Here is a 67,424-nt window from a genome sequence, read left to right on the forward strand (position 1 = left end):
GAAATATTTATTTAATTTGATTAATATAAATATTAAATTATTTAATATTTTTTGTCACGTTAACTACTATAATTAATAAACTATATTAATTATTTGATTTGACTCGAATAAATAAATTAATTTTTGTTTTAATTTGTATTAATTTTTCGTCTTATAGTTATATATTTTAATTATAATTTTTAAAAGTATTATAACTTCTACATGGCATATTTATAAAATATTATTTATTTATTTAATATATTTTATTGAGCCAAATAATTACAATTAATTTATTATATTAATTATTTAATTTAATTAATTCAAATATATGTTATTTGATTCAATTTATTATCACATTAATGTTTGGGTCCTTATTTACCAAAAGTTTTTCTTCATTTCCTTCCTTCATATTTAATATTTTGATTTTAAATTTTTATATTGTTAATCATTGTTTATATTTTCTTTTCTTATTTTAATATCAAATTTAATATTTCTATTAATAGTTTTTTACCATTTATTATCTAATAGTTATATGCACCATAAATTATATGGTCGTGACTATTTTTTTAATTTATCAAAAGAAATACAATTTTTTATTTTTTTATTTTTGTATTTCATAATTTATTTATGGTAGAAAGTCATATATATTAGAAGAGAAATTTGTTTATACCAATTATTTTTTTACTATGTAATATTTTTTTTCTATTATGATGTATTATTTTTATTTTTTGATGTTTTTTATAAACTATAAAATATTATTATTTGGTATTGTAATCTATATTTTCTATTTTTTTATTTTATTCTTATTTATGTATTTATAATTTTTTATTATAATTTTATCATTTTTATTTTATTCAATATAAATTAATTTATCATAACTCTTCATATGTTGAGTCTTTTTAATATTTAAATTATATTTTTTATGTGTTTAATTTTATTTTTAATTTAAAAAATTGAGTGATGAAATAACATGATATAGATTATTTTGTGTCTTTTTCTTCTTTTTGACTTGCTTCCCTTTTTGTAGGGATCATGAATAATTAACTAATTATATACAATGATGCTTATATATAAAACATAAGTATAAATTGTATCATATATTCTCTTACTAAAATATTTATCATCTATTTTGCAATAGAAAAAAATATTATAAATTATTTTAGACTAATAAATCTGAGCCATCGTTATTATAAAATATTATACATTCATCTTATCTTTAGCAGTTTTAATAGGTGTTTAAACTAACAAAAAGTATAAAATCATTTCTAAATACTAATGCTACTTCAACTCAAAAATAAAAAAAAATATTAGTAAATTTTAATAGATAATAACATTAGTTATATTACTTTTATTTTAAAAATGAATATAATAATAGAATATAAAATAGTTACACATAAATTTTAATAAAAATAATTTTTCATAATATTTTTTTTTTGCTATAATAATAAAAAAGATAAAATATAATTTTTATTCCCAATGTTTTCGCGACAAATTTCAAAATATCCTACCTTAATCAATTTTATACCTAATGTTTTTGATAAATTTCAATTCTATTTTCGATATCAAATTTTTTACCGTCAACATATAGTCGATCCTTTTTTTTTTTTTTGTCAATTTTACTCTTCTTTCAACCCCTTTCCCCACCACCATTATACACTACTCTTCTCTCTCTCTCTCAACCATCTCAGAAACCACAGCTGGCCATCACCTTCACCATCACCATCACCCTCACTTTTTCTACACCGCTATACAAATTCCAACAAAACCTCACCACATTGGAGCCCCTCCCAACTCCAACGCGGTATTAGACCGCTCTCCACCACATCATCATCATTGTCACTCCCTAAAACAACCTTTCCTCACATCAATGCTGCGAACACCACCAACCAACACCTTCTAACATATCACTGTAGCCCCACAACCTTAGCTTCCTCTGTCACCAACATTTTATTGTTCAACAATAATAAAGCACAACAACATTCAATTTTAAGCTTTTATATTTTTTTTAAGAAAAGAGAAAAAAATAGAGACAAAGAAACAAAAACGATGGAGGAGGAGGCAAAATCGTCAGCTTAAAGGTAACAATGTTGATGGTTATGATGCCATGGTGGAGGAGGAGGAAGGAATGGTCGAGGCGCACAGAGCGAAAGAGGAAGGGGAGACGAACACAGAGGCGAACCGGCGACGCAGAAGCAAAGGCAGAACGACGAGGCAGAACTGGAAGGTGAACTGACGACACAAAGGATGAGGCGGTGCAACGAGACAAATCTAGAAGGCGAACAGACGACGCAAAGTGTTAGTATTGCAAGTATGAGGAGTATTGAAGTTAGTCCCACATCAAAAAAAAGTAAGGAAGAGTGAGGAGTTTATAAGATAAGAGACCCATTAACTTGATATTTTAAGGTTTTGAGTTGGACGTGGTATCTTCTTATTTTACGTTCTCTCACTTGATTCCTCCCTGAAGTCTTTTCGATTGTCCAGAAGAGGACTTAGAGAGGAGACGACGGAGGTGTGGCAATGGCATGTGGAGGCAACAAAGGCATGGCAATGGTGGTCTTGCTCTACGGCTTCTGGTTATGGGAGAGACTTGAGACACATAGGGTAGGGAAGGGTTGGGGGAGAAAGAAGAAGAGAGTAGATTTAGGGTCAATATTGAAAAATAAAATGTTGACGACTGCAAGTTAACTGTTAATAAATTAACACTAAAGGTGAAAGTAAAACTTATTTCAAACGTTAAGCATAAAATTAAATATTAGAGATATTCTTAAAAAATTTTGAATATATAGAAATAAAAAACATACTTTATTCTAGAGAAGATAATTCAAGAATAAATTTTGTTTCATATTAGATTATACTTGTTTAAATCATTTTTAATATAAAAAAAATTTAAAATTTTACTTAAGAATTATGAAAAAATGTCTATAAATTTAATTACTAATATTATTTTAAAAAATCTTTAAAAAGATAGATTTCTAATATAAATATTTCAATTTAATCGCAAATATATATTAGTATTAATGGGTAATTGTTATGTTTTGAAGATAAATAAAATTATTACTCACTCATTTCATCAATATTGAAAATAGTTATTTAACTTTGTTAAATTTTTTTTTGACAAAAATTATTATGCATGTTTTCATTTAAAAAATTATGAGTATATGTTGTCATAGGTTATACAAAATATACTCGTAATTTTACCCTTTTCACATCTTGCAACACCCCTTCCATAATTTCAGCTAAAAAAAGGTAAAGTTTGAATGAAATTAGCCAATGCAATATTTTATTTCGGTTTCTTAAAGCATTTGAGCATGTTATTATATGGGAAGAGAAATGATTATGTTTCATGGACAATAATAAAATTCGATATTCTGAACATCACATATATAATGTAATCCTGATATATAGTCTTCATGATCCTCTTTCTTATTTAATTTCTATATTGAATAATTGATTTTTTTTTATTTTAGAATGATAAATTGATGAAAAGCGATGAAGATGTAAGTATGTAAATAACTAAATATGACTTTCTCATACTCTGTGTAAAAGAGAGAATTTTGATCCGAAAATTTTGAACAAATATTATTATAACTGATATGACCGTTATAAATTGATTATACGTTATAATTCAGTTATAAACGTCATAGATAGATTATCAATAATAAGATCAAAGTAAATATTAAAACGCTCAAATATATTTTTACTCTTTATTTAAAACAAAAATATTCAGAAATTCAACCGTTATTTTTTATTACAGATATAAAAAAAAAGGTAAAAAATCATTTTAATATATTATAATTTACAAAATTTATTATTCACTCGTTAATTTGAACGTCGGAGTGACTTTACAAGTACCCACTACCTTATTTTTCTGTTGTCGAAGTATAACTTATTTCGACAAAAAGCTCCTAATTATTCACCGACGAACAAGTTATGCAGTGGTTAACCTTCACAAAAAAATATTATATTATTATAAGATAATATATATGTAAATTTTATTTCAAATTAAAATTTGAAGAATACTATATCAATAAATTATTTGTTTATGAAATAAAATTTGAATTAAAAAAAGAATTATTTAGTTTAAACAAATAAATTAATGTCTATACTGTCCTTATATATATCACCGCCATACCATCTGGTAACTAGCTAGAGTACTCTATTTATTTATTTATCGGAGGAAAAAAACTATTTTTAGGACTGTAATTTTAATTACTATATAATGAAAAAAAAATAGTGGATACTTTTATAAAGATTTTTTTGTGAAGATAATATTGCAAATCGTTAAATTGTTCAATCGAACATATTTAAATAAATATATCAAATCATCTAATAATTCATAATTATTATCTTCATATAAGAAATAGCCATACAAAATTAATAAGAGATCATTTTTGTTACTATGTTTTGTTGAAAGAGTAATTTGTTTAAGCTATGAAACAATTTTAAAGTTACCTGAAGTCAAAAGCACATTCATGAAAAGATTATTGCAGAAGAACAGCTTTGAAAATGTGTTGATAGCCAATCTATAATAATCACGTTATGTATGTTCTCTTGTTTTCTTCAATGTGTGTGTATTTGAATAATCAACCACAATACTTAGATTATTTATAGTGTCTTGTAAAACTAATTTAATCTAATATAATGTAATATTATAATTGTAATGACAAAAGATTTGGCCTTGATATGGTTTTCAATTATTGGTCCCTTTAATTTACTTATTAAATGATTAAATAATATTTTTGAAACTAAATTGACCAACATAAATACTCAACTATTAAATAGTTAAGTGTGATATATGTAATCATTTATACCTAACTAATAATTAAAATTTTTAGGAAAACTAATTCAATTTATGATATCAAAATTTTTATAAAAGAGTTTTCGAATTAGATCTTTGTTTTTTTTTTAATTTTTATTAGAAACTTATTAACTGGATTAGGCTTTTCAACATTTTCTGTTGTTGATAAAAGAAATAATCAATTTAAGTTAGTCAAGTGATTAATTTATTTATTGTTTAAGTAAGTATTAAAAATTTGAATTTTACTTTGTATATGTATCAATCTATTGGTCAATAATAAATTTTTAAATAAGACTTAGACTTCTGATAAATTAATCTTTAACTTGTGAAATTAGAAAATACTATAAAACATAAAAACAAGTAAAAGAAACAACGAAGAATTGTATTTTAAAAAATCGAAGGGTCATGGTTTTCATAATAGCCAACTAGTAATTCAAACATTTACCCTTAAATTTTCAACAAATTTTTTTATTTAATTTTTTTCTTTTTAGTTTCTTTTGACTTTTCTCTTTAGTAATTAAATTGAAGTTAAATAATTCTCGCATTTAAAAAAAGTAAATAAATTTTATTGGACAAGTTATACGGATTTCTCTTTTTAATCTATTATATATATTATTAAAATTAGATTTATTTAAAACATAGCTGATGTGATATATTTTTAAAAGTATTTTTTAATTTATTCATTTGATTAATTTAAATGTGTTAATTAATTAATTATTTATTTAATTTGATTGAGATAAATATCAAATTATTTAATATTTTATTTGACTATATTAATTATAACTAATAAATTATATTAAATATTTGATTTAACTGGAATAAATGAATTGATTTTGTTAGAATATATTATGAGCAATTATTAGAATTATTTAGTATATTTGAATATTTATTATTGAATATTACATCTTTGTTAAAAAAATAAAGACATAATAGTTTATAATAAATATTCAGATATACTAAATAATTCTAATGAAAATACTAATTGATCAAAATATATTCTAACAGATTTTATTTTAATTTGCTTTAATTATTTTGCCTTATGTATTTTGATTAATAATTTTTATGAGCGTCATAATTAATCAGTTATTTGATTTAATTGATATAAATATCAAATTATTTAATATTCTAATTGATTACATTAACTATGACTAATAAATTATATTAATTATTTGATTTAACTAGAATAAATTAATTAATATTGCTTGGCTAATTAAAAATTATCAAAAATAAAAATAACACTAAATTTTTTTAACTGTGATACATAAAATTTTTACTTATGACATAATATCTATAACAATATTGTTACGATGGGTAATCGGAGATTAATAGGTTGGACAAGTTTGGCTGGCTCAATCGTCTCAACGATGAAACGTCTAAGTGAGTTGGTGATCCAAGGCTCCCGTCCGACTTGTGTAAGGGAGAATGGGGGGTGGTACCTGCAAAGACACTCCGATGCTAAAGTCAGCAAAAGGGTAAGACAGGTCTAGAGATTATTGGGGTTCTGAGATACCTGAGAGGTGTCAGTGTATTTATAGGGGTGAACCCATAACCACCGTTGAAGTAGTTCCGTCTTTTGAGGTGGATAACCGCCCCCTTTATCTTAGGGAGGTTGAGATATGACTCATGGAAGTGGGTAGAGAGATTTTAGGGGCAGTTACTCATTTGAATGAGTGACTATCTGCCAGCTAATCTTCGTCCCCGACTTCTTTAGGGTTAGTCGTGGTAAGAACCGACTTCGTAGGGAGGAGGTCGGTACAAGGCGAGGCTCAACCCTTTTGGGTTGGGCCTTTCGTTGGGACCTGGGCCTTATTGTTGGGCCAGGGTATGAACAGTGCCCCTACTCGAGCCCAATTTCTTTTAAGATTTGGGTTCGAGTATTCTACTCGGGGTCGTAACCGACTTGTGAGGGAACCGACGTGATTTGTTTGCAACCGACGTGAATTTTCGTGACTTTTGATTTTCACAGTTACGTCTAATCAAATGTCACGTCCGTTAGGGGTGTGCAGGTATTAATTACCTTGGTAACGGTGCATTCATTAATGACCGCTTCCATTTTTACCATTATGCCCCTAACGTGCTTATAAGTGCTTCCCTCTTCTTTCGTTGTTTCGTTTCTTCGATTTTTCAAATTTTCCTTTTCATCTGTTCGTGCAACGCTTTCGTATCTGTTCGTGGGACACTTTCGTTGAAGGCTTTCATCTTCCTCTACCCTTTTTCAGGCAAAGGTTGGTTCTTTCTTCCCTTTTATTAAGTGCTTCTGTTTGCATGCCTTTTATTTTCTTTGGAGAGGGAGAAGGTGACGCCGTAGGTTTCTGTTAGATTCCATGCCCCCTTAGGAACTCTCGTTTTTTTATTCTTTTTTCTTTTTCCTTTGTAGGTTTTCATCATACCTTAGGAAAAAATGTCTTCTGTAGAAGTTCTTGCTCAGTGGGTTGATGTTACCGTCTTGGGGGGAGGAACCCTTGGTTGATGCCGAGTTTATCACCAACCTCCGCACTCATCATCATATTTGTACTTCTGAGGAGGATGAGCCAAAGTATGAATTGGTGGTCCCGGGTCTAGAAGACCGGATTTGTTTTGGGAGGGATACTGAGGAGGTCTCTCATTTTTCTACATGTATGAAAGCATGATTACCCGTTTGGGTGTTTTTCTTCCATTTTCTGATTTTGAAATAGCCGTTTTACGTCACTGCCGAGTTGCTCCTACCCAACTTCACCCCAATTCTTGGAGTTTTCTGAAAATTTACCAGTTTATCAGCCACGGTTTAGATTTTCTGACCTCTTTGAGGATTTTCTTCTATCTTTTTCACATGACCAAGCCCTTCAGTGGGCTAAATAACAAGCAGCAATGGGTGTCTTTCCGAGCCATACAAGGTCGGAGAGTTTTCACCCTTTTTGATGAATCCTTCCATGACTTTAAAAATTATTTTTTCAAAGTTCAAGGTGTAGAGGGTCACCACCCCTTTTTCCTGGATGAAAATTCTGTTCCTCGCTTTCCTCTGTATTGGTTGGAGGCCTTCCCCTGCGAGAAATATGGTTTGGATGACTTGGATGAGGTGGAGGCAGCCATTGTGAGGTTCCTCCGAGAAGTGTGGGGGAGGGCCCCATATCTGGATACCAAAAAATTTCTCCAGGGGTCGCCGGCCTTTGTCCAGGAACAATTAGGTATCCTTTGTCTTTATGCTTTGCTTTCGACTTGTATCTTGTTTTTCCGATTTGTTTGAATTTTTTTGGCTAATAATTGCTTTTTACAGAGATGGCGAAGAAGAATTCCAGTGAATCTTACCAGAGAGTCCAGGAGGCCAGGGCAAGATCTCGCGCCAGGGCCGGCGGTGCCAGGGTAACTAACTCCTCTCTTCCTCCTCCTCCTTCTTCTTCTCAAAATTTGGGGACCCCTTCTCGACCTATTGTTATTTCCTCCTCGGCTTCTTCTCAGCCGCCCCCTCTCCCCGACCTTCTCCTGAGCCAGAGAAGAAAAAGCGTAAGACTTTAGAGTCTTCCTCTTCTTTTGAAGTTGAGGCTAAGGTGGATGCTCCTGCATTTATCCGGAAACACATCTATCCCCATACCCGTATAGGTATGGATGATGTTTCTGTCCGGAACCACGTCACTATTCTGGCTCAAGAGAGTGTCAGGGCGGCGGCAGTGTGCACCTAGTTTCTTGATATTTTTTAGAAGACTCCTCTTAGCTCTCTGGGTTCAACCTCGAGGGTTGAAGAGTTGGAGGAAAGGCTTCTCATGTATCAGAAACATGAGAAAGAGTTGAAGGAGGAGGTCGCTAAATTGAAGGAGGAAAGGGATGGTCTTCGGGAGAAGGGGAGCAAGTTACAAGCCCAATGCAATATGGAGGAGGGCTTGAGGAAGAAGGCGCAGGAGAGTTATTCGAGGTTGTTCAAGGATCTCATGGAGGTGAGGAAGGACTTGTTAAATTCTCGGACTGCTTACGCCGAGTTGGAGGACTCTATTGCTGAGGGAGCCGAGGAGGCTTGGAGGATTTTTAAGGAGCAGGTCGGAGTCCTTGCTCCCGATTTAGATCTCTCTCCTTTAGACCCTGACAAGATTGTCATTGATGGGGCCATTGTGTCTCCTCCCCGACCTGTATCTGAGTCTGAGTTGAAGACTCGGGGTCAGAGAATCATAGAGTCTCCTCCCCGACCAGACGATGCTCCGAGTTCTTCCAAGACTCCCGAGACTTATCTTCCAACTCCTGTGGGTGCCCCTCTCCCTGGTCCTGATGGCGTTGCGGCCAATCTTCCTGATTCTGGTGGTGATCCGACTACTCCTTGTGGTGATGCTTAAAAATTTGTTGGCTATATGGGGGGCCCGGCCTGTGGGTCCCCTCTTTTTTAAACTTTCTCTTTTTTTATGTTGGTAGTGGCAGTTGGCATTTTATTTGGCCTTTTTAAGGCCGTAAACAAAATATTTTTAGAAATACCCCTTTTTTGGATAAAGGGTTTAAGTTATCTTTCGTGTGCATACTTTTCTGTTCTTGATACTTAGAAAATTTCTTTGACTTTTTCTTAAAAAAACCTTTTCCTTTGGCCTGTCTGTCCTTCTGAGCTTTTTTTTTTTTTGCTTTGAGAACTTAGGACAGTCTTTTGGCTTTTTTAATAGGTTTTTCCCTCTCTTTTTCACTATTCCTTATACTCAACTTTGTGGTTTATTGAGTTTTATGACTTAGGTTATTTTTGCGATGCGTTTTTCTTCTGCTCGATTTTTCATTTCGATTTCCGAGCTTCTCTACTCGGGTTTTCATTTCGACTTATGAGTCGGAGTGTTTCCGAGTTTCTCACCATCAATTTTTATAATCTCTTTACACCGACTTGTACCTCGTCGTTTTATCCTGACGACCATTTAGGTCGGTTCATGGGATTTTTACGTTTTGTCAAGCTTAAGTCGGTGCGTTTCGTAGAAAGAAAATAAACGAGAAGGAATTTTTATAAGAGATATTTGAAAAAGATCTTTATTTATTTGGAAAGGTACTTTTACTGCTACTAAGGGCTTTTAACAACTTATTCCCCTTAGGCTCTACTATGATGCCTCGTTAAAACCCTTCTTCAGAAAAAACCCTTTGTTTTTAGGGAAAAAATCGTGAAGTAGGGAAAAGAGTACATCAGGGAGTAGAGTTCGCTTTTAACTATAGTACCTTTTCATGTTGCAAGCATGCCACGACCTTGGTAACTCGGTGCCGTTTAGGTCGGTCACCTTATAATAACCTTTTCCTAAGACCTCACTAACTTTGTATGGTCCCTTCCAATTAGCAGCAAGTTTTCCTTCTCCCGATTTATTGACTCCAATGTCGTTTCTGATCAAGACCAAGTCGTTTGGGGTGAAGCTTCTTCGAATGACTTTTTTGTTGTACCTGGTAGTCATCCTTTGTTTCAACGCTGCTTCTCTTATCTGGGCTTGTTCTCGGACTTCGGGGAGCAATTCAAGCTCCTCTTTGTGCCCTCGTACGTTTTCGACCTCATCGTGGAGAATCACCCTTGGACTTTGTTCGCTGATTTCTACTGGTATCATGGCTTCTACGCCGTAGACGAGTCAGAAGGGCATTTCTCCGGTGGCAGATTGTGGCATCGTTCGGTAAGCCCATAACACTTGTGGTAGCTCCTCAGCCCAGGCTCCTTTTGCATCTTGTAGTCTTTTCTTTAGTCCCGCCAGTATGACTTTGTTGGCTGCCTCGCCTTGTCCATTTGCTTGTGGATGTTCCACTGAGGTGAACTGGTGTTTAATCTTCATACTGGCCACCAAGCTTCTGAAGGTAGAGTCGGTGAACTGGGTTCCATCTGTGGTAATGGAATATGGTATCCCATACCTTGTGATGATATTTTTGTAGAGGAACCTCCGACTTCTCTGGGCTGTGATGGTGGCTAATGGCTTTGCTTCTATCCACTTTGTGAAGTAGTCTATTCCCACAATCAAGTATTTGACTTGTCCTGGGGCCTGGAGAAAAGGACCTAACAGATCCATCCCCCATTTTGCAAAGGGCCATGGAGAAGTTATACTGATTAGATCCTCAGGGGGAGCCACGTGGAAATTTGCGTGCATTTGGCATGGTCGGCACTTTTTCACAAATTCTGTGGCATCTTTCTGTAAGGTCGGCCAGTAGAATCCAGCTCGGATTACTTTTCTGGCTAGTGATCTGGCTCCGAGATGGTTTCTGCAGATCCCATTATGAACCTCCTCTAGTACCTCAGTGGTCCTTGAGGTCGGTACGCACTTCAGCAATGGTGTTGATATTCCTCTTTTATAAAGGATATTTTTCACCAGAGTGTAATGTTGTGCTTCCCTCTGGATTTTCTTAATCTATTTTTCCTCTTTGGAGAGGATGTCGAATTTTAGGTATTCAACCAAGGGATTCATCCATCCGAGGTTTAGCCCAGTTACCTCTAGGACATCTCGTTTGTCTTCTTCTTTTACTACAGAGGGTTCTTGGAGAGTTTCCTGGATCAGGCTTCTGTTATTCCCTCCCGGTTTGGTGCTTGCTAACTTAGAGAGGGCATCTGCTCTGCTATTGAGATCCCAAGTTATATGCTTAACTTCGGTTTCTGCGAAGTGCCCTAAGTGTTCCAGAGTTTTTTCCAAGTACCTTCTCATGTTTGGATCTTTGGCCTGATACTCTCCATTTATCTGGGAGGTCACCACTTGAGAGTCGCTGTATATCATCACTTTCGTTGCACCGACCTCTTCTGCCAGTTTCAACCCTGCAATCAGGGCTTCATATTCTGCTTGATTATTTGAAGCTGGGAATTCAAATTTGAGGGATACCTCTATTTGGGTTCCCCTTTCGTCGGCCAGTATTATGCCTGCACCGTTTCCTGTCTTGTTTGAGGATCCATCTACGTAAATTTTCCATGTAGTTGGCTTCTCTTGATCTCCCACGTATTCTGCTATGAAGTCGGCGAGGCATTGGGCTTTAATTGCTGTCCGCGTTTCATACTTTAAGTCAAACTCGGAGAGCTCTGTTGCCCATTGAACCATTCTCCCTGCAACATCCGTCTTCTGGAGGATTTGCTTCATGGACTGGTTCGTTCGGACTCTTATAGTATGTGCTTGAAAATAAGGCCGTAGCCTTCGCGAGGCTATTACTAAGGAGTAGGCAAACTTCTCTAGTTTGTGGTACCTTAGCTCGAGGCCTTGTAGGACTTTGCTGATGAAGTAAACTGGATGCTGTCTGACCTCGTCCTCCCTTATCAGGGCTGATGCGACAGCTTTATCTGCTACTGACAGATATAGGACGAGATCTTTACCGCTTAGAGGTCGGGTCAAAATTGGTGGTTGGCTCAAGAATTTTTTGAACTCCTGGAAAGCTCCTTCGCATTCTGGAGTCCATTCGAACTGGCATCCCTTTTTTAATAAAGAAAATAGTGGAAGGGATTTGAGTGCTGATCCTGCCAAGAATCTGGAGAGGGCTGCTAGTCGGCCATTCAATTGTTGGACCTCTCTTAAGCAAGTCGGGCTCTTCATTTCAAGGATGGCTTTACACTTATCGGGATTTGCTTCGATCCCTTTCTGCGTTAGCATGAACCCTAGAAATTTTCCAGCCTCCACCACGAAGGTACACTTTGTGGGATTTAGCCTCATCCCATGCAACCTTATGGTGTCGAAGACTTGCGAGAGGTCTGTCAAGAGATCAGCTTCTTCCTTAGTTTTCACTAGCATGTCGTCTATGTAGACTTCCATTAAGCTCCCGAGGTGGGGGGGGGGGCGAATACCTTGTTCATCAGCCTTTGGTATGTGGCCTCTGCATTTTTTAGTCCAAATGGCATGACCACGTAGCAGAAATTTGCTCGGGGCGTGATGAACGATGTTTTCTCTTGGTCTGGCTCATACATAGGGATTTGGTTATATCCCGAGTAGGCGTCCATGAACGACGAGTATTGATACCCCGAGCTAGAGTCTACTAGAGTATCAATACTTGGGAGTGGATAAGGGTCCTTGGGACATGCTTTATTTAAGTCGATGTAGTCGACACACATCCTCCATTGGCCATTTTGCTTCTTGACTAGCACTACGTTTGCTAGCCATGTGGGATATTTGACTTCTCTGATGAAGCCGGCTTCTAGGAGTGCCTGTACTTGCTCTTCCACCGCTAGAGCTCGTTCAGGGCCAAGCTTGCACCTTTTCTGTTGTATAGGTCGGGATCCTGGGTACACCGAGAGCTTGTGGGACATTAGTTTGGGGTCTATCCCGGGCATGTCGGAGGCTTTCCAGGCGAAGAGGTCGGAATTGTCTCTTAGGAGCTTAGTCAACCCTTGCTTCAGGGTTTTCCCTAGGTTGGCTCTTATGTTGGTATTTTTTCCTTCCTCTTTGTCGACCTGTATTTCCTCAATTTTTCCTCCTGGCTGTGGTCGCAACTCTTCTTTGGCCCTTGCTCCACCGATCTCTATGGTGTTGACTTCTTTGCCTTTTCCCCTTAGGTTCAGGCTTTCATTATAGCACTTTCTTGCCAGTTTCTGGTCCCCACGCACCGTTGCTATCCCCGCTGATGTCGGAAATTTCATGCAAAGATAGGGGGTAGATAACACTGCTCCTAGTCGATTTAAGGTAGCTCTGCCGATTAGGGCATTATACGCTGACCACACGTCGATGACTATGAAGTCTATATTCAGAGTTTTGGATTTTTCCCCTTTTCCAAAAGTAGTGTGGAGGGGCGGAAAATCCAGTGGTTTTATTGGCGGATCGCCTAGCCCGTACAAGGTGTCGGGGTAGGCTCTCAGCTCCATTTCGTCGAGCCCTAGTTTATCAAACGCAGGCTTGAAAAGGATGTCTGCTGAACTTCCTTGATCCACCAGAGTTCTATGGAGATGGGCGTTGGCTAGGATCATAGTTATCACCACCGATCATCATGTCCGGGGATTACTCCTTGTCCATCTTCCTTTGTGAATGAGATGGTAGGAAGGTCAGGTGGTTCACTTCCGACCTGGTAGATTCGCTTGAGATGTCTTTTGCGAGAGGACTTGGTGAGCCCCCTCCCACGAATCCGCCTGAGATCATATGTATATGTCTCTCCGGAGTCTGCGGTGGTGGGTCTCTTCTGTCCGTATCATCTCGCTTTCTCTTTCTATGATTGTCCGACCTCTCCATGAGATATCTGTCAAGTCGGCCTTCTCTGGCCAGCTTTTCTATCACATTCTTGAGGTCGTAACAGTCATTTGTTGAGTGACCATATATTTTATGGTACTCGCAGTAGTCGCTGCGACTCCCCCCTTTTTTATTCTTGATGGGTCTGGGAGGCGGCAGCCTTTCAGTATTGCAAATTTCTCTGTATACGTCCACTATGGAAACCTTTAGAGGAGTATAAGAGTGATATTTCCTGGGTCTGTCGAGACCAAGGTCTTCTTTCTTCTTTGGCTCCCTCTCCCTTTCTTTTATCAAGGGGAGGTGTCCAGGTCGCCAGCTTGACTCTCTCAGTCTGGCATTTTCCTCCATGTTGATGTACTTCTCAGCTCTTTCTTGTACATCACTCAAGGAGGTGGGGTGTCTTTTTGATATGGACTGTGAGAAGGGTCCTTCTCTAAGCCCATTTACCAGCCCTATAATGATTGCCTCGGTGGGCAGGTCTTGGATCTTTAAGCATGCTTTGTTGAATCTTTCCATATAATCCCGTGAGGTTCTCCGACCTCCTGTTTTATTCCCAGGAGTCTCGGTGCATGCTTTACCTTGTCTTTCTGAATGGAGAACCGCATTAGGAACTTTCTCGAGAGGTCTTCAAAGCTGGTGACCGACCTTGGAGGGAGGCTATCAAGCCGCTTCATCGCTGCTTTCGATAAGGTGGTCAAGAAAGCTTTGCAGCGTGTTGCATCAGAAGCGTCAGCCAGATACATCCGACTTTTAAAGTTGCTTAAATGATGCTTTGGATCTATAGTTCCATCATAGAGGTCCATGTCGGGGCTTTTAAAGTTTCTTGAAACTTTTGCCCTCATTATGTCCTCACTAAAGGGGCCCTCCCCTCCTGGGGGTGATTCTTCTCGGTCGCCGTGGGAGTTCCGACTTTTGAGGGAGGATTCTAACTTTAAGAGTTTTTCTTCTAACTCTTTTCGTCGTTTCATCTCCTCTCTTAAGTGCTTTTCTATTTTCCTTTGTCGCTCCCGCTCCTGTTCCAGCTGTTCCAAGCGACCTTGGTGGCCATGGAATAGCCCCATTAGTTCAGTTGTATGGGGTGGCCCATCCTTTTCTGATTCACGTCCCTCGGAAGAGTTCATCTTTGGATTTTTAAATTCGGAGGTGCCTTCCCTATGTTGGTCGTGGGTTCCCTGGTGAAGGGTTAGGTCTGCGTCATTGTTTCCGGTATCTAAATTCTCTTGTTCAGAATCTGATGCCACATGACCATCTTCCTGTGATATGTCCGCCATTACTGGTTGATCTCTCGGGTCCCCGGCAACGACGCCAATGTTACGATGGGTAACCGGAGATTAATAGGTTGGACAAGTTTGGCTGGCCCAATCGTCTCAACGATGAAACGTCCAAGTGAGTTGGTGATCCAAGGCTCCCGTCCGACTTGTGTAAGGGAGAATGGGGGGGTGGTACCTGCAAAGACACTCCGATGCCAAAGTCAGCAAAGGGGTAAAACAGGTCTAGAGATTATTGGGGTTCTGAGATACCTGAGAGGTGTCAGTGTATTTATAGGGGTGAACCCATAACCACCGTTGAAGTAGTTCCGCCTTTTGAGGTGGATAACCACCCCCTTTATCTTAGGGAGGTTGAGATATGGCTCCTGGAAGTGGGTAGAGAGATTTTAGGGGCAGTTACTCATTTGAATGAGTGACTATCTGCCAGCTAATCTTCGTCCCCGACTTCTTTAGAGTTAGTCGTGATAAGAACCGACTTCGTAGGAAGGAGGTCAGTACAAGGCGAGGCTCAACCCTTTTGGGTTGGGCCTTTTGTTGGGACCTGTGCCTTATCGTTGGGTCAGGATATGAACAAATATATATAGATATTTTTTGTGACTAATAATATATATATATATATGTTTACATATCTATCTTTTATTTTATTGAATCTCTAAATTAATAGTAAATACTTTAATTTGTTCACGATAAAAACTTAAATATTGCTGTATTATTAATTTTTTTTATTACTGTTCTTTTTTGAGGGAGAAAGAGAAAAAATACATGATAATAATGCAAAAGAAAAGAAATGAAAGAAAGCGCAGAAGAAGGAGATTGGTGGAAAAAATATCGGAAACCGTAAAAAAAAAGTGTAAATAAAGATTTCATAAAAAAAATAACATATATGATAAGCGTAATTTGATCAGATTTAATTTAAAAATTTGTTGGCCACTTTAGGAATGTATATGGCCGGTTTCATCTAAAAATTTGACCCAAATTCGAATATTTTAGGGATTAATTTAACATGATTTTATTGGGTTTGAGATTGGGTAAAGATCTTTAAAATAGACTTGATCGTTATTTAGAATTAAATTTGGGTCAAGGCAAATTCGATTTCACCTGACATATATACACCCTAAAAAAATTAAAAAATGTATATATATTTTAAATTAATTCTAATATTATATTATATTAATTATAAATTTATTGTTTTATTTTTAATCACACTTATTGAATTAAAAAATAGATCAAAGAAACATCAAATTAGAATTTATGGACAAATTCAAATTCAAATATGAAATTAACTTTTCGATAACAAGTTGTTTCTTTATAAATAAGTGTATCATAAATAATTTTTTTTATTAATTATCGTTAAAACTTTAAAAGTCCGATTTTCACTCGCTTAAACTCGATATAATTGTAGTCCAAAAATATTTAGATTTTTTCAAATTTATAGTCGAATTAGGATCTAAAAAATAAATGAGTTAAGACAAACTTAGTTTTAGCAGACCCATATACACCCTTAGACCACCTAATATTTTTTATAATATATAAATAAGTCAATTAATTAACTCTTATATCATCCTGCATTTATTGTTAAAAAATGTATTTCTTCAAATCCATAACGATCACATTTTTATAAGAATTTAATTTTGATATATTATCACTTTAAAATAATTTTATACATACATCTAATTACGTAATATTATATTAACAAAAATAATTATTTTTTATTTTAATCGCATAAATAATTATTTAAAAAAACGAATATAATTATACATCTATATTTATACTAGTATTAAAATTAAATTCTTTTCGTAATCCTAGCCAATAAGTAAACTGAACATTTAATACTCATGTATGCTTTAATTTGAACAACTTTAAATTTCTCCCCTATTTTTTTTTATTCAAATTTAGAGTCGAATTAGGATTAAAAAATAAATGAGTTAAAATAAACCTAATTTTATCAGACCTATATGCACTCCTAAATCACTTAATATTTTCTATACACTACACAAAAAACGCTAATTTGCGGGAGTTTTATTTTTGTTTTGCGGGGTTTTTAATCCTCGCAAATTGTGTAACAGCGGTTTAATAAAATGACGTAGTTAGGTGTCTTGCAATAAGTTATGGGAGTTTTTTTAGAACCGACGTTATTTTGAACTTAGAATTGCAGCTGTTTTTTGCCCCCTGCTGTTTGCGAGAGTTTCAACTAAATTGCATCAATTTCTAAAGACCTCCAACGATTTTATGTTGTAGCAGTTTTGATTCAGATTGTGGGAGTTTTAAAACCCCGCAAATATCTTATACTTAAAATAACTTTTTATTTTGTCGGAGTTGTGAACTCCTGCAATTTATAATGTAACGCCAAAATAAGATATACTATGATATATATAGTTTTTTCTTATTTTATAAAGTATTAATTAGAATAAAAAATTTAATAAAAGTAAAATTTTTTAAAGTATAAATCTAAAATAAAATCTATTAAAATAAATAATAAATTTTTTATACTATAATAAAATGTATAATATATGAATCCTCACTGTCTTTATATGTCTAATCCTAAAAATTAAACAAGCTAAAATAATATAAACTCATAACTATCACTAATGAGTTCTTTACTTGAATAAGTTTGTTTAGTAAAAAATTGCAACATAATATCCTAACAAATGTGCAACAATAAACAACTAATCAATCTTTAAAGTAATACTAAACAATATCTTCACAATTTTTATTGTTTCCGTCTGATGATGTTCTTTCTATTGTCGGTGTAATAGTTTTGTTGTCAATATCATTAGTCTAAAATAAATTAAAAACAGAAATGTCAACATAGAAATTGCCACATCTATGACATTATAACGACAATTCAAATAAAATACAATTTAAAAAGGCATTAATCTTTTCTTGTGTAAAAAATTTGAACAACAAATTAGTAAGAGTATGGATGTAAGGTTGGAATATATGAGACTAATACCATGCTAGAACATTAGCATAATATAACAGTTATCATTTATCATAATTTTCAAAATTATTAGTGCAACATAAAATCGACAAAGAGAGGCAATTTACCTGAGCTCCATGGTCAAATATACTAGTAAGTTCAACAAGAATTCTTTCTTCTTTAGCAAGAAAATAAGCCTTGAATACAGTCAATGTCCCATCAAATTTAGACTCCAAACGTTTAAAATCAGCTTGGGAGTAATTGGTAGTAGATGAAATTGAAGTTGAAGAATTAGCTAACTGGCTAGGATGATTGGCATTTCTGAAAGTATTAGTAGGTGTTGCTCCCATTCCCATGCACCGCACCTTACCAGAATGCTCCTCCCCAAACACTTTGCAAATAACATCATTTGTAGATGGTCCATATTCATCTTTCTCATTTTGAGCCATAAGTACTTCAATTTGTTCCTACAGTTGAAATTTAAACAACAAAAATTTAACAAAATAACATTAAAGTTTGGCATATTTTGAAGTTATACTTTTTACTAAAATAGACCAAAAAGTACAACTTACTGCTATATCCCTTGCTTCATCAGTCACAAACGATCCATCTTTCTTCTTATGAGTTTCTATGTACATTTCTCTACGGCTAATTTTTCGTCCAATTTCTAAAAACTATGCAAAAGAATATAAAAAAATGTTAAAGAGCATATGATAATTTAGTAATAACAACAAAAAATGAGTGATGGTTCATACTATTTCATGTCTTTTCCTTGAGATGGTTTCGAGCCACCAGCATGGGGAATTGTTTGCTTCTTGCGAACTTCCTTGTTTCTCTTACACATCTCCTATGAAAAAGAAAAATGAAGATTAGAAAAGTGATTACGTATTAATATTATATCCTCAAAAATTTAGCAAGTTACCATTGTAGAAGGTAGAAATCGATACTGAACAAAGGATATCCATTGATCTCTGTCGATGCTAACTGGGACATTATCAATGATTTCTTGTCTACTCATACATGGATCATAGAACTCATCTCATAACTTAATTCTAAGTTGTGACCACTTTTTTGTAAGGCTCAATTTGCAATATCGCTTTGCAATGCCCTCAAAAATTTTGAAATAAAATTTTAACTATAAAAAAGAATCATATATAAACAACAAGATATCATTAACAATAGATAATATTAATAAGAATTTGATAAAAGTAAATATTTTAAATACATACCTTCAGCAAGTTACTAAAACACTCTTCAAATCTAGATTGAGGTATACTTAAAAGTCCTGACCACTTTGAGAAATTGATTAAAAATAATTTACAATCAACCGCCAATGTTCCTAGATATCCAGTAAATAAACTTTGAGCTTCTCCAATAACTTGTTGATCTTTAAAGTTTACAATAACTTAATCATCTCTAGATAAGTTACCATTTCTTTAACTTTTAATCTTCTAGTCTTAATAGTTCTATCAGTGCCTTTATTTAAAAAATTAAGAATTAAATTAAAAATTTAAAAACCAAATATTTGCATATAAAATCAATTATATATAAGTACATAATTACTTTTAAAAATTAAATTTTAAACATTTTATAATTGAAAGCTTTTAATATAATTGCCTGATATATATATAAACAAGCATCTATATATAAATCTGGTCTTAATACTCAATAAAATTGAAAATTTAAAAAGCATTGAAATTTTTTTTATCGATTTAATATGAAATTTATAAAAAATAAAAAAATAGAACACTGAATTAGTACAATATCAGGAGTTAGCATTAAAGAAAGACTCAAACAATTCATTTAAATGGAGGACACATTAACATAAATAAACAAAGTTCTGTATAACTATCGTAATAAATCCCTCTCTTATTTTCTACCACACATACAATTCAAAAATCAGTGTATGAACCCTAATAATTTTCATATGTATATACTATCAAATTGTTACCTTTGCATAGAAGCACAACTGCCACTATGAACGAAAATAGCTGTAGAATAATGCATGGAGCGCGACCAATAGCAGTAACACGAACTAAACTGGAATGCTAACAGGAACAACAGCAAGAACATGCGAACGGAAATAGCAGCAGAGCAAAACAAATGCGAGTAGCAAAAACACAACGGCGAACAACAGTAATCAATGAAAAAATGCAAAGAACGAAACAGTTACAATGTTAAAAGAGTGGGAGCAAAAAAGGGTGAGAGAAGGATAATTGAGTTTCGTGGGAAGAAGAAAATTTTGCGCCTCCCAAATTGTGTTAACAAATTTTTTTTAATTGAAGGAGTTGTTAAAAATCCTGTTATTTAAAATTAAAACTCCCGTTAATATTTTTTTAATAAAATAAAAGAAAATAGTTATTTTCAAATTTAAATTGGAGCTTTTTAAAATCTCTTTCTTATATTATAGCTTTTTTTTTCTGTAGTAATAATAAATGAGTCAATTAATTAACTCTTATAAATGAAAGATGTATTATTTCTTCAAATCCATAATGGTCACATTTTCATAAGAATTTAATTTTAATATATTATTACTTTAAAATAATTTATACATAAATTTAATTACGTAATATTATATTAATAAAAGTAATTATTTTTTATTTTAATTTCATAAATAATTATCTAAAAACAACAGATATAATTATACATTTGTATTTATACTAGCATCAAAATTAAATTCTTTTCGTAATCCTAGCCAATAAGTAACCTGAACATTTAATACTCATGTATGCTTTAATTTGAACAACTTTAAATTTCTCCCCTATTTTTTTCTTTTTTATTAATCTAGAAATGTATATATCTGTATTTTTATCCTGTAAATTATTTTTTTCTTTCAAATAAAAAGGATATTTCATTTGTTAAAAGAAATTATAACTTGATTTCTGTATATAGTTTTGCATAAACTTAGAAAAATCGAAGGGTTAGGTTGAGAGGAGTTATTCGCCAAAAAGGTTGGACATTGATGTCACTATAAAAAAAACTAGTCTATTTCAAATAGATTTTCCGACAAAATAAAAATAGATTTTGAACAAATTATAAACGCGCATTTTATTTCAGACAAAATTTAGACAAGATTATTTCAGATTTTCAAGCAGTGTGTTAAATTTCTACCCATTGCAATAGATTTTCGAAAAGAAACAAGTAGTTCTTTTGAGTGCGATAATACCAAAATTGAGATCCAATATATTATTAAGTTATTAGTATGAAGCGCAGTTCAAAAAGGCTCGTTAGTTTATTGTTGGTTATACTTTTGTTGGTTAAGTCACAAAAAAAAAAAAAAAGACTCTTGTTGGTTATTAACAGAATTGATTTTATTAAATTCATAATTAAGTCTCTATATTTTTTATTAGATCTCTACATTATCTTTAATTTTATAATTAGGTCCTTATTCCTTACTAATATAAAAATATTAAAATTAACGAAATATTTATCCACAAATTAAAAATACCTATAATTAAGAACTTAATTAAATTTTTTAATAAATGTTATTTGAGATGAATATTCTATTAATTTTAATACTTTTGATACAAAAAAAATCTAATTATAAAATTTAAAATAGTATAAGAACTCAATTAAAAAAATTATGAAAACCTAATTATAAATATGATAAAATTATAGAAATCAACATAATAATTAAATATTATTATTATTATTATTATTTTGAATTTTTTTTAGAAGGAAGTGTTGGACAGCCCCAACCTAAACAAAGTTTTGAATTCGGATACATTTATTATAAGAGAAAGATAGTTACCACTATACTAAGATCTTCTGCAATTATTATTTTGGACTTTGAGTACATCCTCTTTATTTATATTTATGTATCAAAAAAAAGAAAAAAGAAAAAACATATGAATATAGTGTATGTAACTATGTAAGTGGAGGGATCATATCACAGCAACAACCTTTTGTTGTACAATGGCCTCCCAATTCAAAACCCTTAGTGTGACAGAAAACTCGGCAACCGATTATATTATTTGGACAATACTTTACTCCATCAACAAAGCACACTGTATGTATTTGTATTGCCACTGTGTTCATTGTTCCTTCTGCAATAATAATATCTTCTTGTCACTAGGATTTGCATGTGCAAAAATAATATCTATTTTACCTGAGAAAATTTAATTCAATTTTTGTAAATTTGTTAAACTAAATTAATATAAAGAAGAAGTTTACTTTCGCTTTTATAGTGCATGCTTGTTTCATTTTTTTTTTCAGTAAAAAATACATTGGTAACAAATTAATATTTAATATTCAAGGATTCAACGGCTTATTATCAATTTATCATCCGTAACAATATTTTCTAAATTTTGGAAATAAATAATATATAATTTTTTTGAATAAATAATATTAAAATTTTAACAAAAGGTATTTAGCTTCCTTCTCGGGGCGCCTTTTGTAAGAAAAATAAATTATATTAATATAAAAAAAATTATTGTAAGGTATAATTTTTATAATATCTTCTATTACCTGAAGCCAAGAGCACTGTCACGAAAAGGATGTAGAAGAGAGCTTTTAGAAAAGCATTGGAAGCCATTCTATGACTTTTTTTTTCCTTGAAAGATTAATAACCAAACTCATTCTTATTTATAGTGTCATCTGCCAACTAGTAGGGGAAAATAATTAATTCGGGTGTGACTAGTCATATTTTTTTTTCTTAAAAGAAAGTCTATTTTTACTTAATATACTAAAACTGGAGTTTTTTCAACTACTAAAAGTGAGATGTCAATTTTTCATAAATTTATTTTTCCTCCAAAATAAAAGCATTATTCTCTTTTCTAATTTTTTTTTGAAACAAATGAAGCTCGACAGATGAGAGTGGAGCATAAAACAGACAGATACAAAAACAAATCTAAACACAAGGTTAACAATTCTATGTCATCTCTTGCATTGCCATCAACAACCAGTAGGATCAATACCAGTCCACTTCTTGTAGTTCAAAAACGTCCTGTTCTATATGACATCAACAGTCACCTCTTTATTGTTGAAAATTCTGTTATTACGTTCCAACCAGGCATTCCAAATAACCACAAAGAACCCAGTCAGCCATCTCTTCTGCTCCTCTTTTCTATTAGGTGTTCCATTCCAACTCTCAAACAAGCCTTTAATACTTCCTGGGACAGCCCAATCTCTATGAAAACATCTTAATCAGATGCACTACACCTGTCACGTAAACTCACAGAACACAAACAAATGATGAACACATTCAATCTCCTTGTTACACAAGACACAAATACTATCATGCTGGCGAATTATGCCTAATCTACTCAACCTTTCTTTAGTATTCACTCTACCAACTAAAACAAACCAACCCTTTCCAGATCGAACTTGTGAAGCTATAACTCGTAATCTCCTCCGAGAGAGTCTCTGATTGCAACACCTGCAGAAAAGAGTTAGTAAAAAAAAATACCTTTATTATCAAATTTTCAAATAAGATTATCTTCTCTGTCAGCTGATAGCTTCACTGGTCTTAACATATCATGAAGTTGGTGAACTAGTTCCAACTCCCATTGAAACAACTCCCTCATCCAATGGAAATTCCAAATCCACTCTAACCCATCCCAGAACCCACAATCCCCTATCACAGATATTTTAGAAAAATATCATTATTATAATTATTTTACAATAATTATATTACAATTAGCATTTAATGAATAATATATATACTAATTTAGAAAAATATTTTTATTATAATTATATAAAATTAATATTTAATACATTATCAATTAAAGAGAGTGAGGTGTCAATTATTTATGAATTTATTTTTCCTCCAAAATAAAAACACTATTCTCTCTTCTAAATTTATTTTATAAAAATATCTTTATTATAATTATATTACAATATTACAATTATATTATAATTACCATTTAATGAATAAGGTATGATTATACTAATTTAGAAAAATATCTTTATTATAATTATATAAAATAAATATTTAATCTATTATAAACTAATTATCAATCGAAAATATTTTTAATTATTTTAATTATATTGATACAATTTTAATTCTCATTCATTATGCAATTATTTTATTAGTGAGAAGTTGTTGCGTTAATGATGACCCATTTATATTGATATCAATTAATAATAATAATAATAATAATAATAATAATAATAATAATAATAATAATAATAATAATAATAATAATAGATATCAATAATTAAATGCTAAAATAATTGCCAAACATTGTCTACCTAACTTCAATTAATTAGTTAACAAAATTAATTTTAGTTGCTATATTTTATTTTCTATATAATTATATTAATTATCAATTATTATATGTTAAATTAGTATTTAATACATAATTATGTTAATTATTAATAATTTTTTTATAATTATACATCAACAGTATTTAATACATAATTATTTTAATTGTCAATCATTTTAATCTTTATATCATTGTAATATAATTTTAAATTAATTATAATTTTCGGCAAATTGATATTAATATCTACCTTAAAAAATAAAAATAAAAATTCTATGATTCTAATCATGATAAAAATGTATATGATATGATAATGGCTTATTCAATTACGACAAATATATGATGTATAACGTAAATAATAAAAAATTAACTTAATTAGTTTATATAATTATTTTTGTTCTAATAAATGCTATATATAGTATTTTTTATGGTTTGTGAGTGTATATTTGAGAATCAGCTTATTTTTTTAATTTATTATCACTACTTCATAGAATAAATTCTACATAATTATATTAATTGTCCATTATTATACGTTAAATTAGCATTTAATACATAATTATGTTAATTGTTAATAATTTTTTTATAATTATACATCAATAGAATTTAATACATGATTATTTTAATTGTCAATCATTTTAATTTTCAATCATTGTAATATAATTTTAAATTAATTGTAATTTTTGGCAAGTTGATATTGATATCTACCTTAAAAAATGTAAACAAAAATATATGATTCTAATTATGATAAAAATGTATATGATATGATAATGGCTCATTCAATTACGGTAAATATATGATGTATAACGTAAATAATAAAAAATTAACTTAATTAATTATAACTAATTTATATAATTATTTTTGTTCTAATAAATGCTATATATATATAGTATTTTTTTGTGGTTCGTGAGTCTATATCTGAAAGTCAACTCATTTTTTAATTTATTATTCTTCCTTGACTACTTCATAGAATAAGAATGTATTATTCGTTTTTCATTGAAGTTGATCATTTTAAGGTACAATTTATAATTTTTTACAGTATTTTTTATATACTCATTCTATTATATTATTCTTTTGATAATTTAATGATTGTTCTTGCTCTAACTTATTCTTTTCGTCTAATGTTTCAGTGCAATTGTCTTTTGTCGAAATCTTTTACTATCACCATATTATAAATTATATTAAGTATTTGATTTAACTGGAATAAATGAATTTCTTTTGTTAGAATATATTATGATTAATTAGCATTCCTCATAATTATTTAGCATATCTGAATATTTATTATAAAATATTACATCTTTGTTAAAAAAATAAAGACATAATATCTTATAATAAATATTTAAATATGCTAAATAATTGTAATAAATACTAATTGATCATAATATATTCTAACAGATTTTATTTTAATTTGCATTAATTATTTTGTCTTATGCATTTTGTAACAATTTTTTAATTAATTGACATATTAACTAATTTACTGGACAAGCCAATATTTATATAATATATATAATAACATAGATAATTCGAACATATTTTATTTAATTAAAATTATTTTAAAACAAAATAATATTAGTGTCTACATTGATTAGTTTCATAAGTTATATTTTTTTCACAAGTTCAACCAAAAATTAAAAGTCTAATATAGATTAGTGTCTCTATGAATTAAAATATTTTTTAGTCTTTTAGGTAGTATGTTATTACCATTTTAGCACTCCTGTAAATGAAAAAAACCAAAACAAAAATTAGAAACAAGATATAACACTATTTACAATTTTTTATTCACTTTTATTCAATTTTTTTTTTATAAAACCTCTCTTAAAACTTTTTTTGATAAAATCTCTCTTAAAATTTAGATATTTTCACCGTCTACTGTTCCATAAAAAACAACCATTTTATCACTTATTTCTCAATTATTATATAACCTAAATAACAAGTTCCATTAAAAAATAAAAAAAAAAGGATAAAACAAGAGATACTAAAATTGAACAGTTACATCAACCTACATAATAGAAGAAAAATTCATAATACTTTCATGATTTGAATTTAATTTTTTTTTCCAAAGGAAAAAAAAAATATTTCCTTTAGTAATTACTTTTGGAATTCAATAAGTACACACTTTATATACATTATATATATGCACCAATTACAAAATTTTTTCACTTTTTCACTAGAACAATCATTTTATGGCAAACAAATGACAAATACTAAAATAGTATTACAAAAATAACTAACCTGTTGGGCAAGTTCTACTTAAAAATTGTTCACCACCGTCTTGTTATCCAAGTTCAGCTTATCTTCTCTATCTACAATATCAAATGTGAACAAGTTATTAACAGTACAATTTAGATTTTTTGTCAATAAGAGCATTAGAAAAGATAAATGCCTACTAATTTTCAAAAACAGTGAAGCATTATCCTAAAGAACTTTCTTCAAATCAACTCGCAATATACAATGCAAGCTTGATGAGTTAGAGAATTTTTTGTCACACAATTGTTTTAACTACCGTCTCAACTTTCTGCATAGTAAGATAAAGACAAAACTTACTCAAATAAGAGCATTGTCAAACTTGTTTAATGTATCTACAATTCAAATCTTCATATTGCTGGTCCAAACATAAAAAATTATCAAGCGAAATAAGAACACACAGGTAAACAATAGCATTTGTAGATATAGCTATTAGTTTTTTAAGAAAATCAACTTTTTGATGATTTTTTATAGTCAACTCTATCTGTTCATCTGATTTGTCATAGCTTAAACAGTGAAAAATAATAATCTTATGAACAATCATTTTATCATGTGAATATAAATTATAAAAAACTAACCCTATTAACCATAAAAAATCTTCTTCAAATTCACCTCAACCTTCATAAAAAATAGAAAAAGATTTAAATATAATCAAATCCTTCAAATATTTAAAAATTAATATTTTAAATATTCAACTATCCACTACCATGTATCTTCAAACCATAACCATTAACTTCAAATATTTCATTCCAATTTCTTTTAGCTACGGTGCATTATAAGTCTTTATCCTTCAAATATTCAAAAATTAATATTTCAAATATTCAACTATCCACTACCATGTATCTTCAAACCATAACCATTAACTTCAAATATTCAATTTCAATTTCTTTTAGCTACGGTGCATTATAAGTCTTTATCTTATTATTAGTCATTTTATGTATATATCATACAAATTAAAGCATATATATAAACACTTTCTGCTATCAATCTTCTAGTTTTGTGAACTTATTTTGTGACTATTTGATTGCAATATTTTGGTTTTAAAGAGATGGTAACCTTAACAAGCCCATAAAAAAAAATCAACAATTATATACTTAGTGAATCAAAAAAAATTTTTGGTCTATGATATTCAAAAATTAACAAAAAAATTAATTTTATTTGCATTGAATAGCTTCAGCCAAAATAGAATTAATGTTTTTCTATTTTGAACCAATAACCAAAACAAAGCAGTAATCAAAATAGAAAATAAATTTCTATCCAGAGAATTGAACCAGTGATCAAAATAAAAAATTCACTTTTAACCAAAGAACTAGAGACCAAAACAGGCAGCATTATACGAAATTAATATTCAAATCAAAACAGAAATCAAATCAATTAAAATCACAGAGTAAGAGACACTTGAGCTACCTAATTAGAGTTTGGGCCACAAAGAAGAGGCAGAGAACAAGTGACAGGACGTGATTCAAAAGCAGCGATATCCAGAGAGGCAGAAGACGGTGTGACAACAGAAGCAGAAGAGGTGACAACCCACAAACAACAAGGAGAAACATCAATGGTGACGACGGCTTCGCGCAGCTCCAATGATGACAACATCGACGGAGCTGGCAAAGACGAGGGCAGCCAGGCTCCCTTCCAGTTGCAACAACGCTACTCTCTCTCTCTCTCTCTCTCTCCCTCTCTCTCTCTCTCTTTCTCTCTATTCGCATTATGACTCTTTCGACGGTGACACCACGGTGGCACTGACATCCACCGGCGCCGTCTCCCCTTTCCCCCCTTTCCTTCCATCTCCTTCTTCCCCCTTGAGCTCCCCCCTCTCACTCTCTTTTTTCCTTTTCTTTCCATGTGTATGTGTCTGGTGAGGGGCTGTGTGTGGGGGCGGTTGGGACAAAAAGTGAGGGTTAGGATTTGGAGAGTGTGTGTAAATTAGGTTTCTCTTTGAGAATTTTAATAAAATTAGGGTATAGAGTAGGTATTTTTAATAAAACTAGAAGTAATCAAATTACTAAAATTTTAAATTTTAAATAAAAAATATCCAAATATTTATGAAAATTATATGAATAATAATTAATTTTAAACTCAAAATTTCATAACTTTAATTTAATTATTTTTTGGTTAATAATTTTTTGAAAATAAAACTATGAATAACTATAATAAATCATAAATAATTTATTATTTATTTTCTAACAATGGAGGGTTCACAGGCTTAATGATGAGTGTTGGGTTATGATGGGTTTAGAACTAATAGTCTAGTAGAGGGAGGAAAAAAATCAGAGCTCTATATTTTATTCTTGTGGGAGTTTTTCAAAAATTTATTTAAGTATAAAAATATGTTAATTTTTAGAGTGATAATAAAACAAAAAATAATATTTGTTATAAATTTATTTTAAATAAGAGAAAGAGGGTGACCCAACGAGGTAGCGACGAAGGTTCTGTCTTTTGCAATGAGACGGTGACCTTGAGTGTGAGAGGTGGAGCCATGGAGGCAGTGAAAATGGATGAGAGCGGCGAACAACAAAATAAAGAGTGAAAATGAGAGTTAGAATTAGAATTTTTACTTTTTACATTTGTATTTATTTTTAAATTTTTACTATTTTTATTTATGTTTAACAATTAAATTTTTTAATTTAAAAATTAATTTTTAGTCAATATTTAAGACTTAATTATTAGTAGAAGGTATATATTAATTTTATAAAAGATATAAAATAATATATACCATTTTTACAAATTAATTATTTAATCTTTAATTTTTAATAAAAACTAATTAATTAATACAAATAATATTTTAAAAAATTAAATTTTTGAAACAAAATAAAATTATCATAAAGAATTTAACATTTTAAAATATTTTTTTAGTTATAAAAATTCTTATATTTTGTGACAAACAAATAACTTGTTATAAAAAATATTGAATTTTATAATAAATTAATTTTTCGTTACAAAATATTTTAAATTTTTGTAACAACTTCATTTTTTATTACAAAATATTATAAAATTTTGCAACAAAATACCAATCCGTTATAAAAATTAATATAATTTGCAACAAAAAAATCAAGTCGTTACAAAATATCAATTAATAATTTTCGTACAAAAAAATAATTTTTTGTAACAATTTAAAATTTGTTACAAAATTTTTGTTATAAATATTTCATTTTTTTATAGTGATAATTAATCAATTATTTGATTTGATTGATATAAATATCAAATTATTTAATATTCCGTTTGACAACATTAACTATAATTAATCAATTATATTAATTACTTGATTTAATTAGAATAAATTAATTAATATTGCTTAACTAATTAAAAATTATTAAAAACAAAAATAACACTAAAATTTTTAATTGTGATACAAAAAAATTTTTAACCATGATATATATCTATGACAATATATATATTCTTAGTTTTTATATCTATTTTATTGAATCTCTAAATTAATAATAAATACTTTATTCACGATAAAAAATTAAATATTGCTGGATCATTAATTTTTTTTCTTTTTTTTTTATTATTGTTCTTTTTGAGGGAGAGAAAGAGAAAAAATGCATGATAATAGTGCAGAAGAAAAGAAATGAAAAAGAGAAAGAAGGCGGAGAAGAAGGAGATTGCTGGGAAAAAAAATCGAAAACAGTAAAATAAAAAGGGTGTAAATAAAGATTGCAAACAAAGAAACAAAACACATATATATGTAAGTGTAATTAACTTGATTAGATTTAATTTAAAATTGATTTAATTATTTTGTTAGTTTTTATAATTTTATTAAATTTTTAATTAGATTCTTATATTTTTTTTAATTAGGTCTCTATACTGTTTTAATTTTGTAATTAAGTCTTTTTTAGTATAAAAAATATTAGAATTAACTGAATATTTTTTTATAAATTAAAAGTATTTATAATTAAAAACTTAATTAAATCTTTGACTGCATGTATTTTGATAAAAATATTATGTTAATTTTAATATTTTTATCATAAAAAAATGTAATTATAAAATTAAAAATAATATAAAAACTTAATTAAAAAAAAGTATAAAAATTTAATTAAAAATTTAATAGACAAACCAAGAAAATAAATAAATATTTAAAATTTGTTAGACACCTAATATTTATGATAATAAATGAGTCAATCAATTAATTCTTATATCATCCTGCCTTTATTGTTGAAAGATGTATTCCTTCAAATCCCTAAAGGTTACATGTTCGTAAGAATTTAATTTTGATGTATCGTGAGTTTAAAGTAGTTTTATACGAACATTTAATTACATAACATTATATTAATAAAAATAATTATTTTTCACTTTAATCATATTAATAATTATTTAAAAAAATAAATATAATTATACACCTATATTTATACTATTAGTGTATTAAAATTAAATTATTTTCATAATACTAGCTAATAAGTAATAACCCGAACATTTAACACCTATGTATGCTTTAATTTAAACAACTTTAAATTTTTTCCCCTATTTTATTTTTTCTTTTTTATTAATCTAGAAATGTATATATCTGTATTTTTATCCTATAATTCTTTCTTTCAAAAAGGATATTTCATTTTTTAAAAGAAATTACAACTTGATTTCTGTATATAGTTTTGCATAAACTTAGAAAAATCGAAGGGTTAGGTTGAGAGGAGTTATTCGCCAAAAAGTTGGACATTGGTGTCACTATAAAAAAAACTAGTCTATTTCAAATAGATTTTTTGACAAAATAAAAATGGATTTCGAACAAATTATAAACGCGCATTATATTTTAGACAAAATTTCGACAAGATTATTTCAGATTTTCAGGCAGTGTGTTAAATTTCTACCCATTGCGATAGATTTTCAAAAAGAAACAAGTATGGTAGTTCTTTTAAACACGGTGTTTAAGTTATGATTTAGAAGACTCTACTAACTTGTAGTATTTTAGGCCGAATTTAAGTTAAAAATTTGAGTGCAATAATACCAAATTGAGATCCAATATATTATTAATTTATTAGTATGGAATACAGTTCAAAAACACTTGTTAGTTTGTTATTCGTTAGATTCTTGTTAGTTATTTAATGGGATTAGTTTCATTGAATTTGTAATTAATTAAGTCTTTATTTTTTTATTGAATTTTTACATTACTTTTAATTTTATAATTTGATCCTTATCACTTATCAGTAGTACAAAAATATTAGAATTAACGAAATATTTATTCATAAATTAAAGGTACATATAATTAAGAATCTAATTAAATTTTTGAACAAATATTATTTGAGATGAATATTGCGTCAATTTTAATACTTTTAATACAAAAAAGATCTAATTACAAAATTTAAAATAGTATAAACACTCAATTAAAAAAATTTATAAAATCTAATTATAAATATAATAAAATTATAGAAACCAACACAATAATTAATTATTATTATTATTTTATTATTATTATTTTGGATTTTTTTTAGAAGAAAGTGTTGGACATCCCCCAACCTAAACCAAGTTTTGAATTCGGATACATTTATTATAAGACAAAGATAGTTCCCACTAGACTAAGATCTTCTGCAATTATTATTTTGGACTTTGAGTGCATCCTCTTTATTTATATTTATGTATCCAAAAATATATATACATATAAATATAGTGTATGTAACTATGCAGGAGGGATCCGTTCAGGACAGCAACAAGCTTTTCCTGAACAATGGCCTCCCAATCCAAAACCCTTAACTATACAGAAAGTGTCGCAACGAAATTCATCATTATCACAATACTTGAATTTTTCACGAAAGCACACTGTATGTGTTCGCGCCACTGTGTTCATTGTTCCTTCTGCAATAATAATAATATCTTCTTGTCATTAGGATTTGCATGTACAAAAATAATATCTATTTTACTTGAGAAAATTAAATTAAATTTTTGTAAATTTGTTAAACTAAATTAATATCAAGAAAAAGTTTACCTTCACTTTTATAGTGCATGTTTCTTTCATATTTTTTTTTTCAGTAAAAAATACATTGGTAACAAATTAATATTCAAGAATTCAACGGCTTATTATCATCCGTAACAATATTTTCCAAATTTTGGAAATAAATAATATATAATTTTTTAAATAAATAATATTAAATTTTTAACAAAAGGTATTTAGCTTCCTTCTCGGAGGGCCTTTTGTAAGAAAAATAAATTATATTAATATAAAAAAATTATTGTGTGGTATATATAATGTTTATACTATCTTCTATTACCTGAAGGCAAGAGCAGTGTCAGGAAAAGGATGTAGAAGAGAGCTTTTAAAAAAGCATTGGTAGCCATTCGATGAAATTTTTTAAGTTTTCTTGAAAGATTAATAATCAGACTCATTATTATTTATAGTGTCATTTGCCAACTGGTACGGAAATTAATTAGGGTGTGACTAGTCATTTTTTTTCCTTAAAAAAATTAATAACTAATTAAGTGTGTGATTATCATGATTTTTATAATTAATTTTATTTCATTATATTTATAACATTTTTATAAATTTATATAAGAATTTAATTTTGATATAAGTATAAACACATAATTTTTAAAAAGTATAAATAATTATTCAAAAAGTTTTACCAAATCAAGCGTTACACGTGTATTATTCAATTAAACATTAATAAAAATAACTACTTTTTATTTTGATTGTATAAATAGTTATCCAAAAGAATAAATGTGATTGGACGATTGTATAAAATATTTTTATTATCAATACATTAAAATTAAATTTTTTATATAAACTAGCAGCTCACCAGGCACTATCGTGCCTATTCAATCCCTTTTCTATTCAGTTTAAGAAATTAATTTTATATTTTTATTTTAAAATTATAAATTTAATATTAATAATTAAAAATAAAGTATACAAAAATAAAATATCTTAAGTTATTTAACATATAAAATGTATAAAATAAACAAATTTAAATTAAAAAATAAAATAAAAAATTATTAAGTTATTATTATGTGTAACAAAATCAATATAAAAATTTTTTAATATTATTTAAAGATTAATTATTTATAAATATTATTAAATTTATTTATTTTTTAATCTTATTTAATTAGAAGCAAATTTCAAAATTTATATTCAAAATATTCTTTATCTCTATCCATAATTCTAATAGATAAAAAAATGTATTTCTTCAATCTTATCTTAAACATCTTTAATTATCTTTAATTTTAGTATTTTTAAAATTATTAATTTTTATTTTAATTATATTATCTCATCATATTATACATTATCCTTTCTATTATCATTACTATTATGTTAATTTATTTTATTCTTTTTTTTTTATTTTCTTCCTCTATTATATTCATCCCAATCGCAATTAATTATTACTATACCATTATCCCAACTCTCATTTGTTTTTATCACTTTGATCCATAACTACCCATTGTGTTAATTTTTGAGTTATTAAAGATTTACTAAAAAAATTCTTTTTTTTCTTTGATTTAGATATCTAAATGTGTAACTATTATATATAGATCCTTATTATTTTTCACACTTACTTATTAAGTCATATTTTATTGCTTTAAGAAAAAAGTTAAGATATTAAGTATTCAAATTTTTTGTTAATCAAATTATCAAATTTGTCAACAATTATAAAAAAAATCAAATATATTATATCTTCTTAAAAGAATAATATTATATGGACATTACTATTTTAGCTACTATTAATATATACAATTGAATATAAAAAATTACATTGTTGAATACCTCCCCTCCTCTTAATACTTGTTTATAACCATTCTTAATCTTTCTCTAGATCTAATATATTAACTTCTATGTTTCTAAATAATAAAATTTTTAATATTTTCTTAAATTTTTATTTAATTTCTAAATAAAATAATAATTTCTATATTGTTATTTTTTCTAATATTTTTAAGAAATTAATTTTTATGTTTTTTAAATTATAAATTTGAGATAAAAAATAAAAATTTTAATAAATAATAAATTATTAATAAATAAAAATAAAAATAAAAATTTTATAAGTTATTTAATTTTTTTAATGTATAGAATAATAAAATTTAAATTAATTTAAGTATAATATTAAAATCATTACATTGTTATTATATGTAACAATCAAGATAAAAATTTTGTAAATTTATTATTTATTTAATCTTATTTAATTTAAAGTAGATATAAAAAATTTAAATTTAAAGAACTATTTTTCCCTCATAATTTTAATTGCTAATTTTTTTTTTAATTTTATATTCAATATCTTAAATCATCTTTTGTTTTATTATTTTTTTAAAATTTTTAATTTTTATTTTTATCATTTTTTTTACCATTCTTTATACACATTTATCATTATTTTTTTCATTAATTGAAATAAAAATAGGAAAAGAGTACTACATCGTAGAATAAGGAAGAAGACAACATGAGTAAAAATTATGTGTAAAATATAAAGGTAACTGTATGAAGAATGAAGAAAAATTAACTTATAATTACATTTTTGACCAAATTTTAAGACGACAATTATATTAATCACTATTTATTAATAAGGTTAAGATGGAAAAGCGGAAATTAGACACCAAACTCTCCTATTTCCTCTATATATTGTTATAGATATGTGAAAATTGTTAGTTGAAAAAAGCTAAATATTTTTGTAAGAGTAAAGTACTATTATAGTCCCTAATTTTTAGACTAAGTTTTAATTTTATCTTTAATATTTAAAACGTCTTATTTTTATAAAAAAATATTCTATTTTATTATATTTAGTCTTCTAATCAAATTATTTTTTAAAAAAAGAAATCCTTTTTTCCTATTATTTTCTTCTTTTTCTCTTATTGATGTTGCTTTCGCTTTAAAATTAGGGTTAAGTACGATTTTAGTCCCTAAAGTAAGAGCTGAAATTTTTGTTCGTCTCAAACCTTTTTTGCTTACAAAATCATTCCTAAAATTTAACTTACTTTTAAAATTGTCTCTTTTACCAAATTTTTTTATTTTTATTCCGAAAATACCATTAACTAAAAAAAATAGGTTAAGGGCAAAAGGAGGAAGGGAATCACGCTTGGAGGGTTGGTTGAGGGGAGAAGAGAGAGAAGAGAAGGTGAGGAAGAGAAGGAGAAGGGCCACCGCCGCTGCTCCTCTCCCCTTCGCGCTAACGCCAAAGCCACCACCGGGACCCTTTCCCCTCCTTCTCTCCTTCCCTGTCTCGGACCTCCTCGAACTAGAGCTTCTCGCTGGCGAGCCTCCCCTGCTTTACCACCACATAGTAACGTGGAGCCCTTCTTTCCATTGTCCGCAGCCTCATCTTCACCGCGACCATCTTCCCTCTTCTCCCCTTCGCGCTAACCCTAGCAACGCTGCGGTTCTTCCTTCTTCTTCATTCACCTCCACGAACCATCATCTCCACCCAACACCGTTCGCGCCAACTCACCCCTGCCTCCCTCAATCCCTATCGTAGAAGGAACCAGAGCCACCAAAACACCAGAACTGACGACAGCTCTAGCCCCTTCCCGTCATACCCAGACTGCCGGCGCTCCACCAACTGTTGCACTACCCCTGCTTCTCTGTTACTCCTGCTACAACACCACTGCCTCCCTTGTCTCCTCTTTTCTGCTTTCTATTTTCATAATCCAGGTTATCATTTTGCTTTTAAATTCTGTTTTTGTCTAGTCTTAATTTCTTGATTTGATTATGGATTAGTTTAGCTAGATTTTAATTTTTTGTTAATGAATTTTAGAAAATGGTTAACTGTATACATGATCTATTGTTATTATTGTTCTTCTGCGTCTGGTTGTTTCTGCGTCTGGTTGTTGTTGTTTTATTGTTGTTGCTTTTGTTTCTGTTTCTGGTTGATTTTTGAATAGAAGGGGGAATGGTATTTTCGTCCAAAGAAATGATTTTAAAACTAAGTTAAACTTTAGGGACGATTTTATAAAAAAAAAGTTTGGGACAAAAAAATTTTTTGACCCCTATCTTAAGGACCAAAATCATACTTAACCCTTAAAATTACTACAACAACCATGTGACTATCACAATTATGATTTTTTTTATATCTAAAAAATAATGAAAAAAAGTAATTTTTAGAAGAATTTTTTTATTAAAAAATAAAATAGAATAAAATAAAATATTTCAAATAAAAATAAGATATTTCAAATGTTGAGAACAAATTAAAACTTAGTCCGAACAGAAATTGATAGGGATAATGTTTAGTACACAAAACAGCATGATGAATTGTTATATTGTCCTTTGTAATCGCAAAAACCCACATTTTCAATCCTATCCATTTTGCCACTTCTTGCGTATACAATAATCAACGTATTTAATAGATTATAACCATATTATACGTACACCAAAATTAGTCACTAATATAAAATATATATTAATTAAAATAAATTAAACTCTACAAGTATTTATATATAAATATATTGGTGGTCGATAAGAAAGCAAATTGTTGAGATAAGGAAACACACCACGAAGTCTTCTGGTTCTTCTGCAGGCAGAGAAGGGTGATATCTTCCCATGCGGAAGTGTTCAATGCCAGTCCAAGCTACCATTACACCTATCCAGTTCAAGGAAAAGCATAAAAAATAAATAAAGAAATAAAAAGCTATATTTCATGCATAAACAAAAGATAACAACCTAATTTGCTTTTTGAGAACTGTGACTACTTACTACTGATAGCAACTCAAAAACTATATTATTACCATTGTCAGTACAAGGCCAGGGAGGAGGGCATACAAGTTGCAAGCCATTCTTCTTCACAACAATATCAAGCCGAGATCGAACATATTGATTTGATGTAACGCCACCAGAGATAACCTGCAGTATATGACATAAAATAGAAAGTCATTTAGATTTTTCGATGTAAAATAAATAGAAAAGGAAGAATTGATGTTATTTGAAAGAAAGAAACTATTCAGACTTCAAACTACCAGGTGTCTTATAGAAGGCTCCATCTTCAATGCCCACCTGGATTGCACATTCAGACCTTTCCTCAAGATGTAACACTGCAATTCGCTGACCACATGTAGAAATAAGACATCAGTTAGACACATATTAAAGATGATCAAGATAGAGCAGATGCAGTAATTTAAACCAAGTCATTATCTAGATCTGATACGGAAGACAGGTCTCGCATGCCATAAAGTACAAAACCTAAAAAAACATAACTAACCTGAAAAGCAGCAGCAATATCAACCCGGGCCAATCGATCTTCCTTACTTGTAGAAGAAATAGGGATCTTGGCATCACTGCAAACTCATATGTACATAATAACAAATTGAAAGATGTTTGTATAATTTATTACTACTACACAAAAATGCTTTTTGCAACATGCAATATCATTCTTTTATCATCCGACTACACGAAGTTAACACTAACAAAATGTGGAAATCAGCCTTTTATTATCCTCATGGCATGTGCCTTGTTGCATGGCCTTGCATGACTTGGATCCCTTACATGCTTTGATTGCATACCTTTCTGGACAAGCTTTCTTTGCTACTTGATATCCTCTCTTTTAATTATATTTTCTTGAAAAACATTTAGAGAATACCTTAGTAGCAAATGATACTTAAAAGTGATTAGATTAGAAGAAGAAACCGTGATTAATCCTAAGAAAACAAACAAATATCATAGGAAAAATAATAAAACTACTAAAGATGCAAATGCATCACAACACTAAACTTAAAACTTTGTTTGTCCTCAAGCAAAAAAAAAAAAAAGAATTGGAATTGATGAAGAAGAATTAAATCTCTTTGAAGCTCATATCCACCTTAATAATGGGGTTTAGTAAACTTGTGATCATCGACAGACTTTTCCTTCTTTAATAAATCTTGAAATCTTGGGCTTGAAGAATCCTCAGAAACTCAAGTTTGGATGATATTATAAGATCTTGTTTTTTAGTTTAGTTGGTCCTTGAATTGTTTAATTCTTATTCTTGACCGAGAGAGATTTCTCAATTGTTAACTCTAAGTGCTTCGTCTTAAGGCAGCTCTTGTTAGTGGCCTTTCGATCGATAATTCCAAGCCAATCGACCCAAGTTACCGGGTGATAAGACATCCCTCGGATCTAATTACTCAAGTCTCTCCTTGACACTGCTGCACCACAAGCATATAGTTAAAAATTTAATTCTTAGACATCGATACCCAGAGGCTCTTTAGGCTTCTAAATGTTTTGTCTCGAGGCGGCTCTTGATAGTGGGCTTTCGATCGATAATCCCAAACCAGTTGGCCCAAGTTATCGGGTGATGAAATACCCCTCGGATCTAATCGTCCAAACCTCTCCTTGGACAATAAACATCACAAGTACATAACTGGACTTTAACCATTGATGCTCAGAACTTTATCACTTTTGAATCTCTTTTAATTTCTTTTTCTTTGTCATGCTCTCTGTGTCTCTTTTTCTTTTCAATTCAAGGATTTTTTTTTTGAATATTCAGAAATCTCAATATTTTTCTAAGCTTTTTGTTTATGAAAAATCATTCTTTCCTTCTATTCAAGATCATTCACATATGCTACGGTCCATAGAATACAATTACAAGTCGTGAACCACCACTTTATATAATAGGACTTTATTTAATAGATTCAACATTCCTCCATCAAAGCCATTCTTTTTTATGATGATTAGAAGACTTGGAGGATAAGCATAGTAATAAGCAGACTTGGAGGATAAGCATAGTGATAAGCATGGATATTTCAGTAGGGAAACATGCATGATGCAAAGACAAGGAGAAGGAGAAGGAAAAATAAAAAAAAATCTTAAAAGAGAGAAATACTAACCACCACACACAAGTTTTACCATATTCATTCTTGGTTTTGTTTGCAACACTAAACTTAGAGTTTGGTCATATATAGATTGATGAACACCAAATTTAGTGTTTGAACATATTATCAAGTGGTGAAAAGTATGGAAGAACATAGAATGCTAAGTATATATTACGTTGCGTGATGAATGCATGCATGATTATTTTTTTTTTCAAAATAAAATAAAGACGTAAACAAAACATAAAGGATGCATGAAGAATAAAACAATGACAGTAGCGAAAACTTTTGAAAAAATAGTTTTGAAAATTAAAATAAACAACGAAAAACTATGAGTAGAAATTAGAAATTAACTAAAATCTAACTTATTCATTAAAACATTTTTTTCTCTTTTTCCAATTAATTAAAAGAAAGGACATGGAGAAGAGAAGAAAAAGAATACTAACAGACTAAGTTGCCTACCAATAAGTGTTCTTTCTTGTTTCATACTGCTTTCTAAGATAGAGAATGGATTTATTTTTGTTGACCTTCTTCTTCTTTAAGATAGTGCTTTTTGTTTGTTGACTACGACCCATCTTTCTTATTGAAATAGCATTGGTTTAGCCTGAACCCGATCCCACCCAGCCCCGTTCATTAACCCGCCACGATTCAGATCTGCCCCGCTTCGGGTCGGGTTCAAACCCGCCCCGATCGGATAGGGGCGCAGCGGGTATCTGCGGGTACGGATACTGCTGCCATCCCTACGGATACGCCATGAGCATGAGCTTAACCAATAAGAGTACAACACAATCATGGTAGTAGTAGTAGTAATGGAGAAACCGATTCCTAGTTAGCTACACTCCAATGGTAGATGCTAGATTAAGTAATTTACACTTGAATCTACTTTGCGGTGTTCTTTTTTGTTCTATATGGTCAAACATATCTACTTTGACAAGTGTCACTGTGTCAAGCAACGTGTGAAAATTTCTTATACATATGGATATGGTTGTGGACTAATCTCTCCAATATGAATAATAGACAAGTGTTTTTTTCTTTCTGCTCTCTTTTTTTAATGTGATGTCTAATATAAGTAAGTTTAAATAGTAAGAATGATTTAATATTTATTATAATTGGACACCTCCACTAAATTGAGTAAATTGTTGCTTAATAAAATTAGATGAGATTGAAAAATCGAATCTATTAAAAATTTAACTGAAAATTAGTTAATAAATCAAGCCAATCTACAAGGAATTACAGTTTAATTAAACCCACGTGACACTGAATTTCATTAGATTGATTTTGTATCATGTAATTGCTTTTTTGCAAACACTATTTATGTATCAAAGTCAAATTTGCAAAAGTGACATTCTATGGGGTTTTTTGCCTTTGGTGCAACAATTCCATCAGTCTAACTAGTAGCTAACTAATCTAATTCAGATTTGTTGAGATTGAATAAACATTAATATTGTATAAGTATGAGAGAAAAAATATCATATGAAAATGTTAGTTGTGTCTAAATTTAGCTATCATTAAAAAAAACTGAGTATATTTTATATAAAACTAATTAGATAAAAATTAGAAAGTTAAATAATGTTAGTTCAAATATAAAACAAAAATAAAAAAATAGTCACCAAATATTTCTTATATATAAAGTTTAAGCCGATAGTAGGAGGCACACACATGGTTATATATCTAACATCATGTAAAATTCAACTATTATCCATTAAAGATTGGATTACAGAATCAAGAACTAGTTGAAAATGCTTACAATGCATGGTTTTCTTGTTCCTTTATATATATATTGCATTCTGTAGAAGCTATATATCAGAATATTTGTAAGAAGGTTTTATTTATAATATTCTCTCTCCTATAATAATTCTCAAGATGATTTGATTTGTTCCTATTGAATTCTTTTAGAAGATGCTAAACCAGTAGGATTAAATGAAGTAATGAACATGGATTCAAGAAGCATTCATGTTAGTTGTCACTAATCGAAAATTTCAATCATACCAAAATTTACCTGAAGATTGAGAGCACGGATCTGAGGATCAACTGGCAAAAGTGGCTTTTGAGTATACTTTTCCTCCAAATACTAATCAAAAAGGACGAAGCGGAAGACATTATTTTATTGTTTTGGTATAAATTTGAACGAAGAACACCAAACCATAATCAGTGACATGCATCAAAACGAAATTCAAGTATCAGAAAATTTTAATAATTTTCCCACTTAAGGGCCATCATTAAGCTTGATACAATAATGAATTTAATTTTGATGGCCAGTGCAAAATATTTTACATGTACATTTAATTACGAAATTCTACGAGAGCAAAAATAACTCATTTTCCCGTTAACCGCGTGAATAGATGTAAAAAAAAAACGAATGCCATTGAACGACTGTATAAGTATCATACTAACAGCGCATCAAAATTAAACTCTACAATGATATGACTGAGAAATCAACAGATTTCATTGTTTTCCTTCTCAAGATTTTAAAAGCAAAAAAACACTGAAAACTCGAAACAGAAAATGAAAACAGAAACCACGCAACCAAGCTTTTTTCTAACAAATTGCTAGCATTAAACATACCAGAAAGATTGCATAAGAGTCTGAAACCACCACATGATCATCAGCTAATACCGGAACACAATGGAGAGGGTTCAATTTCTCAAACTCTGAAATTCAAGCATAGATTATTGATTCTAAATCAATACATTCAACAGTAAAAGTCAATTTTTTTTCCTTTGATCCACATGTACTCTAACTATGCATTCACCTGGACTAAACTGTTCCCCTTTTACAAGATCCACTGCTTTATACTCATAAGGAATCCCTATTCATTTCAGATCAATAGAAAAACCAAAATCAAATAAAGTCTACATTACTTGTCCCAAAGAGCTGCAATTTCTGAACTCTCTAGAAATAAAGAACATATTTTTAAGACAAAACTTGGGAATCGTTGTGTCTGAATTTGCAAATCAAAATCCCAAAGCTTTACCTTTGAGGCACAAAGCAAAGCGGATACGCCATGAGCATGAGCTTAACCAATAAGAGTACAACACAATCATGGTAGTAGTAGTAATGGAGAAACTGATTTCTAGTTAGCTACACTACAATGGTAGATGCTAGATTAAGTAATTTACACTTGAATCTACTTTGCGGTGTTCTTTTTTGTTCTATATGGTCAAACATATCTACTTTGACAAGTGTCACTGTGTCAAGCAACGTGTGAAAATTTCTTATACATATGGATATGGTTGTGGACTAATCTCTCCAATATGAATAATAGATAAGTGTTTTTTTCTTTCTGCTCTCTTTTTTTAATGTGATGTCTAATATAAGTAAGTTTAAATAGTAAGAATGATTTAATATTTATTATAATTGGACACCTCCACTAAATTGAGTAAATTGTTGCTTAATAAAATTAGATGAGATTGAAAAATCGAATCTATTAAAAATTTAACTGAAAATTAGTTAATAAATCAAGCCAATCTACAAGGAATTACAGTTTAATTAAACCCACGTGACACTGAATTTCATTAGATTGATTTTGTATCATGTAATTGCTTTTTTGCAAACACTATTTATGTATCAAAGTCAAATTTGCAAAAGTGACATTCTATGGGGTTTTTTGCCTTTGGTGCAACAATTCCATCAGTCTAACTAGTAGCTAACTAATCTAATTCAGATTTGTTGAGATTGAATAAACATTAATATTGTATAAGTATGAGAGAAAAAATATCATATGAAAATGTTAGTTGTGTCTAAATTTAGCTATCATTAAAAAAAACTGAGTATATTTTATATAAAACTAATTAGATAAAAATTAGAAAGTTAAATAATGTTAGTTCAAATATAAAACGAAAATAAAAAATAGTCACCAAATATTTCTCATATATAAATACTAGAAAAATAAGACAAATTGATCCCTAACTGTCCGCAAACATTTAAATACTTGAAAATTTAAAAATACATTTAAATTTCTAACTTTTTCAAAATCTGAACACATCAACCCTGAGTCTAATCTGTCTTATTTTAAAAATTCTACTACGTGTACATCCATATCAATCAGGTCAGTACAACGAGAATCACATTTGATTTTTTTATTGGATCTGATAGACCAGGTGAATATGAAGGATTAATATGTCCAAATTTTAAAATAATCAAAAACTTAAATGTATTTTTAAATCCTCGAGGATTTAAATGTCTGCAGATCAAAAGGTCAAAAACTTATTTGTCATTTTCTCTAAATACTATTATTAACACTTTCTAAAATTCAGTGATTAACTGTATTAAGGGATTTCAATAATAATATCCAAGTGAAATAGGGCAATAAGGGTTAAAACCTTTGTTTCTAATGAAGAAAATCAAGTGCAGTAATCTAAGGCCAGAGTACAAATAATATTTACAATGTATTGTTACAGTGGCCTAACAGAGATGCTTATATAAGAAAGAAAGGACCTAAATATTTCAACACATCCAGTTAAGTAATCGTTCAAACTTTTGGCTGAGATTTGACTAAGAAACTTCTTGCTTCATCTTCAGTAACTTCACTGTAAAGTTAAACCAAATAACAAGTTATTGAAGAAGAAACATTGAATTTTAAATGGTCCAACCAAGAAAAAGATAAAAAAAAAAATCACAAAACCTGTCTGCAGCTTCTGATTTGGGGATCAAGGTGATTCCTTTTGAAGAAAGAGAATCACAGAAATCATGAAGGTTCTTCTCTTGACAGAAACTCCAAATATCACGAAGGAAACTGTTGAACTGTTTCGGTTCCTTCACAGAGAAAAATGTTATCAGTGACTTCAAATACAACCAAGAGGAATAATAGAGGAATAAAAATTGGTTAGACATGGAAAGTCATGACTTGGCTCTATGGTGCAAAAGCGAGGGAGATGGATTACCTGCTCATTGACACATCCCTTGCGGAGCGCAGCTAAACATTCCAATCCTTTCGAATTGTTATCGCCTTCGTGGGAATCCTCTATGAGATCATGAATTTTATTTTTCATAGCATCGATTGCTTTTACAACCCAATCTGGATTATCTCTGCGCGCAAACATGGCTTCAAAATCTTGTACAGGAGTCAGATCTCCAATGTTGTCGACTTCAACATTTGGCTTATCTTCAATGAGATTCGAAGCCAGAGCAGGTATTTCTCCTTTACTATTTTCCTCACCGGAACCATATCTTTCCTCTCTCAATAAACGCCTTGACTTTTTATGCTGTAAGACAGTTCAATTCAAACATGAAAGATATACAATGTTCGTATAATGTAAAAGAAGTTTGATATTTTGTATAAACTAGGCACAAAAACGTCTTACCCTCGGATTTTCCTTTAGTTCAAAAGACTGACGAAATTTTTCTATCACAGATTTGTTTTGTTGAAGGAGCTCATCATCAGGTTCTGTGATTTTCTTGAGTGTATCATCAAGAGGGGGTACTGCAGCATCCGCATGCTTTGACTTGAGCTCAAGATAGCGATAAAATCGCTGAAAAGATATATGAACATTCGTATGTTAGCTTTATCCCAAGGTTACCTTTCATTTTTGGAGGTGCATATGCTAAATTTGAAATCTCTATTGTACCCTTCAAGTTATCATAATGCTAACTTTTACACAATGGGGGTAATACGTGATTGGCTCAGATAAGAAAGATAGCAAGGACAAAGCATAATCGAAAAATTCGGAAAATACAAATTCACAGCCCACAAGCAACAAACATTAGATAAAGAAATCTCATGTCATGAATATCAAAATCATAATCTTCTTTAAAAAAATAAATAAGAAAAAAAATAGAGGGAAAGAATGAAACACAGGAGATAAACTAGAAAACATAAGTGAGGGAATTCATGCCTCTAGGACTGGATTTGGTGTAAAATCAGGTAGCAGAACTTCCTCTTTTCCTTGTGGTGCAAGATCAAGCATTTTTACCAAGTTAGCCGCAGCCTCTAGCTGTTGTTCATTTGGCTGTATCGGTGCAGGGAAATTACTGAAAGAAGGGAATTGAAACTCTCGCACATCCTCAGCAAAAGGTAGTACATTGAAGTATAACGAATCAGGCTGCACAGCATGACCATGCAACGGAATTATTTCAAAACAAATCCAGAAATCATGTCAGTGGAAGTAGACCAATTAAAAAATAAATTAAAACAAAATAAAAAGAGATGGAAAAACGCACAATATTTTCCTTATCAGATAGATTGGGCGTCAGGACCCCAATGACGACATTCGCTTGTCCATGTCTCCAAACACAACGTAGTATTGCCACTTTATTCATTTCCTTCATAGCCCTTGCTAGCGAAGAAAGTGCAAGTGTGGCTTTTGTATTTCCTGTTTCAGCTATGAAGACATTGACATCTTTCATGTATTGGTGTCTTTATCGGATGGTTTAGGAGAAAAGAAAAGAAACAGAAGAAACAGAGTAAGAAAATCTCCATCGTCAAATTCAAATCAAATAAAGCATATACAATTTTACCTCAATACATTGGATGAATCAGTAAATCCTAAAAGCTTCAGACCTTTTTCTGGTTTGAACTTAACAGCATCCCACTCAGCTTGGGATATGGGAACTATTTGAGGCCCATATCGATAACCTTTAATTCTTTGATCTGGCGGGACAACTTTATCAGGTTCTTGAGAACTCTTGTACTCATAATCCACTTTGACTTCATGTGTAGCAAATTTATCGGTTGAAGCAGCCTTATCGGAAAATTTCTTGAGAGTTGGAAACTTTTCTTCTGCTGTTTTCTTGTATACCAAAACCTGTTCAAAACTTAAGCATTCAATAATCATGTACATAAAAAGTTTGTAAGTGGCATAGGAACATTAATCACCAAAGTAATGAGATAATGAAAAAAAAAACATGTCAAGAACGTAATCTTTATCTGCATTGATGGGCACGGCCAATAGGGCTATGAATATCTCACCTTAATCTTCAGTTTTGGGCTTAATTCAAGATCCCCTTTAAAGATTGTGGATGGAGTTATGTTTCGGGTTCTAAGAGCACCAAGCAAAGAAACTGGATTCTCCACATATGTTGACCTTGCAGACGTTTCTGTTGAAAAAATACGCAACAGTTGATCGTTTTCGTCCATTATTTTCTTGTTTGCATCTTGACTAAGCTTTCCTCTCAGAATTATACTTTCCATCCTCATACCATGGACGGTCATTTGTTTAGCAATGGTGGTCACTTGTTCCTCTTTTGTTCCTTCAAATGGCTCTTTTATTGGACATTGTGCATTTGTAATAAGACATAGACGCTTCTTTCCCTTGTTAGTTTCTCCAAACTTTTTTATCAGCATATCCATGCCAACAATAATAGCATCAAGAACTAACATCACAGTCAAGGTATTCAAAACCACAATATGGCAGTTAATCACTCAAAATCCACCAGCAGAATCAACTTACTGCTAGTGAAATGAATGAACTTTCAAAGTAATACTACAGCTGATATCGATTCAATTTTATTAACAGAAACAGAATAGAGCTCAGGAAAAGATAAACTGAGTATATACCAATGTTTGGAGGTGGGGTTGAACAAATCAATAACAAGGCACAAGTGGTGCAGAATATTACACAGGACAAATCAGGAAAAATTTTACCATCTAAAGTCAAATAGTATGAATGTTTTAGTAACGGTCAAAATGTTAGAGCATAAAATTCTTTCATTAAATATATAAATAAATAATTAAAGCTTCCAAAGTATAGAATCATGAACATCAAGGATACAATCACCATGTGTAGCTCCTCGAGGCAGTTGCTGTAGAGCCTCAACGATATCTCCCTCCACAACTTTAATATTTTTCAAAACCACAACATGTTGATACCCTCCAACTTCTTCCGTAAGTTCGTTATCAGTATCTGGGAAATTTCGACATAAACATGGGTGAGGAAGGCCTTTGAATCACTTCATGGAAAGAAAAAAATGAATTATCAAATCAAAGAAACGATTTGAAGGAAACTTCAATCAACCCATTTAATTGTAAGCATAATAGTAAAACTCCACGGGAAAAACAAACTCGGTACAGTGAATAAATCAGTGTGAAGATTCTACAAGAATGAGACTGAAACACAATAAACATTGCTACAAGATAATCAAATAAGAACCATGGACTTCTTAGTCTCCATTTTATCATCACAAATAACTAACATCTTTTGGTACAAGAAAACAATGTCACCGTTCGATTCTTATTACCAACCCCAATTATGAGCAAAATACTGAATTGCTGTTATTGCTGCATTGCAATCTAGAACTTTATGCCACATGACATGATAATAAACACTAACTGAATGGTGATAATGGTGCATTGTAGGTTTGCATCATAAGGGTCAAAGAGAGCACCTTCTGTTCCAAATAAGACAACACCCACTTCATCATATTTGGTAAAGATCAGCTGCACACTCATCAAAAGAAGGGGAAAAAGGTCATTTTAATGTTAAGGGTTTCAGCTCTTTGAAGACAAACATCAAACACAAGGTGGGCAAGGAATGTCAAAGGAGAAATAAATATAGCAACCTTCTTCTCCACAAGCATGGAACAAACTTTCTCAATTTCAGGAATAACAGAGTGCATGGATGGCCCCACATCCAGCAGCAAAACCAAAGCTTCCTGCATTTGATTACAGCAATTACAAGAAAATACACATCTATGCATTCATAAATAGTGAAAAGTTTAAATTTTTTAAAATGGGGTATCAGGCTTTTCAGTTGGTATAGATTATAGAAGAAAAACCCTAAAATCCTTATAGTGTTGGGGAATGAAAACGGGAAAAAAAAATTGAAAACAAGAGAGAAAAGATGGAACCTTGTTTCGAGCCATGGAGAAGAAGAGAAAAAGAGTCAATCTTGCAGAAGAAGGCGTTGAATTTGAGCTGAATGATTCCTCTTCCGGATTTTTCTTTGTTCCCGCTTCAATATATTTATGCGAAATAACCGATTTAAAATAAAAATAAATAAGATGAGATTGTAGCACTTTTTTTATTTTTCATACTGAAAAAAGATGGAGTATGACACGGATATGGGCATCATGATGCTTCACGCATCTTTATCTTTATAGTAATACAAATGCGGAGTTCATACAAATGGGGAGCTCATTTGCTGACGTGGCGCTCATACGTTGAGTTTGGGAATTTATTTGCTTACGTGTCGTTACTAGAAATTTTTAGATTTATATTTATAAATTATAAATTATTATTTACTCAGGTTGTTATTTTCAAATTTTAAGTTTGGGTTGTTTTACTTAGGTTGTTATTTTTAAAATTTTAAATTGTTTTATTTGTTTGGATTATTTTACTTATGTTGTTATTTTTTAAATTTTAAATTATTTTATTTAAGTTGTTATTTTTTAAATTTTATTTAGATTGTTCTTTTTTATATTTTAACACTATTTTTTAAAAATCTGTTAATTCTTTTTAGCATAATTTTTTAAAATTTTATTGATTTTTTTTAAATTGTAGCTATATAAATTCTTTTAAAGAAATTTAGAGTTTTAAAAAAATTTACGTTAATTATTCTTCGGTTGTTACATACTAACTAGTGTTAAACCCGTGCGATGCACGGGCTTATATTTAAATTTGATAAATTAAATTAAAAATAATATTTTATAATCATATATTTTTTAAATTTAGTATAACACTATCATCATCGTTATATAATAAACGTGTTAAATATGTTATTTTATCTTTATTCAAAGTAAAATATGAATAGAAGAGTTCGAAGTTTATAATATTCTTGAACCATAAGGAGGGAGATAAAAAAAAGAACATATATAACTATAATAATAGCATGTTAATTTTACCCTAAATTTTATATCAAAAAGCTAATAAAAATTTATCAACAACCTAATATCTTACTAACTTCATTAGAAAATCATTGGATGTTGTGCTCCTTGTTACACATTTCATTTCAAATTTGAAAAAAGAGTTATAGATAAATTAGTTATATCTATAGTAAAGATTTGTACAAAAGTGTAAATCATAACATGCTATTAAAATGAAAATAATATTATTCTTACCTAAATATTATTAAAAACCTCTTTGAACACGACATTTGTTGTTGATGACTTTGGATTGCCGTCTTCGTTTAGAATTAAAACCCTGAGACCACTGCGACTCTTAACTCTTGACAAAGCAACATAAAGTTGTCCATAGATGAACATTGATTTTGGCAAATAAAGCCGTACATGTGATAATGATTGATCCTGACTCATGTTAATAGTCATTGCAAAGCATACTGTTAATGAAAATTGTCTCCGTTGGAACTTAAATGGCAATCCTGAATCTGAAGGGATCAAGTTCATTCTTGGAATGTACACTTTATCTCCAATATTTCTACCGCTCACTACCGTCGCTCCAATTACGTTGCTACCAAGTTTGTTAACTATTAATCTTGTCCCGTTGCATAAACCTGAAGTCTGGTCTATGTTTCGCAGTAGCATTACAGCGACTCCTGGCTTCAAAGTCAACTTGTGATTGAGTAGTCCCGAACATTTGATGTCATTTAGAAACTCTGATGTGAACCACTCTTGTTTTACATCTTCATTCTCATCAGCTTGACTTGTTGTGTCAGAGCTCAAATACTCCTTTTCCATCCCTGAAAAGATTGTCAAGACAAAATCGTTTACCTTCTCGACACTCTTAAGTGTGGGTGCAAGAATTGCTCTACTCTGAAAATATATGTAATCTGACATGTTTTGCAACAAATTTGGATATGCAAAGTCTACCAAATGAGAGAGAGGATCATCAGTAGTTGTAATCAATAGATCATCTGAAATTTTAACTTCTGATTCATCACCAACAACAGAGATAATATTTCCATTTCCAACATCAAGTATCTAATTAGCAAATATCTTCATTTCACCTTCATCTTGATCCAAAGAAGACATTAGAAGCCTCATATTCGTATGCAGTTTCAGAACCTTACAAAATGACCAAAACTAGGATGAGTTAATAGCAGATGCTAATATATCGTGTCTACTTCCTTTCGAAATCACCGGAAGTATCTGTCTGAAATCACTTCCTAGAACAACAATCTTACCACCAAATGGTTTATGTGTCTTATGTTGATCGGTAACTGACATAAGATTCCTGAGCGTCCGATCAAGTGCTTCAAAACGGCAGTTGTACCTTTCCTCGCATACAACATATTGAGAACTCAAAATTGGATCCTGTTTTGGACTTCTCTGATCTCTCCTCATACCATATCATGGCGTCGCAATGCCGACAAAAAATTCTGGGTCATCAATATCTATCACATCTAATAATCACCAAGATAATAAATTGTTTTAGTTATATCTGCAACAAATAATTTATATAAAAATATACCTTTCTTTCACCATGTTAAGTATAAAAATAATATTTATAAAAGATTACCAAAGAATGCAATTTATAGATTAAAAAGATGAGATCATATAATACAATTTCATTGTGCCAACCTCAAGATTTAAGTTTTACAATAAATCAATGTTCAAATACAAAAATTATAATATATAACCATATCTTAGTTTGAATTTTAAAACTTGAACACTAAACGATAATTTTTTGTTTATAAAAAGCATAATAATAGTAAATAATAAAGTGCTGATATTGCTACCTCTTAAATTACCTGTATTCTCAGCAACATCGAATATGGCTGGGTATTAAATTTGCACAGAATCATCTAAAATAGTCGTATTTTCAATAATATTCTCAACTTCTTGAAAACTTTTTGAAAGATTTGTAGTCAATTCCTTCAAAAATGTTTCTCTTTGTATCAGGTGTCTTTTTTTCAGCTATGCACACTTCTTCTAATTCTTTTTTTAGTATCTAAATTTGAATTAAATGTACTTGCTCCTGTAATCATTAGAGATAATACATCAAGTATTTTATATTATAAAAAAAGAAAAATGAATATATGTTAAATGTTTGAATCAGCTGAATTATGAATATATATTATGAAGGTAGTATTAAAGATAAAAAAGTAAAATTTTAACTTTGTGATAATTACAATCTATCATGTTTATCTTACCATGTCTCTTTTGAAGTAGCATAGTCTTCCTGTTCAGTCTTACATCCCTTTGCAATCTAATTCGATTTGTGTACTCCAATGAATCTATAATAATTATTTAACATATACCAATGATTATTTTTAATAGACCAATTAAAAAGTTAAATGTTTGGTCTTTAAATAATAAAAACATATTAACATAGTAACTGGTAGATATTATTTGATGTTTGTTGAAGATGTTGTTGACTTGTCTGATGACATGAACTATCATATGCTTCATGTGTGATATCCGAATTACTAATATCACTAATATTGGAACATTATTTTTTTATCTACAGAGTGTAGATTAGTAATTGGAGACCTTGATCAATGTGGTGTTGGGTTATTACCAATAAGATAACTCGAGATATTAGTTTTGAACATATTTTCTGTTAAAGTTTATAATTGAATAAATAGTAGGAAAATCAAAATATATAAAGTGCATGTACATTCCCATAAGCAAGTTCTAAAAAAAATCATCCAAAAATAAATCTGTATTAATGCTATTTGTAATGTTCGACAACACCGATTGGAAATGCACACCATTAGAACTATCACTCGAATTTTCTGTAATTTTTCATAAACAAATTTAGTAACATATTACGAAGATAATGTAAATTAATAATTTATTACTTGTCAATAGCTAAATAATATATAGAAAATATTGTATTTTATGGGCTTTCATTCGGCCAAAATACTCATGACATGTTAGTTATTTTGTATACCCAATAAAAACTAAATATATAGAACTGACATACTTAAAAATACCAAATAAAAAAATATATTATTCTAACCTAAAAACAAAAATGATAAAATAATTAATTTATTTTTTTATATGAAATCTACCTTGAATTGTGCTTTGCTTTGTATTTTCTTTGTCTTTTAATATCAATCTTCTATTCAATATAATCTTACTTCTCTTTGGACTTCTTGTATCTTTCAATATATACCTAAAAATATCAAATAAATAAATTTTTTAACTAATTAAAAATATATATACATTATACATAATACATTTTTATTATCAAATTTTTTATATTATTAAAAAAAATAAAGCAGTACACATATGACAGCGTCTGTTTTTGGTATACATGTCCATCAAAATATAGACACAGAAATACATGTATGTTGTTTGTTTACTAAGACAAAAGTATGAAAGACATAGTCGTACACAAACACCCATTAAAAACATGTATTTTGTGTCTCTCTAAAATGCGAAAACACTAATTTTTAACTTGAGACACTAATTTTTTTACAATTTTTTCTCATGTCTAACTTACCAAATAGAATATGAAATTAATGCCTTCTTATGTCTATGTAAAATTGCACAGATTTTATTTTCGATGGCTGCTTTAATTTCTTTTTTATTCTCGTTTATTTAGTTACGTAAACATATTTTACAAAAAATAATATATTTTTTTATAAAAGTATCTTTTTTCAAATAAATATAACTTTAATCTCACGATCAATAAATTCAACTTATAGTTAAAGAGATTGAAAATGAACAACTTATACGTAAAAGGAGAGAAAAAGATAAAAGTACCTCTATTGTTATAATCTAAAAAATAACAATGTAAACGAAGTAAATAGAAAAAAAATTATAAATGTGACAAATAAAAAAAATTTAAATTTAAAAATCAAAACGGCTAAGAAGCCACTTAATTAGGAATTAGTATTAGAGTTTTAAACTTCAAATTTTTAAATAGAATTTTTTAATTAGCTAGTGTAAATTTAAAATTTTTAAATAAACTTTTTTTAATTAAACGTTTGTTATTCATTAAGAATATAGGAATTTGTTAATTTAAAAATAATTTTTATTAGTTTCGTCATAAATAGTATCAATCCTATTATTTATCGATAAAAATAAATAAAATTAAATACAATCTAAAAATTAATAACCTTATAAATTACGTAAATTTAGAAAAAATACTTAAAAAGAGAAAAAAAGATGAAAGTATTTCTACTGTGGAGAGACAATCTAGAAAGATAATAATAACAATTTATAAATGTGGCAAGTAAAACAATTTATAGCTAGTATAAATTTTAAATTTTTAAATAAAATTTTCTAATCAAACATCCGTTATCCATTAGGAATATAGAAATTTGTTAATTTAAAAATAATTTTTTTAGTTTCATCATAAACAATGTTAACTTTATTATACTTTTTCTAAAATTTAAACAGTATTACATTTTTTTAAATAGTATAAATAATTTCACATTTTAATAAGATTGATAATTCTATTTATTTTATTATAATTCTTTGTAATTAATATAGTAACTTATAAATTATATAAATTTTTAAAAAATATTCTCAAACCCAATTGCTTACGTAAAAATTCAAAAAAAAAGTATATTTGAATTTAAATTTAAAATTATAAACATAATACTTTAACTAAAAATTATAATTAGATTTTTTTAAATAAATACACATTAAAAATTAATAACTAACTTAATTGTATCAACAATAATTCAAAGAAAAAATTTATAACTTTATGACATTAAATATTAAATTAAAAATTATCAGAATATTAACGGTGAGAATCAAATTAAAAATAAAATCACAAGTAATAACTAAATAACTTCTATTTATATTTAAAAAAATTCTAAATTCCAAACATAAAAATCGAAAAGAACAAAAAAAAAATAATAACTCAATAAAAGACAATGTTTCACCAAAACAAACATATGTTTGGCATTATTCTATTAGATAGACTCTAAAAGAGATTCCAAAACATGTGCATCCAAATTCTCAAGTTTCTTTCTCAATCTTAATCTTCTTGCAAGTTGAGGTATCTCCTTCCACCTTCGAATCTTCCGACTCCGAGGATAGTCACTTAGTTGGTGTAATAACACTTTCCAACAATTCAGATTCATCATTGGCCGCAACTTCAATGGAGAATTCAGTCAACAAATTCTGTACAAAAAACCACGTTAAATTAAAGACTTCTTTCTAACCTTTGATTTTATCTCACTAATATTTTTGAATAAAATTAAGATCTAATTTTGAGAGAACAAACAAAAAAAATATTTTTTGAACAAATACCTTAGTACCTTCTACTTTCTCCCCTTCAATGATTGAGGATGTCTTTGAAATTAGAAACAAAGCACCGGTGTAGTCAACATCCTAAAATTATAATTAATTATTATTTATAAATTAGATACTACTAATGACCAAGAAAGCAAAAAATAAATTAATTTTTAATAGAAGTACACTTATATATACTCACAATTTGAATAGGGTGAGTCTCTTTGAATTTATTTATGAGATCCACATTATTAGTCATCTTCTTAACTTTATAAGAAGGTGAAAAATATGAAATATCATATATTTGAACTTCAATGATGAAGAGAAAGATCTTATCAATTAGGTTGAGTAAAAGTGTAGGTGTATCTGATAGATCTCCTTTCTACAGGATATTACGTAATATATTAATAATAAATAATATAAAAAGTACCAATAAAAATATCTTCACTAATGCTTTTAGAAATAAATATTGGTTAGATCTTACCAATAGGAGTGGATCAAGTATCTCTACACAGCTCTCTTCCAAAACTTGTTTTGCCTCATTGTCAAAGACTACATAACATGCACAGTCAGAATCATCAATGACACCAAACTTTATTCGATACCTGCTTAAAAAAGAAAATAACATAAGAAAAAGTTAAATATAGACTTATTTAATATCTAATCCAATGTACATAGACTTTAATTTAAATAAATAAATAAATAACCTTGGCGTCATGAATAAAAGGATATTAGTAGAAAACTCGCGTCTTCATTGAGTCAAACCATCTCAATTGAGTATGGCAATGGAGAATTTTCGTAACTTGATAGTTTCCATAACCATATCACTCGTATACGTACACACAAATTGTAGATTGTAGGATTGATGTTAGCAATTTTGTGAATATCAGCCATTGGAATAAGTAGGGAGATTTTGGATATATGTAAAGAAAGGGATTGATGTACTTTAAATTGTGGTGCTTTACATCTCTCATAACTTATCCTTTTATAGTTGTATCATAACTAAATTTTTTAAAATTTGGTTGACTTTAATTTAAAATTTAAAAAACAACAAACTAAGTTAAACAACCCAAATTTAAAATTTAAAAATAACAACTTAAATAAATAATAATTTAAAAATTCTAAACTAACGTAAATATTTATTTATTGTAATATTAGTATGTAACAACCGAAGAATAATTAACGTAAATTTTTTTAAAACTCTAAATTTCTTTAAAAGAATTTATATAGCTACAATTTAAAAAAAAATCAATAAAATTTTAAAAAATTATGCTAAAAAGAATTAACAGATTTTTAAAAAATAGTGTTAAAATATAAAAAAGAACAATCTAAATAAAATTTAAAAAATAACAACTTAAATAAAATAATTTAAAATTTAAAAAATAACAACATAAGTAAAATAATCCAAACAAATAAAACAATTTAAAATTTTAAAAATAACAACCTAAGTAAAACAACCCAAACTTAAAATTTGAAAATAACAACCTGAGTAAATAATAATTTATAATTTATAAATATAAATCTAAAAATTTCTAGTAACGACACGTAAGCAAATAAACTCCCAAACTCAACGTATGAGCGCCACGTCAGCAAATGAGCTCCCCATTTGTATTACTACTAGTGTTAAACCCGTGCGATGCACGGGCTTATATTTAAATTTGATGAATTAAATTAAAAATAATATTTTATAATCATATATTTTTTAAATTTAGTATAACACTATCATCATCGTTATATAATAAACGTGTTAAATATGTTGTTTTATCTTTATTCAAAGTAAAATATGAATAGAAGAGTTCGAAGTTTATAATATTCTTGAACCATAAGGAGGGAGATAAAAAAATAAGAACATATATAACTGTAATAATAGCATGTTAATTTTACCCTAAATTTTATATCAAAAAGATAATAAAAATTTATCGACAACCTAGTATCTTACCAACTTCATTAGAAAATCATTGGATGTTGTGCTCCTTGTTACACATTTCATTTCAAATTTGAAGAAAGAGTTATAGATAAATTAGTTATATCTATAGTAAAGATTTGTACAAAAGTGTAAAATCATAACATGCTATTAAAATGAAAATAATATTATTCTTACCTAAATATTATTAAAAATCTTTTTGAACACGACATTTGTTATTGATGACTTTGGATTGCCGTCTTCGTTTAGAATTAAAACCCTGAAGCCACTACGACTCTTAACTCCTGACAAAGCAACATAAAGTTGTCCATGGGTTAACACTGATTTTGGCAAATAAAGCCGTACATGTGATAATGATTGACCCTGACTCATGTTAATGGTCATTGCAAAGCATACTGTTAATGAAAATTGTCTCCGTTGAAACTTAAATGGCAATCCTGAATCTGAAGGGATCAAGTTCATTTTTGGAATATACAATTTATCTCCAATATTTCTACCGGTCACTACCGTCGCTCCAATTACGTTGCTGCCAAGTTTGTTAACTATTAATCTTGTCTCGTTGCATAAACCTGAAGTCTGGTCTATGTTTTGCAGTAGCATTACAGCGACTCCTGGCTTCAAAGTCAACTTGTGATTGAGTAGTCCCAAACATTTGATGTCATTTAGAAACTCTGGTGTGAACCACTCTTGTTTTACATCTTCATTCTCATCAGCTTGACATGTTTTATCAGAGCTCAAATACTCCTTTTCCATCCCTGGAAAGATTGTCAAGACAAAATCGTTTACCTTCTCAACACTCTTAAGTGTGGGTGCAAGAATTGCTCTACTCTGAAAATACTTGTAATCTGACATGTTTTGCAACAAATTTGGATATGCAAAGTCTACCAAATGAGAGAGAGGATCATCAGTAGTTGTAATCAATAGATCATCTGGAATTTCAACTTCTGATTCATCACCAACAACAGAGCCAATATTTCCATTTCCAACATCAAGTATCCAATTAGCAAATATCTTCATTTTACCTTCATCTTGATCCGAAGAAGACATTAGAAGCCTCATATTCGTATGCAGTTTCAGAACCTTACAAAATGATCACAGATGGGATGAGTTAATAGCGGATGCTAATATATCGTGTCTACTTCCTTTCGGAATCATCGGAAGTATCTGTCTGAAATCACCTCCTAGAACAACAATCTTACTACCAAATGGTTGATGTATCTTATGTTGATCGGTAACTGACATACGATTCCTGAGCGTCCGATCAAGTGCTTCAAAACGGCAGTTGTACCTTCCCTCGCATACAACATATTGAGAACTCAAAATTGAATCCTGTTTTGGACTTCTCTGATCTCTCCTCATACCACATCATGGCGTCGCAATGTCGACAAAAAATTTCTGGGTCACCAATATCTATCACATCTAATAATCATCAAGATAATAAATTGTTTTAGTTATATCTGCAACAAATACTTTATATAAAAATATACCTTTCTTTCACCATGTTAAGTATAAAAATAATATTTAAAAAAGATTACCGAAGAATGCAATTTATGGATTAAAAAGATGAGATCATATAATACAATTTCATTGTGCCAACCTCAAGATTTAAGTTTTACAATAAATCAATGTTCAAATACAAAAATTATAATATATAACCATATCTTAGTTTGAATTTTAAAACTTGAACACTAAACGATAATTTTTTGTTTATAAAAAGCATAACAATAGTAAATAATAAAGTGCTGATATTGCTACTTCTTAAATTACCTGTATTCTCAGCAACATCGAATATGGCTGGGTATTAAATTTGCACAGAATCATCTAAAATAGTCGTATTTTCAATAATATCCTCAACTTCTTGAAAATTTTTTGAAAGATTTGTAGTCAATTCCTTCAAAAATATTTCTCTTTGTATCAGGTGTCTTTTTTTTCAGCTATGCACACTTCTTCTAATTCTTTAGTATCTAAATTTGAATTAAATGTACTTGCTCCTGTAATCATTAGAGATAATACATCAAGTACTTTATATTATAAAAAAAATAAAAATGAATATATGTTAAATGTTTGAATCAGCTGAATTATGAATATATATTATGAAGGTAGTATTAAAGATAAAAGAAGTAAAATTTTAGTTTTGTGATAATTACAATTTATCATGCTTATCTTACCATCTCCCTTTTGAAGTAGCATAGTCTTACACCCCTTTGCAATCTAATTCGATTTGTGTATTCCAATGAATCTATAATAATTATTTAGCATATACCAATGATTGTTTGTAATAGACCAATTAAAAAGTTAAGTGTTTGGTCTTTAAGTAATAAAAACATATTAACATAGTAACTGGTAGATATTATTTTATATTTGTTGAAGATGTTGTTGACTTGTCTGATGACATGTATTATCATATGCTTCATGTGTGATACTCGAATTACTAATATCACTAATATTGGAACATCATTTTTTTTCATCTACAGAGTGTAGATGAGTAGTTGGAGACCTTGATCAATATGGTGTTGGGTTATTACCTAATAAGATAACTCGAGATATTAGTTTTGAACATATTTTCTGTTAAAGTTTATAATTGAATAAATAATAGAAAAATCAAAATACATAAGGTGCATGTACATTCCCATAAGCAAGTTCCAAAAAAAATCATCTAAAAATATATTTGTATTAATGCTATTTGTAATGTTCGACAACACCGATTGAAAATGCACACCATTGGAACTATCACTTGAATTTCCTGTAATTTTTTCATAAACAAATTTAGTAACATATTACGAAGATAATGTAAATTAATAATTTATTACTTGACAATAGCTAAATAATATATAGAAAATATTGTATTTTATGGGCTTTCATTCGGCCAAAATACTCATAGTTATTTTGTATACCTAATAAAAACTAAATATATAGAACTGACATACTTAAAAATACCAAATAAAAAAATATATTATTCTAACCTAAAAACAAAAATGATAAAATAATTAATTTATTTTTTTATATGAAATATACCTTAAATTGTGCTTTGCTTTGTATTTTCTTTGTCTTTTAATATCAATTTTCTTTTCAATATAATCTTACTTCTCTTTAGACTTCTTGCATCTTTCAATATATACATAAAAATATCAAATAAATAAATTTTTTAACTAATTAAAAATATATATACATTATACATAATACATTTTTATTATCAAATTTTTTATATTATTAAAAAAATAAAGTAGTACACATATGACAGCGTCTGTTTTTGGTATACATGTCCATCAAAATATAGACACAGGAATACACAGGAGTACATGTATGGTGTTTGTTTACTGAGACAAAAATGATGAAAGACATAGTCGTAAACAAACACCCATTAAAAACATGTATTTTGTGTCTCTCTAAAATGTTTAAACACTAATTTTTAACTTGAGACACTAATTGTTTTACAATTTTTTCTCATGTCTAACTTACCAAATAGAATATGAAATTAGTGTCTTCTTATATCTATGTAAAATCGCACAGATTTTATTTTCAATGGCTGCTTTAATTTCTTTTTTATTCTCATTTATTTAGTTACGTAAACATATTTTATAAAAAATAATATATATTTTTTTACAAAAGTATCTTTTTTTAAATAAATATAAGTTTAATCTCACGATCAATAAATTCAACTTATAGTTAAAGAGATTGAAAATGAACAACTTATAAGTAAAAAGAGAGAAAAAGATAAAAGTACCTCTATTGTTATAATCTAAAAAATAACAATGTAAACGAAGTAAATAGAAAAAAATTATAAATGTGACAAATAAAAAAATTTAAATTTAAAAATCAAAACGGTTAAGAAGCCACTTAATTAGGAATTAGTATTAGAGTTTTAAATTTCAAATTTTTAAATAGAATTTTCTAATTAGCTAGTGCAAATTTAAAATTTTTAAATAAACTTTTTTAATTAAACGTTTGTTATTCATTAAGAATATAGGAATTTGTTAATTTAAAAATAATTTTTATTAGTTTCGTCATAAATAGTATCAATTTTATTATTTATCGATAAAAATAAATAAAATTAAATACAATCTAAAAATTAATAACCTTATAAATTACATAAATTTAGAAAAAATACTTGAAAAGAGAGAAAAAGATGAAAGTACTTCTACTGTGGAGAGACAATCTAAAAGATAATAATAAGAATTTATAAATATGGCAAGTAAAAAAATTTAAATTTAAAAATTGAAATGGTTAAAAACTTCCTTAATTAGAAATTAGTATTAGAAATTCAAATTTAAAATTTTTAAAATAGAATTTTCTAATTAGCTAGTATAAATTTTAAATTTTTAAATAAAATTTTTTAATCAAACGTCCGTTGTCCATTAGTAATATAGAAATTTGTTAATTTAAAAATAATTTTTTTAGTTTCATCATAAACAGTATTAACTTTATTATACTTTTTCTAAACTTTAAACAGTATTACATTTTTTTAAATAGTATAAATAATTTCACATCTAAATAAGACTGATAATTTTATTTATTTTATTATAATCCATTGTAATTAGCATAGTAACTTATAAATTATATAAATTTTTAAAAAATATTTTCAAACCCAATTGCTTACGTAAAAATTCAAAAAAAACTATATTTAAATTTAAATTTAAAATTATAAACATAATACTTTAATTAAAAATTATAATTAGATTTTTTTTAAATAAGTACGCATTAAAATTAATAACTAACTTAATTGTATCAATAATAATTCAGAGAAAAAATTTATAACTTTATGACATTAAATATTAAATTAAAAATTATCAGAATATCAACGGTGAGAATCAAATTAAAAATAAAACCACAAGTAATAACAAAATAACTTCAATTTATGTTTAAAAAAATTCTAAATTCCAAACATAAAAATCGAAAAGAACCAAAAGAAAAATAACAACTCAAGAAAAGACAATGTTTCCACCAAAACAAACATATGCTTGGCATTATTCTATTAGATAGACTCTAAAAGAGATTCCAAAACATGTGCATCCAAATTCTCAAGTTTCTTTCTCAATCTTGATCTTCTTGCAAGTTGAGGTATCTCCTTCCACATTCGAATCTTCCGACTCCGATGATAGTCACTTAGTTGGTGTAATAGCACTTTCCAACAATTCAGATTCATCATTGGAGAATTCAAGCAACAAATTCTGTACAAAAAATCATGTTAAATTAAAAACTTCTTTCTAACCTTTGATTTTATCTCACTAATATTTTTTGAATAAAATTAAGATCTAATTTTGAGAGAACAAACAAAAAAAATTATTTTTTGAACAAATACCTTAGTACCTTTTGCTTTCTCCCCTTCAATGATTGTGGATGTCTTTGAAATTGGAAACAAACCACCGGTGTAGTCAACATCCTAAAATTATAATTAATTATTATTTATAAATTAGATACTACTAATGACCAAGAAAACAAAAAATAAATTAATTTTTAATAGAAGTACACTTATATATATACTCACCATTTGAATAGGGTGAGCCTCTTTGAATTTATTTATGAGATCCACATTATTAGTCATCTTCTTAACTTTATAAGAAGGTGAAAAATATGAAATATCAGATATTTGAACTTCAATGATGAAGAGAAAAATCTTATCAATTAGGTTGAGTAAAAGTGTAGGTGTATCTGATAGATCTCCTTTCTGCAGGATATTACATAATATATTAATAATAAATAATATAAAAAGTACCAATACAAATATCTTCACTAATGCTTTTAGAAATAAATATTGGTTAGATCTTACCAATAGGAGTGGATCAAGTATCTCTACACAGCTCTCTTCCAAAACTTGTTTTACCTCCTTGTCAAAGACTACATAATATGCACAGTCGAATCATCAATGACACCAAACTTTATTTGATACATGCTTAAAAAAGAAAATAACATAAGAAAAAGTTAAATATAGACTTATTTAATATCTAATCTAATGTACATAGACTTTAATTTAAATAAATAAATAAATAACGTTGGAGTCATGGATAAAAGGATATTAGTAGAAAATTCGCGTCTTCATCGAGTCAAACCATCTCAATTGAGTATGGCAATGGAGAATTTCTGTAACTTGATAGTGTCCATAACCATATCACTCGTATACGTACACACAAATTGTCGATTATAGGATTGATGTCAGCAATTTTGTGAATATCAGACATTGGAATAAGTAGGGAGATTTTGGATATATGTAAAGAAAGGGATTGATGTACTTTAAATTGTGGTGCTTTACATCTCTCATAACTTATCCTTTTATAGTTGCATCATAACTAAGCTTTTTAAAATTTGGTTGACTTTAATTTAAAATTTAAAAAATAACAAACTAAGTAAAACAATCCAAATTTAAAATTTAAAAATAACAACTTAAATAAATAATAATTTAAAAATTCTAAACTAACATAAATATTTATTTATTGTAATATTAGTATGTAACAACCGAAGAATAATTAACGTAAATTTTTTTAAAGCTCTAAATTTCTTTAAAAGAATTTATGTAGCTGCAATTTAAAAAAAAATCAACAAAATTTTAAAAAATTATGCTAAAAAGAATTAACAGATTTTTAAAAAATAGTGTTAAGATATAAAAAAGAACAATCTAAATAAAATTTAAATAAAATTTAAAAAATAACAACTTAAATAAAATAATTTAAAATTTAAAAAATAACAACTTTTATAAAATAACCCAAACAAATAAAATAATTTAAAATTTAAAAAATAACAACCTAAGTAAAACAACCCAAATTTAAAATTTGAAAATAACAACCTTAGCAAATAATAATTTATAATTTATAAATATAAATCTAAAAATTTCTAGTGATGACATGTAAGCAAATAAACTCTCAGACTTAACGTATGAGCGCCACGTCAGCAAATGAGCTCCCCATTTGTATTACTATAAAGATAAAGATATTACAATAAATAAATATTTACGTTAGTTTAGAATTTTTAAATTATTATTTATTTAAGTTGTTATTTTTAAATTTTAAATTTGGGTTGTTTAACTTAGTTTGTTGTTTTTTAAATTTTAAATTAAAGTCAACCAAATTTTAAAAAATTTAGTTATGATACAACTATAAAAGGATAAGTTATGAGAGATGTAAAGCACCACAATTTAAAGTACATCAATCCCTTTCTTTACATATATCCAAAATCTCCCTACTTATTCCAATGGCTGATATTCACAAAATTGCTAACATCAATCCTACAATCTACAATTTGTGTGTACGTATACGAGTGATATGGTTATGGATACTATCAAGTTACGAAAATTCTCCATTGCCATACTCAATTGAGATGGTTTGACTCAATGAAGACGCGAGTTTTCTACTAATATCCTTTTATTCATGACGCCAAGGTTATTTATTTATTTATTTAAATTAAAGTCTATGTACATTGGATTAGATATTAAATAAGTCTATATTTAACTTTTTCTTATGTTATTTTCTTTTTTAAGCAGGTATCGAATAAAGCTTGGTGTCATTGATGATTCTGACTGTGCATGTTATGTAGTCTTTGACAATGAGGCAAAACAAGTTTTGGAAGAGAGCTGTGTAGAGATACTTGATCCACTCCTATTGGTAAGATCTAACCAATATTTATTTCTAAAAGCATTAGTGAAGATATTTTTATTGGTACTTTTTATATTATTTATTATTAATATATTACGTAATATCCTGTAGAAAGGAGATCTATCAGATACACCTACACTTTTACTCAACCTAATTGATAAGATCTTTCTCTTCATCATTGAAGTTCAAATATATGATATTTCATATTTTTCACCTTCTTATAAAGTTAAGAAGATGACTAATAATGTTGATCTCATAAATAAATTCAAAGAGACTCACCCTATTCAAATTGTGAGTATATATAAGTGTACTTCTATTAAAAATTAATTTATTTTTTGCTTTCTTGGTCATTAGTAGTATCTAATTTATAAATAATAATTAATTATAATTTTAGGATGTTGACTACACCGGTGCTTTGTTTCTAATTTCAAAGACATCCTCAATCATTGAAGGGAAGAAAGTAGAAGGTACTAAGGTATTTGTTCAAAAAATATTTTTTTTGTTTGTTCTCTCAAAATTAGATCTTAATTTTATTCAAAAATATTAGTGAGATAAAATCAAAGGTTAGAAAGAAGTCTTTAATTTAACGTGGTTTTTTGTACAGAATTTGTTGCTTGAATTCTCCATTGAAGTTGCGGCCAATGATGAATCTGAATTGTTGGAAAGTGTTATTACACCAACTAAGTGACTATCCTCGGAGTCGGAAGATTCGAAGGTGGAAGGAGATACCTCAACTTGCAAGAAGATCAAGATTGAGAAAGAAACTTGAGAATTTGGATGCACATGTTTTGGAATCTCTTTTAGAGTCTATCTAATAGAATAATGCCAAACATATGTTTGTTTTGGTGAAACATTGTCTTTTATTGAGTTATTATTTTTTTTTGGTTCTTTTCGATTTTTATGTTTGGAATTTAGAATTTTTTTAAATATAAATAGAAGTTATTTAGTTATTACTTGTGATTTTATTTTTAATTTGATTCTCACCGTTAATATTCTGATAATTTTTAATTTAATATTTAATGTCATAAAGTTATAAATTTTTTCTTTGAATTATTGTTGATACAATTAAGTTAGTTATTAATTTTTAATGTGTATTTATTTAAAAAAATCTAATTATAATTTTTAATTAAAGTATTATGTTTATAATTTTAAATTTAAATTCAAATATATTTTTTTTTGAATTTTTACGTAAGCAATTGGGTTTGAGAATATTTTTTAAAAATTTATATAATTTATAAGTTACTATATTAATTACAAAGAATTATAATAAAATAAATAGAATTATCAATCTTATTAAAATGTGAAATTATTTATACTATTTAAAAAAAATGTAATATTGTTTAAATTTTAGAAAAAGTATAATAAAGTTAATATTGTTTATGATGAAACTAAAAAAATTATTTTTAAATTAACAAATTTCTATATTCCTAATGGATAACGGATGTTTGATTAGAAAATTTTATTTAAAAATTTAAAATTTATACTAGCTATAAATTGTTTTACTTGCCACATTTATAAATTGTTATTATTATCTTTCTAGATTGTCTCTCCACAGTAGAAATACTTTCATCTTTTTTTCTCTTTTTAAGTATTTTTTCTAAATTTACGTAATTTATAAGGTTATTAATTTTTAGATTGTATTTAATTTTATTTATTTTTATCGATAAATAATAGGATTGATACTATTTATGACGAAACTAATAAAAATTATTTTTAAATTAACAAATTCCTATATTCTTAATGAATAACAAACGTTTAATTAAAAAAAGTTTATTTAAAAATTTTAAATTTACACTAGCTAATTAAAAAATTCTATTTAAAAATTTGAAATTTAAAACTCTAATACTAATTCCTAATTAAGTGGCTTCTTAGCCGTTTTGATTTTTAAATTTAAATTTTTTTTATTTGTCACATTTATAATTTTTTTTCTATTTACTTCGTTTACATTGTTATTTTTTAGATTATAACAATAGAGGTACTTTTATCTTTTTCTCTCCTTTTACTTATAAGTTGTTCATTTTCAATCTCTTTAACTATAAGTTGAATTTATTGATCGTGAGATTAAAGTTATATTTATTTGAAAAAAGATACTTTTATAAAAAAAATATATATTATTTTTTGTAAAATATGTTTACGTAACTAAATAAACGAGAATAAAAAAGAAATATTTTTAGGTATATATTGAAAGATACAAGAAGTCCAAAGAGAAGTAAGATTATATTGAAGAGAAGATTGATATTAAAAGACAAAGAAAATACAAAGCAAAGCACAATTCAAGGTAGATTTCATATAAAAAAATAAATTAATTATTTTATCATTTTTGTTTTTAGGTTAGAATAATATATTTTTTTATTTGGTATTTTTAAGTATGTCAGTTCTATATATTTAGTTTTTATTGGGTATACAAAATAACTAACATGTCATGAGTATTTTGGCCGAATGAAAGCCCATAAAATACAATATTTTCTATATATTATTTAGCTATTGACAAGTAATAAATTATTAATTTACATTGTCTTCGTAATATGTTACTAAATTTGTTTATGAAAAATTACAGGAAATTCGAGTGATAGTTCTAATGATGTGCATTTTCAATCGGTGTTGTCGAACATTACAAATAGCATTAATACAGATTTATTTTTGGATGATTTTTTTTAGAACTTGCTTATGGGAATGTACATGCACTTTATATATTTTGATTTTCCTACTATTTATTCAATTATAAACTTTAACAGAAAATATGTTCAAAACTAATATCTCGAGTTATCTTATTGGTAATAACCCAACACCACATTGATCAAGGTCTCCAATTACTAATCTACACTCTGTAGATAAAAAAAATAATGTTCCAATATTAGTGATATTAGTAATTTGGATATCACACATGAAGCATATGATAGTTCATGTCATCAGACAAGTCAACAACATCTTCAACAAACATCAAATAATATCTACCAGTTACTATGTTAATATGTTTTTATTATTTAAAGACCAAACATTTAACTTTTTAATTGGTCTATTAAAAATAATCATTGGTATATGCTAAATAATTATTATAGATTCATTGGAGTACACAAATCGAATTAGATTGCAAAGGGATGTAAGACTGAACAGGAAGACTATGCTACTTCAAAAGAGACATGGTAAGATAAACATGATAGATTGTAATTATCACAAAGCTAAAATTTTACTTTTTTTATCTTTAATACTACCTTCATAATATATATTCATAATTCAGCTGATTCAAACATTTAACATATATTCATTTTTCTTTTTTTATAATATAAAATACTTGATGTATTATCTCTAATGATTACAGGAGCAAGTACATTTAATTCAAATTTAGATACTAAAAAAAGAATTAGAAGAAGTGTGCATAGCTGAAAAAAAGACACCTGATACAAAGAGAAACATTTTTGAAGGAATTGACTACAAATCTTTCAAAAAGTTTTCAAGAAGTTGAGAATATTATTGAAAATACGACTATTTTAGATGATTCTGTGCAAATTTAATACCCAGCCATATTCGATGTTGCTGAGAATACAGGTAATTTAAGAGGTAGCAATATCAGCACTTTATTATTTACTATTGTTATGCTTTTTATAAACAAAAAATTATCGTTTAGTGTTCAAGTTTTAAAATTCAAACTAAGATATGGTTATATATTATAATTTTTGTATTTGAACATTGATTTATTGTAAAACTTAAATCTTGAGGTTGGCA

The 67,424-nt window shown here is 28.7% G+C and overlaps 2 protein-coding genes and 1 long non-coding RNA gene across 11 annotated transcripts; all 3 read right to left on the reverse strand.

Annotated features, from left to right (window-relative positions):
- Positions 1-22,763: 22,763 nt before the first annotated feature.
- Positions 22,764-28,417, reverse strand: LOC112753315 (uncharacterized). Its single transcript, XR_003177711.2, has 3 exons — positions 27,900-28,417; positions 26,481-26,551; positions 22,764-23,425 (listed from the first exon to the last, which is right to left on the reverse strand). It is a non-coding gene; the product is annotated as an uncharacterized lncRNA (long non-coding RNA).
- Positions 28,418-32,021: 3,604 nt separating this feature from the next.
- LOC112753368 (probable tRNA N6-adenosine threonylcarbamoyltransferase, mitochondrial) lies at positions 32,022-42,367 on the reverse strand. 9 transcript variants are annotated; one of them, XM_025801606.3, is made up of 10 exons: positions 42,142-42,357; positions 41,920-41,976; positions 41,733-41,818; positions 41,167-41,238; positions 39,630-39,907; positions 37,583-37,658; positions 37,341-37,425; positions 37,113-37,227; positions 36,879-36,967; positions 32,022-32,276 (listed from the first exon to the last, which is right to left on the reverse strand). In XM_025801606.3, the coding sequence occupies exons 5-10, from the start codon at positions 39,652-39,654 to the stop codon at positions 32,265-32,267; spliced, it is 402 nt and encodes a 133-aa protein (XP_025657391.1). In that variant the 5' UTR covers positions 39,655-39,907; positions 41,167-41,238; positions 41,733-41,818; positions 41,920-41,976; positions 42,142-42,357; the 3' UTR covers positions 32,022-32,264. The 9 variants fall into 9 exon arrangements, with proteins under 9 accessions (XP_025657391.1, XP_072077306.1, XP_072077304.1 ...); XM_072221205.1 differs by lacking the exon at positions 39,630-39,907; XM_072221203.1 differs by lacking the exon at positions 41,920-41,976 and having other exon boundaries at positions 42,142-42,290.
- Positions 42,368-43,409: 1,042 nt separating this feature from the next.
- LOC112753326 (ATP-dependent DNA helicase 2 subunit KU80-like) lies at positions 43,410-48,170 on the reverse strand. The gene is made up of 12 exons (XM_025801604.3): positions 47,952-48,170; positions 47,664-47,756; positions 47,490-47,541; positions 46,877-47,008; positions 46,075-46,478; positions 45,624-45,910; positions 45,327-45,522; positions 45,002-45,208; positions 44,471-44,638; positions 44,051-44,371; positions 43,792-43,922; positions 43,410-43,696 (listed from the first exon to the last, which is right to left on the reverse strand). Exons 1-12 carry the CDS (start codon positions 47,964-47,966, stop codon positions 43,639-43,641), a joined length of 2,064 nt encoding a protein of 687 aa, XP_025657389.1. The 5' UTR covers positions 47,967-48,170; the 3' UTR covers positions 43,410-43,638.
- Positions 48,171-67,424: the final 19,254 nt, after the last annotated feature.

Source organism: Arachis hypogaea, chromosome 2 (assembly GCF_003086295.3).
Source record: "Arachis hypogaea cultivar Tifrunner chromosome 2, arahy.Tifrunner.gnm2.J5K5, whole genome shotgun sequence".
Lineage (NCBI taxonomy): Eukaryota > Viridiplantae > Streptophyta > Magnoliopsida > Fabales > Fabaceae > Arachis > Arachis hypogaea.

Coding starts and splice junctions, on each gene's coding strand:
- LOC112753368 (XM_029293060.2), bottom strand. CDS start 39,654: ATGAAACAAGAAAGAACACTTATTG. Junction 37,426..37,582: donor ATATTGCTGCTGCTTTTCAG/GTTAGTTATGTT, acceptor ACATGTGGTCAG/CGAATTGCAGTGTTACATCT. Junction 37,228..37,340: donor AGCCTTCTATAAGACACCTG/GTAGTTTGAAGT, acceptor CATATACTGCAG/GTTATCTCTGGTGGCGTTAC.
- LOC112753326 (XM_025801604.3), bottom strand. Junction 46,479..46,876: donor AGGAGCTACACATGGTGATT/GTATCCTTGATG, acceptor CTGTGATGTTAG/TTCTTGATGCTATTATTGTT. Junction 43,923..44,050: donor AGGGATGTGTCAATGAGCAG/GTAATCCATCTC, acceptor TTCTCTGTGAAG/GAACCGAAACAGTTCAACAG.